The sequence below is a fragment of the Myotis nattereri genome (assembly GCF_964212035.1).
Source record: "Myotis nattereri genome assembly, chromosome: 5".
In the NCBI taxonomy this organism is placed as follows: Eukaryota; Metazoa; Chordata; class Mammalia; order Chiroptera; family Vespertilionidae; genus Myotis; species Myotis nattereri.
The window spans coordinates 98564364-98635724 of record NC_138080.1 but is presented as its reverse complement, the minus strand read 5'-3'; the positions used below and the strand labels follow the sequence as shown (position 1 = coordinate 98635724).

The 71361-nt window shown below is 39.3% G+C and overlaps 4 protein-coding genes across 8 annotated transcripts in view; 1 reads left to right on the top strand and 3 right to left on the bottom strand.

Annotated features, from left to right (window-relative positions):
- Positions 1 to 7634, bottom strand: part of MAT2B (methionine adenosyltransferase 2 non-catalytic beta subunit) — a 15008-nt gene extending 7374 nt beyond the window's left edge. Inside the window, exons 1-3 of one of the 4 annotated variants that reach the window (XM_081092298.1) lie at positions 7311 to 7432; positions 6755 to 6856; positions 116 to 310 (exon numbers count right to left, since the gene is read on the bottom strand). In XM_081092298.1, coding sequence (XP_080948424.1) covers positions 116 to 310; positions 6755 to 6760 — 201 coding nt within the window. In that variant the 5' untranslated portion in view covers positions 6761 to 6856; positions 7311 to 7432. Of the gene's footprint in view, positions 1 to 115; positions 311 to 4774; positions 5420 to 5453; positions 5648 to 6754; positions 6857 to 7310 lie in introns of those variants that run through there. The other 3 variants (XM_081092296.1, XM_081092295.1, XM_081092297.1) reach the window with 3 other exon arrangements.
- Positions 7635 to 18168: 10534 nt separating this feature from the next.
- HMMR (hyaluronan mediated motility receptor) lies at positions 18169 to 39225 on the bottom strand. Its single transcript, XM_081092186.1, has 17 exons — positions 38940 to 39225; positions 38191 to 38270; positions 37650 to 37697; positions 34922 to 35110; positions 33814 to 33900; positions 33625 to 33725; positions 32201 to 32275; positions 31888 to 32066; positions 31229 to 31431; positions 29494 to 29708; positions 26159 to 26275; positions 24056 to 24202; positions 23410 to 23562; positions 23224 to 23323; positions 22202 to 22378; positions 20562 to 20724; positions 18169 to 20006 (listed from the first exon to the last, which is right to left on the bottom strand). Exons 1-17 carry the CDS (start codon positions 39055 to 39057, stop codon positions 19987 to 19989), a joined length of 2172 nt encoding a protein of 723 aa, XP_080948312.1. The 5' UTR covers positions 39058 to 39225; the 3' UTR covers positions 18169 to 19986.
- A 1937-nt stretch (positions 39226 to 41162) lies between these two features.
- Positions 41163 to 51748, top strand: NUDCD2 (NudC domain containing 2). 2 transcript variants are annotated; one of them, XM_081092189.1, is made up of 4 exons: positions 41163 to 42368; positions 44111 to 44159; positions 44453 to 44529; positions 50260 to 51748. In XM_081092189.1, exons 1-4 carry the CDS (start codon positions 42129 to 42131, stop codon positions 50341 to 50343), a joined length of 450 nt encoding a protein of 149 aa, XP_080948315.1. In that variant the 5' UTR covers positions 41163 to 42128; the 3' UTR covers positions 50344 to 51748. The 2 variants fall into 2 exon arrangements, with proteins under 2 accessions (XP_080948315.1, XP_080948314.1); XM_081092188.1 differs by having other exon boundaries at positions 44378 to 44529.
- A 2780-nt stretch (positions 51749 to 54528) lies between these two features.
- On the bottom strand, positions 54529 to 62063 carry CCNG1 (cyclin G1). The gene is made up of 7 exons (XM_081092187.1): positions 61842 to 62063; positions 60511 to 60774; positions 58551 to 58804; positions 57486 to 57564; positions 57303 to 57401; positions 56897 to 57091; positions 54529 to 55861 (listed from the first exon to the last, which is right to left on the bottom strand). Exons 2-6 carry the CDS (start codon positions 60772 to 60774, stop codon positions 56900 to 56902), a joined length of 888 nt encoding a protein of 295 aa, XP_080948313.1. The 5' UTR covers positions 61842 to 62063; the 3' UTR covers positions 54529 to 55861; positions 56897 to 56899.
- Between the last annotated feature and the right edge of the window lie 9298 nt (positions 62064 to 71361).

The following is a 71361-nucleotide window of genomic DNA, read 5'->3' as shown; positions in this document are numbered from 1 at the left end:
TCAAACCTTGACCTCCTGCTTCATAGGTCAACACTCAACCACCAAGCCATGCTGGCTGGGCCAGATGATTCTTAACATGGTTTACATTTGTTAAAGTAAACAGACTAAACCATACCTGAAAATCATAAATGATGTGATGAACCGCATTCGCATCCAATAGATTAACATGTTCAAATTTTGGTCTTGCTCTTCTAAAACCACAGCCAACGGTATGCCAATTATTCTGATGAAATTCTTTGTACACAGCTCTGCCAAGAAGCCCAGTGGCACCAGTAATCAGAACACGCCTATTGGGGACATTAACTTCCTCCTAAAAGGTGAAGGGGAAGAAAAAGCATTTTCTTTGAAAATATTCTCTCAACAATATTAGTCAACATCATCATCCACTAAATACTTCAAGTCTGAGTAGTTTGCTTCATGTCCCATATCTATAAGCCAAGTCTTAAGAACAAAGATCAGTCAACTGCATCGATAAGTACATCACTTGAGTTTTAATAATCTTACCCCCCAAATAAAAACCTAAGATGATATGGCCAGTAATTAGCTAGTCAAAAAGACTGTGATTTCTTATGTTAATAAAAAAATCTTAATTTTATAATCAATGATGTCCAAATGAGCAATAAACAGCAACTTTAATTATGTTTTTCTGTTTATAAAATCCACAATTAGGTTTATGCTTATTTTATGGCCTGATTAAATATTTGGGCTTTATTCCACCAATGTTTACAAGTTAACATTTTCGGTTCCCAGTTTTTAACCCCAAGTTTTCTTTAAAATTTCACTGATATATCATATTTTGATAGGTCTGAGTGAGAGAAGTCACAGTCCACAGGAATTTATGTGAAGGAAAAATAATTTTGATCCTTATGGCACTAATATCCTAAGTTTAACTAAACTGGTAAATGTTCCTGAATTAAAACTCTAAATGTACCTGCACAGACCAATTAAACTAGTAAACACAGATATAGAGGATAAGAGAAAAACAACAACATGAAAATATTCTCAACTGGTATGTGTTGCATCTGTGAAAAAGAAAAAATTCCTTACACATAAAAATTAAAAGGAACTACTATTTAGGAAATAATGCCAAGATGGTAACAGCAAATTTCCTCCTAAAATCTTGAATAAAGTCAGCAACTTAAGTTTTATTAAATTTTATCATCCTGAAGACTTTTTATTTCAAAGTGTTGTTACAGGCAACTAATTCTGAGATGTCAAAACTTTAAAGATGCATACACCAACCAAAGACCTTTCATTAGCCCTTAGTTCGGCTGAATAAGTCAGCAGACTCTACATTAAAAAAACAAACAAACAAAAAAAAAAACAGGCTACCCAAATCAGGTACTTCCATCATAGGAAAAACCTGAAATGAGAGGCTGACAGGGACAATGTAAAGGTAAATTCTAAAGGATATTATTTTTTTTCTTAGATCAACCAATTTCATAACTTTTTACAAGTGGAAGGAAAATTCATCTAGGTTTTCTGTTGCAAAACTTGGCTCACAGCCAAATGATCTATGAAAATAAGGATTTCAGCCAGCAAAGTATTTTCTTTACATTTTGGCAAGAAAACAGTTCTTCAAAGACTGAACATAAAGAGAAAACATGGGAAGTCTAACAGAGATACAATCAAAAAACGATTTACACAGGATAAGTACAATAAACATCCCTGGGGAAATACTGTTAAGAGAGCTCCAATGTGGTTCCTTCTGAGCTTCTCACTTTTTACTTCTAAAGCAAAGGAATGAATAGATTTGGGAGCTGCACTTTGAGAACTGTCATCTTGAACTTCAGGAAAGAGCAAGGCTTTTCTCAAAATAAATTTCCCTTATTCAAAAAATTGCCATCTATCTTTCTAGACGTGACATCTTTCCCCCTTAAATAGAAAAATTAGCCCCGCCAATGTGACTCAGTGACTGAGGTTTGATTCCTGGTCAGCGCATGTGTCAGGTTTGGGGCTCAATCCCCAGTAGGTGCCATGCCGGACGGAGGCAGCCAATCATTGATGTTTCTCTCTCTCTCTCCCTTCTTCTCAGAAATCAATAAAAATATTTTTTTTTAAAAAAAGGAAAATTTGAAGTCAAAGAACAAGCATTATGCAATCCATAAAGTAAACAGTAAATTAAGATGTCTGCATACTCCACTGACTCTGAAGCATACTTTTCCCTCATTGCAACATCTTATGTCAATGAATAAAATAGAGATGCATCTTATGAATGTCATAGTTTGGCTGTGCTGTCTGCTTTTTAGTGCAGCTTAAAATAAGAGCCAGATGATTTTATAATCGAGAGCATCTTAGACTTGATGAAATGCAGTACTGTTACAAGCACAGAAAAGCTCTTTAGAGAATACACAACTTTAAAAAAGGATGGGAGATGCATGGAAAACTTATACTCTATACCCTGGGGAAATATGGTCATATGTCAATGCTTAAAATTTTTCTTTTTATTAAAAAAGCAGAGATCGGAAGTGCAAGCACTTCCTGAAACATAAATCATTCTGCACAAACTTATATTTGAAAACCATCAAGTGTCATATAAACCTACATCATACCTTTTGTTCATAACAGCCTTGTTAGGCAGGGCAGATAGATTTCCAAAAGGAAGGACCTGAAGTCCAGAGATGTTAAAGGGTTTGTCCACAATAAAAGGAAAAGGTTAAGACTAGAACTTGGGTCTTCTTGCTTCTATGATCCAGGCAAATACATAATGAGTCTTGTCTCAATCCTTTAAACTTCCATTTGGTTTCATGACAGTTAAATTTTAGCTGCTCTGCCAAGAACTGTGCCACTGAGAAGTTACTTCATCTCTATCTAACTCCTCATTGGTAAAACGAGGCATTTGGACAAGGTGACTAAGGCTCTCCCGGCTGTATAGTTCTTCAATTCAGACATTTCCCCTATTATCCTTATCACAAAGGGGTCAACAGAGGCTGAATTTACTTATATTAAGTTTTACTCTTTTCATAGTCTCTAGAGACTCAATGAGCACCTTCTGTCACCACTATAGGGGTCAAGACAAGATTTCTCCATTTGGATTATAAGTTTATTTGGTGGGTGACAAATAAAATACGCTTCACTTTGAAATTAAAAGATGCCAAACAAAAATAACTTATTTTTGAGTTTCTATATATAAACAGAACTCTACTAAAGCTTTTGAAAGCATACTGTTTTTCTTTTTTATTTTAAGAAGAAAATAAATATTCTTCTGAAAATTACTTTGGACTGTTTGTTACTCTATAAATTTAATCCTGCAAAACACAGGAACATCCAAACACTCTGAGAGACTCAGAATGGAAGAATAAAAAACTGTCTAGTTCCATCAAAACCACAATCAAGAACTGGAAATATTTTGTGAGCCTAAAAATTCTGTATCAATTTTTCTTACCTATAGGTAAATTATATCAAACATTACTTTTAGTCTGAACATATTTCTTTCTCTTATTGTATAGAATCTTAGATGTACAGAATTCACTAATATCAGATGCCACATTTTCAGATACGAAAAAAAATTCTTGAAAAAGTAAACACATCATGTAACTAAACTAGAGGCCAGATGCACAAAATCCCTGCAAGAGTAGGCGTTCCTTCCCCCGGCTGCCAGCACCAGCTTCCCTCTGACACCGGACCCGGGCTTCCCTGGCAGCCCCGGCTCATCTGGAAAGTCGACTTCTGGTCTAATTAGCATATTACGCTTTTATCATCATAGATGTGGAACTACCATTATTGTTATGCTATCTAATCAAATACCAAATTGTAAGGAAAGATAAATGGCTCCTTCAGAATAACCCCAAACAGTGATGTCTAACTTAACACACTGGAATTAAGCATGTCAGAGGAAAAGCAGGGTGAAAAATCACTAACAACCTAGAGAGGGCTCTTCTTAAATGCTAGTGGTAAATACAACAATACTTTGCCATTCTCCAGAACTTCTCCAATTTAGCAGTTCCATAGTCATGTCTTTCATTGATCCCCACAAGACTCCCCCTCAAGGCAGGTCACTGAGGAGACATTCCGGGGCTTGAAGCGACTTTTTAGAACCCTGTGACTACCTCCTGGTTGACACTGGTCTCGCTCCTGTCACCCTACTGTGCGCCCCAGGCAGTATTCACAGAAACCACCAGTCTGCTTCGCTCACACCAACTGTAAGACCCTCCTTCCACAGATTTTTGTGTTGCAGTGTTGTGTTTTGTTAATCCTCACCTGAGGATATTTTCCCACTGGTTTTTAAAGAGAATAGAAGGGAGAGGAGAGAGAGAGAGAGAAACAAGGATGTGAGAGACACACAGGGATCGGCTGCCTCCCACAGGTCGGGAGGGGATCCAGCCTGCAACCGTGGTACCTGCCCTTGACCAGAATGGAACCCCTAGCCCGGGACCCTTCGGTGGGCAGGCCGAAGCTCTACCCACTGAGCCAAACCAGCTAGGGCAACTCTACACGTTTTGAGAGCAGCAAGTATGCCCCAAGCTTTCGGATGTACCGCTTTTTATTGAAGGAAAACCAGTCCACATTCGTGAGCTCCTACTGTGCAAAGTATACAGATATACACAAACAAAAACTAACACTAGGTAACATGCACCCAGCCCTGTTCGGGGTACACAGGGACAACATAGCAGTTTAAATAGCCCCCCCTTTTTTTTCCCCTAACTCTACCCCCTCCCAAGTCCCAAAGGTATATGAAAGCACGAACTATGCTACATTTCAGAGGAGTTAAAATTCTGCATTGCTCTCTAGAACTGCCATTTCCTCCATCCTTTCTTACATCCGTAAGACTTACTGGTCTGGGCATTTTACCAGTCTCATCCCCAGAGCTGGATAATATTCTGAAGACGGATGAACGCTGGGAAGCCTGAACAGAACACGGACACTGCAACAGCCTTCCCTTTCCGCCACCTCCGTCGCAGTTTAAAGCCCCAAGCACCAGTCACAATGCACTTAATGAACACGGACCAAGGGCATTCCCGCTAAGCCTCGACTTTCTCATCCGTAAAATGGAGCCAAACCAATCTCCGAGTGATGAAGACGACAACGCCTAACACAGCGTCCTGTGTAAACTAAGAGTTCAAGTTATCACCCTCAATACCGTTATTCCGGAAAAGCCACCTTTCCCCCTTCTTCCTAAGACACACAAGCGGGTGTGACCGAGGGGGAGGAACAAAGGATCCAAAACAATTTTTAAGAAAGAATCAAAACCAAGGCAGCTCAGAAAACCCCTCTTCTTCCTGGGAGCGGAGAGGAGACACCAAAAGGAACCGATTTCCTCAGTTCCGGCCGCAGAGGTTGGGAAAGCAAACAGGAACGGTCGTGCGCCGAGGTAAACAAACCCCATGGCGCCGCCCCGGGCTCCCCGGGCTGAGGAGGTGGCGCGGGGCCGCCCTGAGGCGACTCGGGCCCGGGCGCCTGGAAAACCCTGCCTCTGCCCGGTTCCCGCGAGACCCCCGAGGCCCCTCCTTCACCTCCACCAGCTGGCAGTTCCCGGGAACAAAGTGGACGGAGAACTCCTTCTCCCGCCCCACCATGCCTGCCGCCTTCGCGTCGCCGCGGCAGCGACGACCACCGGCTCCAGCCCAGCACCGCGCCAGCCGCCGCTCTGAGGCCTCGGCCCGCCTCCCCGAGGTCCCGGCCGACCTGCTCACAGCTTCCGGCTTCCGCCGCCAAGACCGCTTCCGTTGATTGGCCACGCCGTGCGGAAACCCCGGAAAGGGGCGGGCACGCTGGGGGGAGCTCTCCGCCCATGCGCCAACTGTTAAAGGGACACGCCAAACAAAGGCCTTGGCCTCAAGCCATGAATTCAAGCTTTGTTTGGGGGTGGGTGGAGGAAGGCTGTTTATTTTATGTATTTTCCCTTTTTCTTTCTTTGACTAGGGGAGGATTGAATTGGATCGCGTGGAGTTTCAAGTCTGTAGACTGCGCAGTGCATAAAGAATCAATCTGAAACTAATACAAATACAAAATAATACCGAATATAAACTGCCATTGAAAAACATTATTTTAAAAAATCAACTGGGCATGTAATACATAAAGTGGGATGAGACGTTCTACAAAGTCATAGCGGGGGGCGGTGAGGCAAGAGGGAGAAGGAAAGCACAATAGACATGCACCCCTGGAGCCTTAGGAGTGTCTTTTGGGAGATTCAGAAGAGACAAAAATACAAGTGTTGGCAAATGAGCCATTACCACCTCAGGAGCCTGTTTGTCTTTCGGGGATGCTAAAAAGTAGGACCAAGAGTTGAAGAAGGTACCAAGGGAGGGGAGAATAATGCTGAGCACCCTGCATCACGCTTTTTAAAGTGACAAATCAGGTGACTTTCACTTCAAAACGCTTGTCCTATTTTCAAAATCCTTTTTGCTTTAGAGCCTAAGCAGCCTTTTGCAAAAGTCCTGTGACTTTCCTACCCAGCCCCCCTGCCCCCCAACAAGAACTCGTGCCTTATTTGTGGGAACAGTTAATGTTAGAGAGCCCGAGGACCCTCACTTTCCGATTTTTGTTTTCATCCAGACTGTCCCTGTTCATCACTTTAGCATTTATTTCGAGTGAGAGCACTGCCCCAGCCCCAAAGGGCAGTGGGGGACTGAGGGGGAAGATTCCAGATCCTCTTAGTTCTCACTTTAAAAACTGGGGAGTTTTTAAAAGTCTCTAGTTGCCATCTAATCTATGAAAAATGAAATTAAGTATTCAATGTGGAGAAGAGTTAAGGGCAAGCCCATGCAATTAGCGCTTTGATTCTCAGAGAAGAGAGAAACAAAAAGTTTACTACCTGCATTGGGGAATCTAGTTTTTTGATACTTGCAGGAAAAACGTAGGGGTAGTTCTAGGGGGTACGTGTGCGTGTAATCATCTTCTTTAAAGATGGAAGTTTCTATGTAAAAAAAAAAAAAAAAAGCCATCATTTTACAGGCACTGTCCAAGTTCGTGCTGTGGCTAAGTCTATAAATTTAAAGAGAGCGACCTGGAGCTAAAAGTTATGTTAGCAGATTCCATTCACGCCAAGACAAAGAAAGGCTGGAGCGTGCACTGTGGATAAAATCCTCATTTATACGGACCCTGCACCTGCATCACTGCATTTAACCGTGTAAATGAAATTGCTGTTCTGTTCTGCATCCCCCCCCCCCCCCCCCATTAATGAGACTTAGCTGAGTTCTCCATACGGGGTCAATAATTAAAGTTAGTGTATTCTTTCATGTCCCAAAGTTCTATGTTTTAAAGAAATGAATGGCTCCCATGCATTTCGGCTTTTAGCAGACATTCACCAAGATGCTTTTAAAGAAAGTCCAACTCCAGAATGCCTCATTTCCTGAACTGTTAGCTCTTACCTGTTCCATGTTCTCCGGCATTTCGGGCATGGTTCCAAAATGATCTCAGGAAAACAGATTTGGGGCGAGTTTCAGCCTCTGGGCTCCTCTGGCTGGCTCTTTGTTCTTCCTGCCGAGAGTGCAGGCAGGGAAAACGTGAGCCGCGGTTTCACTCGACCTTTTAAATTAGCATTTTGATGCCAATCCCAGAAACTCGTGCAGTGTTCAACATTGCAGTAAACTGGCAGCTGATTCCCCGTGGCAGTCTTGAAAATACCCAATGAGAAGTTTCCTGTTCCATGGCCAGACTAGTGAGGGTCCATTAGCAAGACCATTAGGAGAACCAACTTTTTTTTTTTTTTTTAAAGAAACAAGAGCAATAAAACCTCTCAGTGAAGACCTTGCAATTTTCTCTTGCAGAAGGAAAGCAAGAGCCAGCCTTTGGAAAGCACTCACACCAATGCAACTGATTCCCGTTTTGAAATATTGTATTATTATGCCTCCTTACAACAGAATCTATTGAGCAAACTTTCCCATTGCGTTTCCCCCTCGGTGCTTGTTAACTATTTCAGAGGTCAGTAAAAGGCAGGTGGCAACAGCATGCAGAAATTCAAATGCAACAGGTCATTTCCACTGATATTCTCCTGCCCTCTGTTCCAGAAAATGGCATGTGGGTGAGCCATAAGTTGGGCCAAACATGACTGACTTAGAGATCAGTGATTCCTAAACCGTCTGCACTACGGAGCAAATGAAACATCAATCTGAAGGAGTGGCACACAGTGGTCTTACTTTTAACTATTTCAAGGATGATGAATATGCTCAATTAAATTTTGAAACCACTGCTCCGGATTATTGGCTCTCTAACAATTGAACAACAAAATGGCTATTCAGATAAACCTAAAAATATCACTTAACTCTTGATATATTACCCACTTAGAGTACACACCTAGCACACGGTAAACTCTATGTAGCATGCAGAGAGAGAGTCTGAGTAATGAAAAACTTACAATTTTTTTTAAAAAGTGATAAGTTAAAACTCAACAACATTTAAAGTTCTGTTCATCAAAAGATATTATTTAAAACATGAATCAGAAAGCACAGACTGGGAAAATGGTCTTGATACATATATCTGCAAAGAGCTAATATTCAGATAAAGAACTCCTACAATTCAGTAATTTTTTAAAAATCATTTAAAAATGAGCGTAAGTTTTGAACAGATATGTCACAAAATGAAAACACAGAATAATCACATAAAATGTAACACAGGACAAGGGTCTCAAGGTCTAGATGGTTCTTACTAAATACTATTCTTGCTAAATATGAAAATGTAGCACAGTATTTTGCAGACTCAGCTGTAACCAGATGAGCTTGACCAGAACCAAGCCTGATACCTTTTGCCAGCTCCAAAGAAGTCGGCATGTAATTAACCAAATAGTATATACAGTGGGGCCTTGACTTAGGAGTTTAATTCGTTCCAAGACCGAGCTCGTTAACTCAAATTACTCTGTCAACTCAATGCAAAAAATAAGACAGCTGGTATCTCAAAAAACTTGTTAGTCCAGACACTCATAAGTCAAGGCCCCACTGTACAAGCAATGGCTAAGCCTCCCTTCTGGGAGACAGAGCTTTGGATGTGAATCTCCCGTCTCCTTTACTTGCTGCAAGTAAATAAACTACCTAAGAACAATCAAGTCTTGTTCTTAAATAAAATACCCCAAGCAGCGAACCCCTCGAGTTCCGTACCAGAAAGATGCTCAACGTCAGGGAAATGTAAATTATAATAACAGTGAAATACCATTACATACTTAACAGAATGGCTAAAGTTAAAAAGACTGATACCATCAGATGCTAACAAACATTTTGAGCAACTACAATACTCATTCACTGCTAGTGTGAATATAACATAATAAAGCCACTTTAGAAAACTGTTTGGCAATTTATTATAAAGTGAAATATATACCTACCCCTTGATCCAGGAATTCCATTTCTAGGTCCTTACCCAAGAGAAATGAAAGCAAATATCCCTAAAGACTTGCACAAGAATATTTATAGCAGCTCAATTCAAATAACCTAAAACTGGAAACGACCCAAACATCTCTCAACAGATAAATGGGTAGACAAATCGTGGTATGTCCATACTGTGGAATATTGCTCAGCTATACAAAGAAATGAACCACATGAATTAATCTGAAAATCATTATGCTGAGTGAAAGAAGCTGGACATGAAAGAGTATGATTTCATTTATGTGAAATTTTAAAGTAGATGAAATTCTTTCCTTAGAGGAAAGGTAGAGATTGACTGTGAAGCCCCAAAATGAACTTTCTGAGGTAATAGAACTGTTTTACATCTTGATAGGGGTGTGGGGAACATGGTTAAATATGTTTACCAAAACTCATCTAACTAAGACAAGACCTGTTCATTGCATTGTCTGTATGACTGTATGTAATTTATAGGTCAATTTTAAAAGTGATAGTCACATTTTGAATCATTTGGGTAACAATCTTAGACTCAGTCAACAACTTCCAAAATCCTAGGTTAAGGTAATGTTATCCATTGCATTGGTATTGAGTGATGAACTAAGTGAACGGTATTTAAATTTCTGAACTCATTAGGACCTAAGAAATCAAAATCTTTTCCTTTGATAGGATATCCATACATTTTTTTCTCAAGTTTGAGAAACATATCTCGAAGTTAGTATAATACCCCAAGGGTAGGAACAACAGGTTTTGTTTTTTCTTTTTTACAACCTCCCCTCTCTTTGTAAACTACATTTGGCTTTGACCATCCCAGCTGTTCCCATTTCCATTACTGTGACACCCACCCACATGAATGGCTTTGACCTTAATTCTCTCCCAAGCTAGGGTTTCCCTATTGCAGATGCCTCAAAGGCATCTTTACCTGTATGTTCCTCTGGCATATCAAATTCACAGGTCCAAGAAACTAAAAGTAAATCTAATATCAATTCATTATCTTGTTCTCCAAAGCCAATCTTCCTCTTAACCTTCCAGGATTGTGTGAAAGATGTTATTGGAGGGACAGGACAGTGGCCTGCCCTGAGCAGGTCTGCCTCCGGCCAGCCTGTAGCGAGTGGGTTCTTGACTTCGTGTAGGAAAGATTTCACAACACGAGTCCAGATGGATTTGACAGTATGTTTAAATTCTGGGGACAATGAAACAAAGGAAGACATTAGGGTAGAAGGCACAACAGGGAGAGCCTAGGCGGGGCTCTGCATTGGCTTTCTAGAAATGTTATTGGGAAGAACTGGACCAAGGTGGGGCTGCTGTTAGCTCACTGGGAAGTGAAGGTCAGTGAAAGTAGTGAGCCAATGCAGGGGAAAAGGGGTCCTTGGAGACAGGATCAGGGGGTGAGCCTGGGTGGAGCTGCCCTGCCCATTGCTCCCCTGGCTGCGGGTTTCATGGGGACCTTTACAAATCAAAAGTTCATGCCTGGGAAGGGGAATGGGCCTGCTCTAGAGTGAGCCTGTATTTGCTATAGAATAGTAAGAAGCTAGGAAAATCCCAGGACAAGCAGAATAGGGAAACTGAGAGAGTTAAACAGCAGTTTGCAGCCACCTAGGAAATCCTATCTTCCCTAAACTAAGGATGCTTAAGAGTAAATGGTTTGCATATCTCCCCAACCAGAGGGTAAATAGCTTAAATCAACCTACTCAGGGAGACAGATAACAGAAATCCAATTAGTGCCAATTGCCACCCACACCCAAGAACAGATAAATTAAGAGAATAAATCTCACTTTGGTGTATCAAAGCTGATGAATATTCTATTGATCCACACCTAAGACCTTCCCTAAATGCCTAGCCTTTAACACCCCTGAAAACAGGTCCATTACTCTCCCTCCAGCGCTCCAGGGAACATACCTTTTCCATTCCCTCCTCACCATGCCCCTCCTCGACCCCACCCCCCCCACCCCACCCCACCCCCCTGCCCCAGCAATATAATATAGTATAGGATAGGACAAGGATTACATGGGGAAGTAGGGATTACAGGCATGGGGGGAATAGGAGGCTGGGGTGGGACTCCATTGTCTGGGAAACAAGGTTGTTAATCTTTCCATGATAGGCAGTTCTTGAATGAGAATGGTTCCAAGGTTGATTCCCAGGTCCTGGGGGCCTACAACTCCCAGAAGGTCAGAATGTCCTTGAACCAACACAGGCAATCATGGTTAACAGAGCATGATTACTATTTCTCATAACCATAGCTAGTCCCAATATTCTATTTTTGCCCTAAGAGTATTAAAGATATCTCCCATTTCCCCATCTTCCCCCTTACTCCCCTCCTCCCAGCCCCTACCAAACACCCCCCCCCCACCGCCCACCCCAAGTCAATAAACTCTTCCTTGCTTTTCTACATTTTGTCTCTTGATTGAAATCTTTCCTTCAAGAAGAAAAGAACATTGAGTCTTTGTCCTGAGGGCTTTTTATGCTTTTTTTTTTTTTTTTTTCTGCAGGCGAGAATCTTATGGGAGGGTTTCAGTAGAATCTTCATCAGCTTTCAAGTGCATTTTCTTTCTTTTTTAAAAAATTTCTTTATTGATTAAGGTATTACATATGTATCCTTATCTCCCCATTACCCCCACCCCCACCCCCTCCCCACTCATGCTCTCACTCCTCTGTTGCCTGTGTCCATTGGTTAGGCTTATATGCATGCATACAAGTTCTTTGGTTGATCTCTCCCCCTTACCCCCACCCTCCCCTACCTTCCCTCTGAGTTTTGGCGGTCTGATCAATGCTTCTCTGTCTTTGGATCTGTTTTTGTTCATCAGATGCATTTTCAATATGCTGATGTATTAAAATGAGTGTATAAGGGAGTTTTGGATTATTCTTGCTATGTTTTATTTTTATCTTATGTCTGTTTGGCATTAATGGGGTTTTTGTTACTTGTTCCCAACTTCATCTGTCCTTGGGCTTAACGGGCACAAATGGCATTTATTGGGCCTTTGTTCTCTATTTTCCCAGACGAGAGTGATTTAAACTATGTATTCTCTGGTTAGGGAGGAGGATGCATACCATTTGCTCTCAAGTGTCCGTGGTTAGGGAAGACAAGGTCTTGCAGTTCACAAGCTGGGTGCCAGCTGCCCAAACTGTTTGGCCTTGTTTAATTTTCTTGTCTCAGTTTCCCCATTCCACTTGGCCAGGGATTTTCTAGCTTCCTGCTATCCTGCTACAAAAGATACTATTATTGAAGTATGGTACCTATTGCTTTGTTTAACAATGGACAGGTTACTTTGATTTTCTAAATTGTATAAGTCATCCCATTCGATTGAATGCCTTATCGATTGAATGGCTATCCCATTGATTGTTACCATACTGGTCTTAGAGAGCGCATTCTACTGTACCTGGAAACAAGACAGCACAATTATCCCAAGACCCGAGGGTTCCAGATAATGTGTTTCAGTGACTCAGTGGTCCCGAGACCAGGACAGCACAATTACTCTAAATTGTCCTGACAACTCAGTGGTCGGGAGACCTGAGGGCTCTAGATAATGTGTTTCTATCAACTCAGTGATCCGGAGACCCAAAACTGTAATTATATAACATGCCTAAGTTTAACCCAGGTTACCCAAGGGCTCTAGATAATGTATTTCTGTCAATTCAGTGACCCCGAGACCCGAAACTGTAATTAACATGCTTAATTCTGCTTCTATAATCTGCTTTTTTTGTGAGCCAGGTGCCTCATTCCAAACCCTGAGATGTAATCAATACCTTTGTGATTTTTGCCTATATAAGTCTGGTTTTGCCACCACCTTATTGCTATGAGATTTGGGAATGACCCCTCATAGTCCCGGATTGCAATAAATGTGACTCTTTAATTCGACTTCTTGAGGCGTCCTTCTGTGATTCGCGGGGGTACGTTACAACATTATGTTAAGTAACTCGGCTAGGCTTAAATATGCATATGGGAGTTTATTAGGGGATAAAGAAAATAATTAAAAAATGAATCATGCCAAACCGGTTTGGCTCAGTGGATAGAGCGTCGGCCTGCGGACTGAAAGGTCCCAGGTTCGATTCCGGTCAAGGGCATGTACCTTGGTTGCGGGCACATCCCCAGTGGGGAGTGTGCAGGAGGCAGCTGGTCGATGTTTCTCTCTCATCAATGTTTCTAACTCTCTATCTCTCCCCTTTCCTCTCTGTAAAAAATCAATAAAATATATTTAAAAAAAAAAAAATGAATCATTAAAACCAACAAGGCTGGATTCCTAATTTACTTATACTAAAGTAAGTTCTTGACAGATTAACAATGTTTAAATTAAAACGTGGAACAAAATCACTAAAGGAAGCCTTTGTTAAACAAAACAGTCTTGAGCCCTGGCCAGATAGCTCAGTTGGTTAGAGCAGTGGTCGGCAAACCGCAGCTCATGAGCCACATGCGGCTCTTTGGCCTCTTGAGTGTGGCTCTTCCATAAAATACCACGTGCGGGCGCGCACGTACAGTGCGATTGAAACTTCCTGGCCATTGCGCAGAAGTTGGTTTTCGGCCTGGGCGAGTCTATTTTGAAGAAGTGGCGTTAGAAGAAGTGGGGGTAAATTCGCTGAGGTCGACCCCTCAAATTGAGGACGTTTTCAGCAAAGGCCAGCTTAGGAGTACCCTAATTAAGTTAATAACAATGTACCTACCTATATAGTTTAAGTTTAAAAAATTTGGCTCTCAAAAGAAATTTCAATCGTTGTACTGTTGATATTTGGCTCTGTTGACTAATGAGTTTGCCGACCACTGGGTTAGAGCATTCTGCCAATGCACCAAGGTTGGGGGTTAGATCCCCTTAGGGCAGCGGTTCTCAACCTGTGGGTCGCGACCCCTTTGGGGGGCTAATGACCCTTTCACAGGGGTTGCCTAAGACCATCGGAAAACACATATATAATTACATATTGTTTTTGTGATTAAACAGTATGCTTTAATTATGTTCAATTTGTAATAATGAAATTGGGGGTCACCACAACATGAGGAACTGTATTAAAGGGTCACGGCATTAGGAAGGTTGAGAACCACTGCCTTAGGGCACATATAAGAATCAACCAACAAATGCACAAACAAGTGGGATAACAACAAATCTCCCCCCACTTCCCTTTCTCTCTCTCTAACAATCAATCAATAAATAAAAAATCTTGAGTCCAAAAGTTGTCCTGAAAGAAAGGGTTTATTGCCCAGCTGGTGTGGTTCAGTGGTTGAGCAGCAACCTATGAACCAAGAGATCACAGTTTGATTCCCGGTCAGGGCTCAACCACTGAGCCACAGTGGCCAGGCTAAGTCTAACCCTTTTGAGTTGTTTTTCTTATGTATGGTTTAAGGTTCCCATTTCATTCTTTTGCATTTGGACACCCAGTTTTCCCAACACTATTTGTTGAAAAGGCTATCCTTTCTCCATTGTGTGTTCTTGTAACCCTCAGCTAGTTTCTGGAGTTCTCACAGTTTCTATATTGTGGTTGAATCAGTGTGTCCTTGGGGAGAAAGAGGATCCAGGGCTTCCTGATCATCTTGTTGACATCACCTCTCAGTTTGGTGTATCTTTTCACATCCTTTTATTTTTTCATCTATTTTTGTCTTTATACTTGAAGTGCATTTTATGGGCAACATATAGTCAATTTTGCTTTTTAATTTAATTTGGCCATTTTTGTATTTTAATTGGGACTATATGGACTATTTATATTTAATGTTAACGATTGAAATAGTTAAATTTAATTTTACCATATTGCAATTTGATTTCTTTTTGCCCATTTGTCATTTGTTTTTGTTTTTATTGATTTTTTTTTTTCTTTTAAGAGAGAGGAAGGGAGAGGGAGGGACACAGATCAGCTGCCTCCTGCATGCCCCCTACTGGGGATCAAGCCTCAACTAGGCATGTGCCCTGACTGGGAATCGAACCCGGTGACCTATGGTGAATGGGATGACAATCAACAGAGCCACACCAGCCAGCACTGTTCTTCATTTTCCTTTTTTTTTTTAGAAGAAAAAATTTATTTTTTTCCAAGAAAAACGATTTTAAATATAAAAATGTTACATGCAATAAACATTAATATTTCAAGAAAAATGATCTTAAATATGTTACATGCAATAAACACTAATATCTCAAGAAAAACAAATTTAAATGTTACATGCAATAAACAATTATTAAAGAAAAAATGATCTTACATATAATATTACATGCAATAAACATTAATATTTCAAGAATAAAAGGATTTTAGGTATAATAATATTGTCAAAACTGTACTAACATAGTATATCATAAAAGTTGTGGGAAATATTAAAAATCTGCAAATAACAGGATTACTCCTATTAGATTCTAAAATATTTCCCCTCCACTGGCTCTATTTTGTTCATCAGTTTATGTTGTTCATTATATTCCACAAATGAGTGAGGTCATGTCATATTTATCTTTCTCCAACTGGCTTATTTTGCTTAGCATAATGCTCTCCAGGTCCACCCACGCTGTTGCAAATGGTAGGAGTTCCTTCTTTTTTACAGCAGCATAGTATTCCATTATGTAGATGTACCACAGTTTTCTAATCCACTCATCTGCTGATGGGCACTTAGGCTGTTTCCAAATCTTAGCTATTGTAAATTGTGCTGCTATGAACATAGGGGTGCATATATCCTTTCTGATTGGTGTTTCTGATTTCTTGGAATATAGTCCTACAAGTGGGATTACTGGGTCAAATGGAAGTTCCATTTTTAATTTTTTGAGGTAACTCCAAACTGTTTTTTCCACAGTGGCTGCACCAGTCTGCATTCCCAACAGCAGTGCATGAGGGTTCTTTTTTCTTGTTTTCCTTTCCCTCTTTTTCTGCCTTCTTTTGAATAATTTTTTTTTTTTTCTGATTCTATTTTATCTTCTGTTTTGACTTCTGGCTACAAGTTTTTTATGTTAATGATTTTCTTAGGGTTTACCATATACATTATTAACATCACAATCTATTCCTAGATAACATACCACTTTACATATACCTAAGAACGTTACAATCACATACTTCTATTTTCCCCTCCTGAACTTTGAGCTTGCTGTCATGCTCTAATTTTAAATATGTGTAAACTCCAAACTATGTTATTTTTGCTTAAACAATTATCTTTTTAAAAGAATAAAGTAGTAAGAAAAGACCAAACAAGTCATATATTTCCCCATGCAGTTACTATTTCTAGTGCTCTTCATTCCTTGGTGTATTCTTTTATATAAAAAAACCCACTTTATTGATTTCAGAGAGGAAGGGAGAGGGAGAGATTGAAACATTATGATGAAAGAGAATCATTGATCAGTTGCCTCTCGCACACCCCTTACTGGGGATTGAGCCCATAGCCCAGGCTTGTGCCCTTGACCAGAATCTAACCCGGGATGCTCTACCCAGAGCCAAACCAGCTAGGGCATTCCTTCGTGTATTCTTATTTCCACTTGGCATCACTTTTCTCCTGCCTGAAGGACCTTTCAGATTTCTCCTAGCGTGGATCTGCTGGTGATAATTTTTTAGTCTTTTTATGTCTATAATAATTTTATCATCTTTGTTCCTGAAAACTATTTTTGTTCTAGGCTTAGTTTTCTTCATCACTGCTTTTCAGCAATTTGATTGTGATCATCATATTTCTTATTCTTAGGATTCATTGTGTTCCTTGGCTCTGCAGGCTTACAGTTTTCATCGTAATTGGAAAATGCTTCCACCAGTAATTCTTCAAATAATTTTTCTGTCCCCTCCTTTCCTCCTCTGGGAATTCCAATTACACATATATCAGCCTGCCTGAAGTGGTCCCAGAGCACCGTGGTGCTCTGTTCATTTTAAAATCTTGTTTCTGCGTTTCATTTTGGACATTCCTATTGCCGTTGCCAAGTTCACTAATCGCTCCTTTTGCAATGCCTAATCTGCTGTCATTCCCATTGAGAGTACTATTTTTCCATCTCACACATTGTAGTTTTTGCAAGTTTGATTTGGGTCTTACTTCCATTACATGTTTTTACTAGGTTTTGGTATGTATGGTTTTGATGCCCTCTGGTAATTATAACCTCTGTGTTAGCCCTGGGTGGATTATTTTCTTCATTAGGGGTAGTGTTTTCTGCCTTTCTACAGAACTGGATGTTAGAAACTGTGAAATTTACCTTTGTAAGTGCTTCATATTTTAATAATCCTGTAATATTCTTGAGCTTTGTTCCAAGGTGTAATAGCATTGTCTAAAAAACACACAAACCAATGTACGTACCTTAATTAAAAAACACTTTATTGCTTAAAAATGCTAATAATCATCTGAGGTTTCAGCAAGTCATAATCTTTTTGGTATCAATAGACTTGCTTGACATAGGGTTGCCACTAATCATCAATTTGTAAAAAACACATCATCTGCAAAGTACAATAAAGTGAAGTGCAATAAAATGAGGTATACCTATATTCCCCAATACTGAGGCTAAATCCTTCTGTACATCCTACTCAACGCCTTATACGTCCTTAGGTTTGTCCAGCTTGGCTGGTAGTCACAGGCAGTATTTCTAGCCTTGTGTCAGCTTTGAGCACTGTTACTTCTAATTTTGGGGGGGTGCTTCTCTCCCTGGCCTCACAAGTAGTTTCCTCACATGCACAACTGATGAAAACTTAAGGGACCCTTGGCTGACCTCGAGTTTTCTCTCTGTGCAATTTTCTCCTTTCTCGTACTCTGTCCTGCCAACTCTGGCCATTTTGGTCTCCTCACATCTCAGCTCTGTCTTTTCAACTCTGGTGCTTGGGTGGGCTCTGCCTGTGTTCCCCTCTCCTACATCATTTGAAAATTCTCTCAAGGCTGTCATCAGGGAACAATGATAGGGCTCACCTTGATTTTTCCCATCACTCAGGGATTGTTGTCTCATGCCTAGCATCTTGAAACTCATTATTTTGTATATCTTGTCTAGTTTTTGATAGTTTTAGGGGTGTGTGTGTGTGTGTATGTGTGTAGGGTAGGGTGAGGAACAATAAATTTGATCCCTGTTACTCCATTTTTAGTAAAAGCAGAAGTCTTGGAACTATTTGATTTTATTATACAAATTTCCTAATTTCTACATTTCCTCTGAACTTAATTAAAATGACATTTAAAAATTCAACTATGTATTAAGTTCCAATAAAATCATTTATTGTGGCCCTAACCGGTTTGGCTCAGTGGATTGAGCATCGGCCTGCAGACTGAAGGGTCCCAGGTTCGATTCCGGTCAAGGGCATGTACCTTGGTTGCGGGCACATCCCCATTAGGGGGGGTGCAGGACGCAGCTGATCAATGTTTCTCTCTCATCGATGTTGCTAACTCTCTATCCCTCTCCCTTCCTCCCTGTAAAAAAATCAATAAAATATATTTTAAAAAATCACTTATTGTGAAAAGCTATTCTGATTGTAATAATCTTTGTTGGTCCCTCAAGGGGGAGATATTATTTTAAAAGGTGGATTATAATGTACTAACTGTGTAAGTCAGAAACTTTAGATGGAGTATTACCACTCTCTAAATATATACTACCGTTTGTAATTCTAGAGACAAGGTAGGTCGGGGAGGGCAGAGATAATAAATATACCTTAAATGGAAGCATTAATGTAACTTCATATAATATGAGTTAATGACTTAATGTGTGATCTTTATTTCACATTTCAGAAATACTAATCCATCATCCAGTAGTTAGGCCGATGCCAAGCAATAGAAGAAAAATTCTATTTAGTTAAGTGCTCTCCCCCTTCTAGGAGCATGCTGGTGCCTTTCCCTTGCCCCTGTTCTTCACACAGGCCTGCATCTCCTAAACTCGAAGGGTCCCCATGAAACTAGCAACCGGGGGAGCAGTGGGCAGCAACAACTCGTCCTGGGCTAACCCCCTGCACCTGTCCCCAAGGGCCCCTCTCCTCTGACTTCTCAATGAGCCAGAGCAGCCCTGCCGAGGCTCTCCTGTTGTTTCTTCTGTCCTAAACCCTTCCTTATTTCACTGTCCCAGCTTTAATAAACAGCCTCTCAAAATAAAAAAAGGTATTTCAGATTTTTAGTGTTTCTCAGGTTTTTTATGCATTTAAGAATTAACTGCAGAGTTTGTTTCAAATGTAGATTTGTTTCATCCCAAAACTCAGATTTTAATTTAGTAGGACTGGGATGGAGTCTAGAAATCTGCAAATTATTGACCAGCTCAGTGACTCTGACAAGAGATGACTATGGAATTAGGCATGCCCTTACTTCTTGCTTGAACTGGATAAATGGGCGATGGGTAAAACACACTGACCATTTTTAGGAGAATAAATGTAGAGGCAAGAACAAGCCAAGGTATTTTGTCTTAGCTTAAGAGATTCAGATCAGAAAAGCCATCCAGGATCAAACTAAAAAACTGGGTATTAGGATCTTGAAACAACCTTTAGTTTCAGAATAGGGGAGTAATAACATAAAAGTGATTTTTAAAGGAAGGCTGATTGCTGGGATGAGTTGTAAAGCTGGAAAGCCAAGCAGAAGGTTTACAATGAAGTGACGAAAATGAACATTAGGGAGGAGGTACCGACAAGAGAAAATAAAATGTCAGAAGACATATGGGTAAAAACGTTGAACTTGCTTTCAGATACCTAAAAATAGGAAGTTAATATTAAATACATTTTAAAAGTATCCATTACAAACATCACAATAACAGCAACAACAATAACAACAAGAATAAGAATAAAATAATCTTCAATTTGGTTTTTCAGATCTTTACTTGCATGATTCTTGAAACTCCATAGGAGCTCAGTAGCAGTTTGTATTGCCTGGAGGGATTATTAAAAAGAGGTGTTAGTGTCCTAAATCAACACCAGTTCATCAGTCAGTATAAACTAAAAACGGGCATCTGCTATCTTTTGTAAGGTGGACGAAGCAATGTTCACATTCTGTAGCATAGTTTTATTTATATTTCTTCATTCACTGTTTCAATCCATTTTGATTTATTGTCAATGATACCAAGATTCACAATCAAGAGAGAATACCTACTTCTCCAAAACTACAAATTAGACATTGAGGTTAAAATGCTAAGTGTGTGTTACAGGGAATAGTTCTGGTTGGGGGGCAGGTAGGAACAAAAAAGTCAGACAAGGCTTCAAGGAAGATGGAGTTTCAATGGGCTTGAAGGACAGATGGAATCTGGAGACATGGAAAATATAAAGTATGGAAGGAGGAAAGAAAAGGCATCTCACACAAAAATTTCAGAATTTCTTTCATAACAGAAACTGTAAAAAAATTTTTCAGTTCATAAAAATGATTAATTTGCTAAATGTTCTAAAAGCAAATCCAAAGGAAGATGACACTTCTATGCATTCATTTCTTACCTTCTTTTAATGGGGTTTTCATAACAAAATTTTCTTTACTTTCATGAAGAAAAGCCTTTGAAGGATCAAAGCGTCTGATGCCCAGAACTTTATTCAACTCCTCCTGAAGGTTTCTCTCACTTTGCTTTATTTTAGCAAGCTGAGAGCGGAGCTTTGACACCTCCTGTGTAAAAAAAAAAAGTAGACAATAAACAATTATTTAAGATCACGTTGGTAAAATGTGTAACCAATGTTACTGACAAATTCCAAAGTCCCTCAGATATCAAACCAAATGGCAAAAATCACTACTAGATAGAGGCTTTCAGACTATGAAGTTAGTCTGGCCGGCGGGACTCCATTGGTTGGGCATTGTCCTATGCACCCAAGGGTTGCTGGTTCTATTCCTGGTCAGGGCACATGCCCGAGTTGCAGGCTCCATCCCTGGTAGGGGGTGTGCAGGAGGCAGCTGATCAACTTTTCACTCCCACACCAATGTTTCTCTCTCTTCCTCTCTCTCTAAAATTCAGTAATAAATGCTGAGATCAACTTCCAGCATGAGGACCTGAGGGACTCCACTGACCTGCTTCCTAGTGAAACTAAACATTAGAAAAAGGCAGAAAGTAGATTAGTGATGGGAGGGAGGAGTGGATGAGAAGATAGGGAGATAATAGCTAAAGGGTAAGGGGTTTCATTTTGAGGTAATAAAAATGTTCTAAAATTGACTGTGGTGATTGATGGCTGTAGCTATCTGTACATATACTAAAAACCACTGAGTTGTACACATTAATGGTGTGTGAATTATCTATATGTGTGAATTATCTATATATGTAAAAGCCTAAGCGACCATTAGGACTGGATAACTAGACAACTGGACGAGCTATGATGCGCACTGACCACCAGGGAGCAGATGCTCAACGCAGGAGCTGCCCCCTGGTGGTCAGTGTACTCTGACAGCCAACCTCCCGTAGTCCCTCCCCCCAGCCAAACTCCTTTGGTTCCCCCCCTCCCCACCCCGCAGGCCCAAATCACCCCGATTGCTCACTAGGCTAAGGGACCCCACCCATGCATGAATTCGTGCACCGGGCCTCTAGTATTTCAATAAAGCTGTTAAAAAACTTAAATGCCTAACTAGTTTTGAACACTGCCTATCATTATAGTATTTACTTACATCAAGGATTTTTCTACTTTACAAATAGAAATGGATATGTAAACCTTTCTGAATCTTTCCAATCATTTTTTAGAGAGAATGGAAGGGAAGGGGAAAGACAGAGAGAAACAGCGATGTCAGAGAGACACATTGATTTGTTGCCTCCCACACGTGCCCCGGCCAGGGCCAGGAACCGAGCCTGCAACCGAGGTATGTGCCCTTCACCAGAATCGAACCTACAACCCTTCAGTTTGTGGGGCGACACTCTAACCACTGAGCCAAATCGGCTAGGGCTCTAGTAATTTTCAACATACTAATGAAGTAGTTAGAAAACCTGAGAACATTAATACCCATCTGGTCAACACTGTAAAATAAAATAAAATAAATCCTTAATTGTTAGATGGACTATCACTTTTTTCTGATACCAAAGTCCTTCATTTTACTTAAATGTTATAAATAGAATAAAAAATACCCCACCCCAATATCTTCAGTAGGACTGTGTTATTTTACAAACCGATTTGAGTTGGCTATTTTCATCTTTCAATTTCACAACATGCTTGATTTTTTGCTTTAGATTCTGATGGCCCAATAATTTAGCATAAGAATCGCTTAGTTTATTTAGTTGGTCCTGAGCTGCACCATGTTCATTCAACAAAGCCTGTTTCTCTGCTTCAAATGCATCCAGTTGTAGCTGAAAAATAGTTTTTTTTTATATAAAGTTAAGACTTAAAACTGTTAAATCTTACTTGTCTATATAAATTATATAGAAGACAAAGTTAAAATAAAATTTAAAAATGAACAAAAACAGATTTTGTTAACATATTCTCAGAGCTCTCCATAAATGAGACTTTAAAAAAATTTTTTGTGTTTTTCATTTCAAAGATCATAAAAACAGGGAAAGAAACAAGAAGACTAGGCTGGCCAGCCTAATTTGTATCAACTGGATCATATTATAACCAGAACTCCTAATCTACTGAAGTGCCAAGATTAGCATTTATCCTTTGGCTATCTTAAGATCAGTGTATTAACTTGAGATACACTGAGAAAGATCATAACAAAATAATTATCACAAATTTACATAGATTAATGATCAAAAGAAACTTCTAAGCTATTAACTTTAAGTCTCTTATTAGGAGGTATTTTCTAGATCAGCCGTGGGCAAAATTCGGCCCGTTTGAAATGAATAAAACTAAAAAAAAAAAGACCGTACCCTTTTATGTAATGATGTTTACTTTGAATTTATATTAGTTCACACAAACACTCCATCCATGCTTTTGTTCCGGCCCTCCGGTCCAGTTTAAGAACCCATTGTGGCCCTCGAGTCAAAAAGTTTGCCCACCCCTGTTCTAGACTATAAAGGCTTTACTAAAATATGTATGCATAATAATTTGACAAAATTTATAAGCCTTCTTTAATAGGAAGTTAAATTGGCACTAGATGCACAGCAAAATGGTCTTTCAGAAAAACCAAGTCACTGTCGTGATAAAGCGAATAACTAAAACAAACATGAGTTACATTCAGTCCTATTTGACACACCTGAAAAGGCTTTGTTTTATTATATAGCTCTTCATAAAGGAGACGCCACTTATTCATTTCCTCAGTTAATTCTGCCACTGTATTTTCTTTTCCAGCTTTTCTGTAACAGAAAATTAAATTAAAGACACAGTGTATTCGAAAAAAAAAATTGAGGCGTGTGGCACCTGGGTTCGGAAGCGTGATTACCTTGCTGCTTCCTCTTCCAGCTGCTTCTTAAAGTCTTCACCTTGTTGCTTGAGCTGGTTCTCCAGATCACTTATTTTTTGGAGAGAAGAAACTGTGATTTCTTTAATTTCTGCTTCTTTAAGTGCTGCTCTGGTCTGCAGATCTAGAAGCATCCTAGATGTTTGAGAGAGAAGAGTCCACTAAACATTTTATAACCATTTAATTACTTTTTGTTCTTTTCCTTTATTTTTTAAAATTTAAGGACTTCTTTGAGAACTTTATATTTTTACCTAAATTCTTTTTAAAATATATATTTTGTATTATTGATTTCAGAGGAAGGGAGAGGGAGAGAGAAATAGAAACATCAATGATGAGAATCATGGATTTACTGCCTCCTGCATGCCTCACACTAGGGATCAAGCCCGAAACCTGGACATGTGCCCTGACTGGGAGTCCAACAGTGACTTCCTGGTTCATAGGTGGATAGATGCTCAGCCATTGAGCCACGCTGGCCGGGCTTAACTAAATTCTTTATTTGCAGTTTGAGATCACCCAAAGCAAACCATGAAACGAACTACAACTCCCTGCATCACTTGGTAGCTGGCTTTCAACAACATTGTCTTAATGGTTTGAGGGCCACAAGCATGGTTTTATTTTTACTACATACCTTGCATATTCTTGATTTGAGCTCTCAGTTGCCAATATCTGATGCTGAACATCCTCTGCACTTTTCTCGGCCTTGGCCACTTTTTCCTTAAGTGATGAGTTCTCCAGCTTAAGATCTTCTATCTCACTAGCTGTTAATGCTTTATAGCTTATTAACAAGAAGAATAAGTTAACATACACATGACAAATATGTAGCTCATAAATTTATAGTTTATAAAATTTTAGGTAAGGCACAAAAAATTTTCAGTATCTATTTATGCACTTATACAAGTAAGAATTCAATGTTCTGAGGTCAGTGCTAATGAGCTTATACTGCATAGGCTTTTCATTCCAATAAAAAAAAAATCCAGTGACTACTATGTGCAGGAAGTATGCATACAGAGATTTAAAAAAATCAACTACCAAACATAAAAATTATTCTAAAACAAAAATCCTACAATCCCTGCACTTTCTGTCAGAGTTCATGGTCTTGTGGGGAAGATAGGAAAATGCCTCTCCAGGTTTTCACAGAATATTTGAAAAAATAAGTATATAATTAAATTTGGGGTAAGAGTTATGAAGAAAAACTACAGAGCTCCTTAAGCTAATAAAACAGAGTAGACTATATTTTGGTTGGTGATTCAGAAAAGGCCTGAGGAATTCAGTTAAGTTGAGACATGATGGATAAGGAAGATTTTGCCAGGCAGTTAGGGCAAAGTATTTCAGAGGGAAAAGATGCTCAGAGGCAGGTAGACCATAGGGCATGAAAAGATGAGACTGGAGTGCTACTAAAATTGGAATGATACAGAGAAGGTTAGCATGGACCCTGTGCGAGGATGATACACAAATTCCACATTTTCAAGCCAAACAAAGAAACAAGAAGAAAAAAGATGAGCCTGGAGCCTAATAAATAAGAGAGGCAAGAGCAGGAGCTAGTGAGGACTGAGGCCACTCATCACTGCAGGGCACCATGGGGTTACCTGCGGTCTCTAAGTGTGTGGCCTACCCTGGAGACATGAGGAGAACAGACTGGGGAAGGTGCACAGGGACACACTGGAAGATTAAATACAAGATAACTATCAGTCCCGGTGAGTGAAAAGGCTTTGACTAAGGAGCTGGCAATGGAAAGATGTGAGATCTCTTTTGGAGGCAGAATTTTTTAAAATTCCAGAAATAGATTAAGTGTTAGGAAAAAGGGAGAGAAAATGATCAAAGATGACACTAAGATTTATGGAATGAGAAGGGAGGAAGATGTCACTGACTGATATAAAAAAGAATGAGAGACTAGAGGTAGAAAGAGATAGAGAGAAGATCAAGAGTTGTTTTAGACATGTTGCTATTGGAAGATAGTCAGATATTTACTCGGAGATGTCAAGTAGGCAGCTGGGTAGGTGGATACAGAGCTGAAAGGAGACGTGTGATCTGAAGGAATAAATCTTAATGGTATTAGCATAGTGATGGTGAGTGGATTCACAGAATGGCTAAGGCACTATCTTTCAAAGTAGCAAGACGGGAAATTCCTTTACAGGATTGAGAACAACATTAAAACCTGCCTAATATAAAATTTATATAACTTATATTTCTACTGTGACAGAAAAATTATAATTAAAATAGATACCTACATATATTAGTACATGATATGTGTGTGCATATGTGTATTATATATAATATATCACATGAAGATCACTAGGAAAGAAGGTACTATTCAATGAATGGACACTAGGCAATTCATTATCCACATAGAAAAACAAAAATAAATTTGATCCCGATATCACTACACACAGAAATCAGTTCTAGGTGAAAAAGTGAAAAGAGAAACTGAAACTTTTAGAAGAAACACAGGTGACTGTCTTTATGTTCTTTGGGGCAGAAAGAAGTTCTTAAATGAGATGCAAAAGTGTTCACATAAGAATCTACAAACTTAGCCACACTGAAATCAAAGGGAAATTACTATACATACTAAGACTAACATGCAACACTAAATGCCCATTTATGGTTGGTCATTATGGAATTTAAAGTGATTCTAATAATTTTATTTGTGCAATTGATTTTGTTGTTCAGTTTTTCCTAAGTACCTCTCCCTGCTCTTATTATGTTTGAGAGTACAGGCTCCCAATAAAAATACCTTTCGAATTGAGCAGTAACATCTCCAAGGTTTTGCTCTGCAGTATTACACCTTTCCTGCAAAAGCAGGGTGGCCTGAGTGTGAGCAGCATTACTTCCCTCCAGTTCAGCTTCTTTCCTAAAAAAAAATGGAACAATGAAAAGATAAACTACTAACTACAATCATTGCCCTAAGAAAGAAGTTAGTATTTACCTTTGACACTCTTGGTGTCAAAGGTGAATCCCAAACCTTCCTGTTTACATTAGCTTCTGGATAGCTTAGATGTAAATTTATGAACGACTACATCTAAAAGCATGGTTACTATGTAGGACTTCATATTATCTTTCCTGTTCTTTTTTACTTTTGTTGTCATCCTCATTTACTTATTTCCACACTTATCTTTTTATATCACATGTATGTATGTAGTTAAACATTTTTTGGGAAGTAGGATAAAAAGACTCAAATAGAATCTTAATAGCAACAGCTAAGAATGTGAAGAATTACTAGTTAAAAAGCATTTGTACTGAATAAAATTTAATTTTCTGCTTGTAGACATTTAAGAAATACTTAGTACAGTTAAAGATACTTTGTTTTAAAAGGTATAGAATTAACCCTGACCAATTTGGCTCAGTGGATAGAGCATCAGCCTGTGGACTGAAAGGTCCCAGGTTCAATTCCGGTCAAGGGCATGTACCTTGGTTGCGGGCACATCCCCAGTGGAAGGTGTGCAGGAGGCAGCTGATCGATGTTTCTCTTTCATCGATGTTTCTAACTTTCTATCCCTCTCCCTTCCTCTCTGTAAAAATCAATAAAATATATATATTTTTAAAAAAGTTATATTATGTAGATTTATTTTGATTGTATCAATAACCCACATAAATTGTTATTCAAAGATTCAACAACTTATTAAATAATATATATTACAAAATGATGATATAATTTTTAGATATGCATATGAGCTTATGAGATTTTTTAAAGAACATTTGGAACTAAAAACTATAAATAAGAAGCATTATTCACTTACAGATTAAGTTTGACACTGAGACAAGATAACAGCTGGTCGAATTCATTCTGTAATGAGTAGGGGACTTAAAAAAATATACACACAGCAGCTAAAAGCAATCAAATCATACTAATGGGTTTATAACAAAACATTATCTTTCCTGCCCCCTAGAGGCATCACTTTCAACTATCTTAGTTTTCCTTTTTAGCATAAAATTTCCAGGCTAGAAGAGATGGACCACAGAAACCATCTCATAAAACTATTTTATATATAATGAAATAGAAAATTATGGATATTAAGATTATCTTGCTCATAGTCACACAGCTAGTAGCAAAATATTTATCTCCTGACTTCTGGACAGTTCTCTGAGTCAGAATAAATGATCATGTCAACTTTCTTTCTGAAACTGAAATCATCCTCTCAGGCACTTAAAGCACCTGTCCCCTGAGACTGGCTGCAATATCGAACAATCCCCTAATTACATTTGGTACTGCTCCTGCAAAAGCAGGTATATATATAAAACCTTGGTGTGCTTTTTAAAATTTTACTTATTTATTTTACTTTATTTTTTAAAACACCATTTATCTCCATAGCTGTTTCTTTTTTTTTTAAATCACTAAGCATTAAAAAAACAAACAAACAAAAAACAGAAAAGAAATTAATAACAAAAGTATCCAACAAGAGATACTCATAGTTCTAGACTTATTACATGTAGGCTCATGTCTAGTCTATGGTAGGAAATTTTATAGTGAAGAATTCCCAAGGATTCAAATAATATAATTATTTTATTTGTAATCTGAACTCAATAGTCAACTTGGACATTTTAATTTAAGTAAATGTAGTGGAGGACACATAACATGATGAAAGCAATATGGAACTGCAGTAAAAAAAAAATGAATGAGATCTCAGTCTTTCTATTTCTAATAATACGTTTCTTATTATTTATATCTATGTTTTTATTTATTTCAGAGACAGTAAGGAAGAGGGAGAGATAGATAGAAACATCAATGAGGAAAGAAAATCATTGATTGGCTGCCTCCTGCACCCCCGCTGTACTGGGGATCGAGCCCGTAACCCGGGCACGTGCCCTGACCGGGAATCCAATATGACCTCCTGGTTCACAGTTGACGCCCAACCACTGAGCCATGCCGGTGAGCCATTCCTTATTTTTTTTATTTTTATTTTTTAATATATTTTATTGATTTTTCACAGAGAGGAAGGGAGAGAGATAGAAACATCGATGAGAGAGAAACATCGATCAGCTGCCTCTTGCACATCCCCCACCGGGGATGTGCCCACAACCCAGGTACATGCCCTTGACCGGAATCGAACCCAGGACCTCTCAGTCCGCAGGCTGACGCTCTATCCACTGAGCCAAACCGGTTTCGGCCATTTCTTATTTTTTTTTTTTATTTTATTGATTTTTTACAGAGAGGAAGGGAGAGAGATAGAGAGTTAGAAACATCGATGAGAGAGAAACATCGATCAGCTGCCTCCTGCACATCTCCCACTGGGGATGTGCTTGCAACCCAGGTACATGCCCTTGACCGGAATCGAACCTGGGACCTTTCAGTCCGCAGGCCGACGCTCTATCCACTGAGCCAAACCGGTTTCGGCCATTTCTTATTTTTTAATGTTTCCCAGTTCTAGTTGTTTTTTCCCCCATTTTGCTTTTTGATTGTTATTTCTGAAGTGTTTGTTCTCCTTCAAAACAGGTAATTAAAGATATAACTCACACTAAGTAAACTGATGTACACGTATACAAAAATGGAAATGGGTCTTATTAAAGGGTGGGAAACTTAATATTGAGGTGTATTTTTCTAAATCTATTATTATTGTAACACTAATGTCCCATCATTTTTAAAAAATATGAGAGTAATTATAGGATCTACAAAATTTTGGTCATTTAAAAAAAATGTATTTTATTAATTTTACAGAGAGGAAGGGAGAGGGATAGATAGAAACATTGATGAGAAACATTAATCAGCTGCCTCCTGCTCGCCCCCTACTGGGAATTGAGCCAGCAACCAAGGTACATACTCTTGACCAGAATCGAACCCAGGACTCTTCAGTCCATGTGCCCACACTCTATCCACTGAGCCAAACTGGTTAGAGTTGGTCATTTTTGAATTAAAACTCTTAAACCACTGGCTTTAAATAAAGAAAGGGCTTGGCTTTTATGTTGGCTGTCATACTTACCTATATGTACATCCTATGCATGTACTTTCTCCTTACTGGCAAAATAATTCTAACCTCGCCCACTTGCATGATTGATATGAGAATCCCAAGAATGTACTGGAAAAATACTTTGTAAAATCTGAAGTCATATGTATAAAGTCGTATTAATACAAACCCCTTCAGCTTTTCTTCCAGAAGTTTCAGTTCTTCAGATCTAGCTTTTGTCTCCTCTTCCAGCTGTTTGACCAACTTTTCAGATTTTTCCTCCTTTTGCTGTAATTTATCTAGCTCATCCAGAGCTTGCTTTAATTCTTCCTCAAAGAGATTCTTCTCTTTCATCATGTCCTCTTGAAAAGAACAGAGCTTCTGCTGAAGACTAGAAGATAATTCCTACATTCAACAGAAAACCACCAAAATAACTCAAAAGGTTTAAATAACTTAATTTAATAATTTATGAGGTTTTATTAAGGACAGAAAAATGTACAGCTAATGAAGACTATAAAATTCAAGATTCTCAAGGAATTTGAAAAATAAGAAGATATCATATTCACTTTGTCAGGGAGTATATCCTGTAACTTGTCAACATTGTGATAAATGTTACTTTAGTCTTTATCCTATGCAACACATATACACAAACCTACTACTTGTAAAACTAAAATCATATTCTACAACTGGCTTTTAAAACATATTTTTGTCATATGACATTATATAAAAAGGACTGTGATTTCAATGTTATATGAAAATATTTTAGAGTTATATGAGTACACACCAATAAAAAGATAAATATAAGTATATCACAATTGTAAAAATTGTTGACATCATCAATAAAGAGAAAATTGCCTTGACTGCTCCCCATTCCAATCTTACTTTTCCCACTGCAGAGATAACCACTACTTTGATTATATACGCTTTAACGCTTTTATTACTTATATAATACTTCTTAAAATATGAAAGATATATACTGTGTATATAAAAGTCATTTAAAAAACACAAAAATGGTTATTGAGATTTTTAAGTTGGTACATACAGATCTATTTAATTCCTTTAGTCTTTGTAGGTTCCTCAACAATACAATATTTATATAATATTGTCCAACTCTCAGCAAGGGTCTTTTTCTATCAAACGTTTAAATTTGTGCCAATCGTATAAGTGAAAAAGAAAAAAAGGATTTCCATTTCTTTGATTACTACTAAGGTAGAACATCTAGTAACTGTTACAGGCTATCTGAATTTCTATTTCTAAGAATTATGTATTTCCATCCTATGCCCATTCTTTCTTAGTGGACTATCTTTTTTCTCATTGATATGCAAAATGTTTTTTATATAATCTGGACTATAAAAAAATGTCACTTTCGTTTCTCATATAATCATATGCTTTTTTTCAACGTAACTGTAAATGCCTATGTAGTACTCTAACAAGAGTGGGCTGGTAAAGATCTTTAAACAGTTTCCTTAATTTTGCTTTCTCTGTTGCTTGTAATTTTTTCACATTATCAATACCCCTGTGGTAAACATAAAAAAAATGTTTTGTTTTGTTTTTTTATTTCAGAGAAGGGAGAGAGAGAGAGAGAGAGCAATAGAAACATCAATGATGTGAGAGAATCATCAGTCAGCTGCCTCCTGCATGCCCCCTTCTGGGGATTAAGTCTGAAACCCTGGCATGTGCCCTGACCAGAATTGAACCATGACCTCCTGGTTCACAGTTTGACATTCAACCACTGAACTATACCAGCCGGGCATTAACCCTTTGCAGTTAAATCTGCTGCATAACCATGATTATTTCCTCAGGATAAAATTCTAAAAGTAGAATTGGTGGATCACAGGATATATACAATTTTAAGGTGTCCTGACCACAAGGAAATGTATGACATAAAATAAGTACTAGTTTTATTTTACATTATAGAAAACTACCTTCTCTTGTTGCAGAAGTGAATCAATTTGCAACTCCTTTTGTTGTAACTCCTTCTCTTGTTGCAGAAGTGAATCAATTTGCAACTCCTTTTGTTGTAAGTCCTTTTCATGTTCTTGTTTTTCAAGAATTAACTTCTCTTTTAAGTTTTGCAGTTCAGAATTCAGATGTTCATCCCGTTCTCTGTCCCTGCTGATGAGGTCTTCTAAGAAAGAGAAATGTTAACAATGCTGTACGCAGATATGAATACTAACCTTGGACCCAGATTCCCATTATATTTCATTATACATACGTTTCATTAACATACATAGCATGTTAACAGAGATCAAGTATTTTCAAAGGAAAAAAAACCCTCTACGGTTTATATCATTACTCTATATAATCATATAATAACCCCCCACACCTACATCTATGTACCTACCAATTTTAAATGGCTACCGAATGGAGAAGTCAAATAATGCAAAATTGTATATATTTACAAGGTAAGCAACATATTAAATAGAATATACATTATAAAAGACTAAATTCTCATAACTAGAACAGAATTTTTTGTTATTTACATAATTATTTTAAAAAGTTGTTTTTAAACATATCAGTGCTTTTCTTAAATGCTATATATAGTACTTAGCTGAAGACAGTAATACTACAAACACTTGAATACCTTTTTCTTTTTCAAGCAGCTGACATTTAGCATTCAGGTCTTTTACTTGTTCAGACAACGTAACAATATTTTCTTCAAGAGACTGCTTAAGGCTTAAAACTTCGTAATTCTTCTCTTTCAAATTTTCTTCTAACTGGGCAACGTCTAACTTGTATTTTTCCACTTGATCTGAGGCACAACTGCATTAAAACAAACTATTTTGAAGAGCACATCTATTTAAGCATAGGAAAAATTAACTGAAAAGAGATGAAAATGATGTATTCATCACACTTCAACAAAATGAGGGCTGATTTAAAACCACTATTGATATTACCTTATTTCTTCAATGTATTCCAAGAGTTTTTCTGTTTCAGATTTTTCACCAATCTTTTCTTTCTGTATTGAAACACTAAAAAAAGGGTGTATATATTAATACATACAATGATCACATGATGCTTACTCTGTACCAGATACTGCTGTATCTTGCAGGCTGATGCAAGAGTCTAAACTCTGAACTATTAATTTATGTGACATCTCAAGTTGGCAATTTAACATATGCAAGTAGGAGACCTAAGTTTTTTTAGATGAGAAGCTTTCCAAATATATACTGATAAAAGGGCTGTAATAATGAGAGTCATCATCTACAGCACTCCAAGTGTCAGAAATAATCTTTTTTGTAGCTTTCCTGGCTTCCCCACCCACCACACATACAAAATAGCATCTGTATGCCATAAAGCCTTTGTTCTAAGCTGTCTTATATGCAATTACTTATGTGTTTACCTCCTCCAAACACCTCAATTTAAGCAATGGGCAAAAGGCTTACATAGAGACCTTACAAAAGAATATATACGAATGGTCAATAAAAATATAATTGACAGTAATAGCATATAAATTAAAACCACAAATGAGATACTACTTCACAGGGCTGAAATCACACTGACGTCTAATGTTGGTGAGGGTGTGGAACAACTGGAACTATGATACATTGCTAACTGGGAGTGTAAAATGGTTCATCTACTTTGAGTTTTTGAAAATGTTATACACGTACCCTATGACCCAGGAATTCCATTCCTATTTACTCAAGAGAAATAAAAACATATGTCCACAAAAGGGCATACGTAGCAGTCTCATTCATAATAGTCAGAAACTGAAAACCCAAATGTTTATCAACAGGAGAATAGTAAACAGATGGAGGTTTATACACACATGCATGCAATAATAAATGTGCCCCCCCAAAGCCAAACTAATTTATGACAATGGAAGTCAGAGTGGTTGCGGGGGTGGGGGGTGGGGAGTGTTACCCAGGGAGGAGCAGGAACAGCAGGCATGGAGGAACTCTGTGAAGGGATGGCAGTATTCTCTACCATATTCGGGTGGGGGTTATTCAGGTACATACAACTGTCAAAAGTCATCAAACTGACTACTTGTGATCTGTGTATTTTATTGTATGTTAGTGAGAGCTCAGCAGTAAAGACAAGGCTAGATTTGTGCATTAATCACAGCCTCCTATACCGTGCTTCTCAATTTGGGTCCACTTTACCACTTCCACAAGATTAGGCTATTAGAAAGCTTATGAGGCCTCTCCTCATCATTGATTCAGAAGATGTACACAAGTAATAATAATCGCGTATCTTTTCAGCCTAAATTGTTTGGGAATGAGTAAATCTCAACTATCACTTGGGAAAAGAAAAAGGGAATGAGAGGAAGGCCATGAGGTAAGTATTGTGGGAACACTTTCTCTTTCCTTTAGGCACTCACAGTTTCCCCTCGAGCTGTGCTACTTTCCCTTGAGACTCTTCCAGATTCTTCTGGGTGGCCTGCAGTTTCACCTCCATGCCTTGTTGTTTGGCCATCATACTCTACACAACAGAAATACGTTGCAGGAAATAAGGAATCGTTCAGATCCACAGAACCAGATGCAGCACACTCAGCAAAGGCATCACTCACCCTTATCTTAGTTTCTCTTTTGTTTCTAAGCTTCATCAGCTCAAGGCTTAGAATTCTCAGGTTCTTCTGGTTACTATCTTCAGAAAACTAAGTACAACAAATGTGAAAGCTTCAGAAATATGTTCTGCTAAATTATATAACAAATCACTGAAATATTGATTGATATTGATTAGTACCAGTTACTGGGACTGTTATTTGCCTGCAGCATATTCTAACAGAGCAAACAACCTTTGGAGAACCACAATTACTATTTACACTACTTATTGTTCTTGTCCCTCCTACTTCATGTGACTTTCTGGTTTATTTCTGAAAGTAGTTTGGGTGGTCACCTGCCTCTATATACTGGAAAGTTCATTGCAAGGCTCTAAAATAAACTTCTTGGAGAAGATTTCATAAAGGGTGTTTGCTTAACAAAATGCATTTAAATTGCCTGGTCTACTCTGAAATATGTGAGGGGCACGGAGTCCATCCAAAGCCAACTAAATCAGCTCTTCCTGGATGGGGCCCAGGAATCTGTTCCCTTTCCCATGGTTAATTCATATGCATCCTCACTCCCTTTGTAAGCAAAGAGCCCAGCACATAGGCTGTGAATAGATGGCTCTGAAACTGAACAGTGATTTACAGCCTCCTTCTACTTCTGTAAAAAGTGAAATGACCATGTTAAGACCTATTAGTATTGATAAACACAATTTATTGATTGAACATATTGATTCATTTTGCACTTCATTCCCAAAAGGATTTGAGATGGAAGCCGGCTATCATCCTACTCATTATTTCAAAGAAAGATCTTTAAAGTGACTTCTAGATGCAAATTCTGCAACTTTGATTAATGTCCTTATTTATGGAGGTTACTTTGAAAGAGGGGGAGAAAATGTCAGACATTAAAATAAAAAGTAACGTGTTTGTTTATAAATTCTCATGTGCTAGGCAACATAATAAAAAAGATACAATAATAATTCCTATTGGAAGTAGCTTAATATTTAAGGTACATTTAGTGAGGGGAAAAAAAGACTAAACTAGAGTCTAAAATTCCCCCAAAAAACAGTGTATGAGAAAAAGCATGTTTATTACTTGTTCAATTGTCAATATTATCATGTGGCCCAAATACCTTAGATTTGAGTAGCTCATTAGTCCTGGTTAATTCAGTAAGCTGCTTTTCCAGAGTAGTGTTGCTTGCAGAGAGAGACGTTTTCTCCCTGACTGCAGCGCTGAGCTTTGCTTCCATCTTCTCCAGCTCAGCTTCCAGATCCTGGAGACGCTTGTCCTGAGTACCCCGCTCCTGCAGGAGGACACGAATCTGGGTGGAAATAGGTGAGGAATGAACGATTCACAAACACGCCAGCGTAACTAGCTGCTACTGGTAATTAAAACATTAAAGTTCTAGGAAAATCTCTTACTGTGACACGATGCTCTGTGTGAACAATCATATTTAATTTATGACACATCTTAAAAATCTGTAAGCATTCCCAGCCACTGTGGCTCAGTGGTTGAATGTCAAACCATGAATCAAGAGGTCACCGGTTCGATTCCCAGTTCCATGCAAGAGGCAGCCCATAGATGTTTCTCTCTCTCTCCCTTCCTCTCTTTGTATAAAATCATTAAAAATATTTTTTATTTTAAGAGAAAGATCATTTCAGGAGGAAGACATAGGCTTCAATTTGTTGTGCACTTATATAACTTTAAAATATAAACAGCAAAAACTGACAGACTTAAAAGGGAAATAGATGAATTCACAGAACTAAAATTTTAAAGGTACCTCTTAGTAACTAATAGAATAATATCAGTATAAATATTTGAACAAAACTATTAACCACCTCGAACTGACATATATGGACCACTATACCTAACAAGTGCATACATATTTTTTTCTAGTGCACAGAAAACATCTACCAAACTAGACTATTTGCTGGGTATAAAAGTATCAAGAAAGCATAGCTGTAGTAAGTCGCATGGAAAGTATTTTGCATTCTTACTGGCTTTGTATTCATACTAATCTCAGTATTTTAAGCCAACATTGCTTAACTAAAAATGTATTAAGCACCACTTATGTGAACTAGAGGCTAGGGACTGACTGGGCTTTAAGAGTCCCTACCATAAGATTCACTATGCTTACATTATTGCTTTATCAGTGGTGTTTTTAGCATAGTATGATACAGTAGAAAAATAAACACTGAGATAATCTACATCATACTTTTTGCAACTAAAGAAGCTTAAGTTAAAAAAAAAAAAGGTTTGTAAACTCAAATACCTACATGGCTAAGCAGAAAACATAAACAAGTGAAGAGAGCCAGGTGAGGGCCGAAGAGCAAATGTGGGGATCTAAAGATGCAGCCCTGCACAGGCCAGGAGGGGAAAGTGGAAACAGTGTTTTCAGATCTGATTTTGCAACAGAAGGCAGAAATTTGAATTTGTTTTGCATGAAACTTTCCATTTAAATACTGACAACCAATTCAAGTTAAAAAAAACAACAGCAAATATTTTCGGGCTTAAATAAAATAGAGCTTTATTTGCTAAAAATCTCCATTCTAAAAGATTAACTACCATGTAACAGGGCAGCCCCAAGTGACCAGTTCTAATCCTGGCACTGCCACTTACATGCTATCTAACTGAGATTCACTGATTACTGCCCCCCCCCCCCCCCCGCCCCACCTCCATTCATCCCTTTCATGTAGGCTCAATAAAATGATAGCCTGGCCAGCATGGCTCAGTGGTTGAGCATTGACCTATGAGCCTGGAGGTCATAGTTCTATTCCGGGTCAGGGCATATGCCCCGGTTGCAGAATCGATCCCCAGTAGGGGGCGTGCGGAAGGCAGCCAATCAATGATTCTCTCTGACCATTGATGTTTCTATTTCTCTCTCCCTCTCCCTTCCTCTCTGAAATAAACTTAAAAAATAAAATAATAAAAATAAATAAAATGATAACCAATATTATTAAAAATAAATACAAAAGGATCAGGTCAACCAGGGCAGAGATTTGCAAAGTTACCTGGACATATTCTTGGTCCTAAGCCAATATTTTACTGTAATCAATGAAAAGCTTTAATAAATCAAAAGAATATGTCCACCAGAAAGAGTCAGTAATGGAAACATGGAGAAATTACTGCCGGAAAAGCAAAGCTGGCAGTGACCAGCTTAGCCCTGCTTAGGGAAGTAAGTGGTTCTTTAGGTCAGCTCAGCTCAATAGGAATTTCTGCCATGGTGGAGATGCACTGTCCAGTATGGTTGCCTCCCCTCACGTGGGGCTATTGAACACTTGAACTGTGACTAGTGCAACTGAAGAACTGAGTTCTTAATTTAATTTCCTTTAAATAGTCACATGTGGTAAGTGAGTACCATGTAACAGGGCAGCCCTAAATCATTTTATCCTTGAGGGAGGTGTATGCCACTGGTGCAGACAAATGCATCAGATTAGCAGAACTCCATTTAACTAACCTGCTAGCATTTTATGCTCACTGAGCAATTCCCCAGTTAGTCATTGTCTTAACATGCAGAGTAGCATACAGGAAAAGTAAATGTAAATACTGGATCTACATATAATTGTAGTAAACCAACATATTGATTTTTCATGATCATTTTTTCATTAAATGGGTTATCTTGAACCTGTCCCTTAGTAGGCTAACAACTTGACTTTGTCAGCATGCCACAAAGACACTCAGGCTCTGATACAGGGTCCAAGCCAAGGGACGATTACCCTGTAGGCACTGGTCTGAATGGTATATTTGCCATCCAGTGTGGCTCCTCAAACTGCAACAGAATCCCTGTCTCTTAATTCTATGTAACTCTTCCCATTATACACAGCACATTTGTTTTTCAATAAGTTGAAAGCATTGCTTACCTCTTTTTCCAACATCTTCAAGTCTTTATCATTCTTTTGAGATTCCTTCTATTTAAAAATCAAAGAATAGTGATGATCAAATTTTAGTGCCACAAACATCATAGCTGAATCTTATTTTTAGTTATCAGAAAAGATTAAGGATTCCAAACAGTTAATTTCTATTTTAAAAATTTCCCTGAGTCTATTACATACTTTGTAGGTGAGTTAGAGGGAAAAAGGTTCTTTAAATCTCAAAATATTTCAGGCTTAAAAGTTTTTATCTCAATAAAATTAGATTTGTGGTTTTGTTTTGTTTTTTTTTTCTTAAAAAGTCCAAAGAACAGAGGCAGAGCTTTATGAATAAAGCTACTGACTGATTCTTTCTAATGTTAAACAGCAATACATTTTGAATTTTTAATTATGCTATCTCATAAAGAAAAGACTCTTACAAAGAGTAATCAACTTAAACTTACAGGCTCAAAGAAGGGGGAAAATGCAAAGAAATAAAGACAAACTGAAATGGTACAGTTCATAAAACAGGTAGAACGTAAGATCACCTCACCTTTAATCCCAAAGTCTTAACTTTTCTTGCTGAAGCAGGCAAGGTAGTATCTTTGTCAACAGTAAGATTTTGTTGAGATTCTGCAATAAATTGTATCACAGACAAAACACAATTTCAAAATTTCTTATTGCAACTATTAGTGAAGCAATATGTTATTCTTTTCTTGGCTGTACATTTCTAAATAATTAGTTGCACAATATATTTTACACATCTAACATTTTTCTGATTTTCCTAATGTTCCCTGACAGAAGGCTAAGGTAATTAGCAAAAGGGAAATGAGCCCTAGTTGGTTTAGCTCAGTGGATAGAGCGTCAGCCTGTGGACTCAAGGGTCCCAGGTTTGATTCCAGTCAAGGGCACATGCCTGGGTTGTGGGCTTGATCACCAGTAGGGGGCGTGCAGGAGGCAGCCAATCAATAATTCTCTCTGATCATTGATGTTTCTATCTCTCTCTCCCTCTCCCTTCCTCTCTGAAATCAATACTATATATATATATAAAGGGAAACAACATATCCTTGTAAGTGTTTTGTATAATTTTCCTGATTATACAACAGTGTAATGATAAAAGTATTATTCTGTAGTAGAATCCATCAAATACAAAACATTTATTTTTCAAATACAAAAATTTAACTATACCTATAGTTTCACATTTTTAGAAATACCATAACAGCTTTAAATGTATATACAATTATTCATAACTTTAAAACTTACGAGATTATATAACCATTATTTTATTTTGGGATCCAGTACCTTTTTGTTTTTTAAATCTTTGTGATTTCTGAAAGGATACTGGTCCTTTCAATACTTCTGAAGTTTTCACATCATAAGCACCTGGAGATGGTGCACAACCTAGAGAAACAGAAAACATTAATATTTCTTCTAATGTCACTTAGAATCCTAAGTTAAAACATGCAAAGCAAAGTGAGTGATATAAATGTAAAAAATGCTATAAATAGACATTTTGTTCTTTCAAATGTAAAAATAGCACCCATTTGATATGAGAAACAATATCATCTTCCCAAATGCCCTTTATTTCAATTGGGTCAAAGGAATACCGGCAACTGAACAAAACAGCAAAGACAGTCTTGGGATGAACATTATGAAAGAACAAGCAACATGGTTTTCTTTTTAAGGATTGACTATAAGAAATTACATATTTGGAATCAATGCTACTCAGAGTCACTGAGGTTACCTACCATCAGATTCTAGAAATGAAGCAAATGAAAGTGTCTAGCCCTCAAGATTTAGCCTGGAAAAAAATGTATAGTGATAATCCATCTCTGCCTAATATCAATATATCAAAAAATTTATAACGCCATAGACTATATTTGTATGTCTCAGAAATTTATATTTTATAACCTCATGTAAGTAACTGGAGTCCCAAATTAAAGGCATTTCAGAGTGCTTATGTGTAGCAAATGTAAGATCTGACTTTCAGGACTCATAACAAAAATGTCATTAGCATAAAGCTTTATTTGATTGGAAATCAATAGAGTTATACTATTCTCTGAAAAGCTATTTACTTCAGAGTTTCATGCAAATAAATAGGAACAGCAAGGAGTTTGACAATCCCAAAGCAACTCCTACTATCCTCTGTTTTTCAAATGGGATGATAAAAGCTCACTGGCACATCTTTACTAGCATTTTTTTTTTAAAAGTGAAACAACAGAAAATATCCGTGTACTCACACATAGCAAATTTTCCTCTGAAATCAATAAAAATATATTTGAAAAAAAAAGCAATAATCAGAAGCTAACACAGGCAGTTCGGCGATACTTTTGTATGCACATAAACGTTCTATGCATTGCATTAAATAAATGCTTCAAACTTCCAGAACTTTTTAGTTTCTTTTCCTTCCACCTCGAATGGCTAGTTCACCTGCCATTTTGCCTGGCTAACTCTCACTTATCCTGCAGATCTCAGCCCGATGTCATCTCTTCCAGTTTTCTCTGCATCCTCCAATCAGGTTATAACCACCACACAGCAGCCTGTGCATATCATTCCTCTCATAGAACTTCCCAGGTTTGCAACGGTGTATGTACTTATATAGTGTACTTCTCCGCTTCCCCGCACTAGACAATGTACTTACCCATCTCCCACATTAGGCAAACGGCTTGGAGGGTAGAGACTGTCTTAATCACGACTGTATCCCCAGTATTGAGCTCAGGGCTGAGGTGAGCAGTGTGGTGAAAACACAGAAAGTCACTAGGGATGTGGCAGACGGAATAGGGTTTTGTAATCAGCCAGATTAGGATTCAAATCCAGCTTTGTCTGCCAATCAACAGGCATTACTATGTGCCAGATACAGTGTAGTCATTGGGAGAAGATGGTGAATAAGAACATTCCATTTCCATATTGTCTGACGGAGATTAAAGACAGTGACCTCTAAGTGTATGTTATAATGGATAAGTCGTGGTTCAGCTCTCCCACTCACAGGCTGCTCAGTAGTACAGTTACAAAACCCCTCAGTTCCCTCACCTGTAAAATAAGGACAGTACCAGCACCTTCCTCATTTGGCTGTTGGAAGAAATAAACCAGACCTAGGAGGAAAAATCTTAGCACAGTCCCTGCCTAAAAAGTCAGCCTGTAATAACTGACGGTCTTACCAACCACATTCAAGGTTTCCTGGTTGTTGCACGTAAGCACCTGCAGTGGTTAAGAGCACCGGATGGATTTCGAGAAGGCCCAGTTCGGTTGGGTAACGCAGGAAATCTAAGTCTTTGTCATTTTATTAGTAAAATAACGAATAGGATCACCTCTCCAGGATGCTGGGGCATTAAAACAGAACTAATCATCTATGTAAAGATCGTCCCCATGAACTGCCATCACTTCATTTATAGTGTTTCCGATACCACCACAAACTGCCTTTACCAGCCTTCTTTCCTTTATGCCTGAATGGAATATCCAAAAAGAAGTCCACACATACAGACAAAAAGCATGGTCAGGTGTTTCTTTTTTTTTTTTTTTAACCGCAAGGCATTCCGCACTGGACCATCCAAGAGCTACGAACGTTTTGTCACACCTATTCCTTCTCTCTGCTTCAGTGTCTACACAGCACCGTTTATAGGCTGTATTCTTATTATCCTAAGTTATGCTTGGCATGTAGTAAATGCTTAATATGTATTTAAGAAGAAAAAAAATTAATCAATTGAATGATCCCCATGTCAGCCCCCAAAATCGCCTCCAATTGCCCTCTGACGGGGAACCGCAGGGGGCAAGGGGCGTGAGATCAACTCCGGTCCCCCAGTCCCTTCCCCCGTACGCACCAGAAGGGTCATTGAATCGCTTCAGGGGCGCCTTAGGAAAGGACATGATGACCACCAGCTCCACAAGCCGCTGGGAACTAGCGTTCCTCCACAACTTCCGGGTGCTGATCCTGGCATTACTGGCTTTCAAATTCAAATCTCCCGGCTCGTTACCCGCCCACCCCGACGCTGGCCAATTGGAAAACCAAAAACCTGGGCACACCAATCCAGGAAAGGAACAGGAAAAGAGCATGCGTACTCAGCTCTCGCCGCATCCAATGAGGTAGCTTGTGAGTCTAGGCTACCAGCCTATAGGAGAGCATGACTGTCTTCGCGCCCCGCCCCCTCCCGTGCCCAATCACGGCTGGCCTTACTCAATTGTAACCTACACACTAGCAGCAATCGCGCAAGCGCACTTCAAATCGGAGAACTTTGGAAAGTCGACCAGTGGCGTCACAAAGGTGGCGGTGAGTTCCCGCCTCGCTGGTTCCAACCGTCTCCTATCGCTCCTGGAAATGTAAACTTTTCCGAATTTCACTTGTTTCAAATTTGGCCCTGCCAGCGTCCTAAGTAGCCAATGAGAAGGGAAATACGCGCTGAGATGTCAGCTTACATTCCTGCGCATGAGCGGTGACCCGAGCGGAAACCGGAGCCGGGAGGCCGGGGCGTGGCCCAGAGCGTGGGGATTCGGCGCATGCGCTCCGCTCGCTCTGTGCCGCCGCCGCCGCCGGGAGGCACCTGGACTATGTCGGCCCCTTTCGAGGAGCGCAGTGGGGTGGTTCCGTGCGGGACGCCTTGGGGCCAGTGGTATCAGACCTTGGAGGAGGTGTTCATTGAAGTGCAGGTGCCGCCAGGCACTCGCGCCCAAGATGTCCGGTGCGACCTGCAGAGCCGGCACGTGGCGCTGGCGGTGGGTGGCCGCGAGATCCTCAAGGTAGCGGCCGGTCGGGCTGGTGCCCAGATTCCTCGCGGCCTCCCCAAACCCCCGAGCCCTAGGGCTCCCCATTTCCGTAGGAAGACTGTGGCGAGGCCGTTGGGCTTTTCTGATTGTGGTCTGGTCGGAGCCCCCACCTCCAGGGCCAGTCCTGAGTTGACGCGGAAATTGGAGGAGCCTACTTTTCTGGCTTTATTTCTAAATCGAATGAAATTGCCCCTGTTGTGCCTCTGCGGGTCTTCAGCCGAAGCAACTTAACTAGATCCTCAAAGAAACAAATATTTATATCCCATACACACGCTTCCAGGCGCCGCCCTGTGTGCCGGGATGACAGCGTTGAATGAGACATAACGGCACTGGTTATGGCAAGTAGGGAAGCATAATGAAAGTAGCATTATTAGTAGCATTTATAGTTAAAATCAATTAAATCCAAGCTAGATTTCTTTCTCAGATTAGCTGCTCCAAATGTTTGACGGCAGCGGTGAAGACTGTTTGATGGGATACCTGGTTCTGCCATTTTTCTAGTTTTGAAACCTTGGGCAAGAGATTTTTCAGTGTCTCTAACTGCATCCATAAAGGGCAGTAATTATAGTACCGTTTTTATAGGACTGTTTGGAGCATAACGTGGCATCCATGTGCATGAAGAGCTGGGAGGAGTGCCTGCTATGTAATAAGCACACAGGACATGTTAGCTGTTATTTTTCTATTAAAGTGCTTCAAGTACCTTTGAGAAAAGCACGATTGATTTAAAAGACTTTGATTTCTATCAACGTGGACCCAAATGACCTTTCTGAATAGTTATTGCAATTCGTAGTTTCCTGAACAGTGGTTTAAGGTTACAGTTCAAATTTCCAATCACTTGGGAATTAAGCAATAACTCTTTAACTCGAGGATTTTAGGTGTACATTTAGACCACTAGGATTTTTTTTCTCTCACACGTATTGACATGTGAAAGGAAATATATATTTGTTAACATGATATTTTCTAAAACAAATTTGGCAAAGCAACAGATAAATGGGTTTCAGCATATGCATTCTCTTTTAAACTTACATTTTGCTCTTTACTTAAAAACAGTTTCTGAAGAAAATCAGGAACTACTAATCTTAGATCTGTAGTATGTGCTAAAGTAATTTGTTAATGCCAATTTGCCCAACAAAGAATGAGCCAGTTTGTTTTTGATTGTTTGGGTTTTTTTTTTTTAGAATGAGCCAGCTTTTAAAAATTTATTTTAAAAGACATAATTTCTTCTTAATTTCATCAGGAGAGCTCTTGTATTTTAATTCATAAAGCATTTCGGTTATTCATTTTATATTTGGCTAATCAATGATCAGTAGTATTTCTTTTTTTTAAAAAATTTTGTTTTATTGCTTAAAGTATTACAAAGCGTATTACATATGTCTACCCCCCCCCCCCTTGACATTCCCCCGGCCTCCCCCAAGTAGTATTTCTTAGTCTTCTAAAAATTAAGGATCCCTGATCTTTCTTTAAAGAGCCCTGTGTTTTCTGTCATAGTAAATATTCCAAGCAGTGCAAACCAGGCTTCATTTCCCTAGCTAGGAGGAAACTTAGGGTTGAGCACCTTTCAATGTGTTGAAATGGTGTAAAAATTTATCTCCCTGTTTTAACCAAATTAGACAATTTTATGTGAATTAGATAGGAAATTAGGTAAGTCTTAAATCATGAAAGCTTTATAAAAATTAATGAAATTTCTGTATTTTTAGTAACATATGTTTATTTTTCAGGGCAAACTCTTTGATTCTACAATAGCTGATGAGGGAACATGGACTTTGGGTAAGGGTAATCTATTATAAATCCTAGGGTCTTTTCATCAGTTAATTTTGTCTTGGAACTTAGTATGTTTTCCCTGTTGCATTAGGTGTTTTGTCTTTGCAGTTTTGAAAGATATACTAATAGAAATGTATTGAGAGTAATTTTGTGTCAAGATTACCTAATGGTTTTTGAAAATATAAAATTGAATGAACTCTACTTTGTGATTTCTGTTTGTTTAGAGGACAGAAAAATGGTTCGTATTGTTCTTACAAAGACAAAGAGAGATGCAGCAAATTGTTGGACTTCTCTTCTAGAATCTGAATACGCAGCTGATCCTTGGGTGCAAGACCAAATGCAGAGAAAACTTACATTAGAGAGATTCCAGAAAGAAGTAAGTCAGATAAATGTATGCGTATGTGTAATAAAACATATTAGAAACAGAATAAATATTTTTTGAAATTAAAACTCATGAGGTTATAAAAATTACAAAAGTTCTGTAGAGGAATTTTTAAAGTTAAATGCTTAGAAAATGACTGGCCTTTTAATGTATGGGATTTGGTTTATTTAAAAGATTTTCTTGAGAATTTATGCTATCATGACTTCTAAATTTAAATTTATTTAATGTGCACAGTAATGGCTGAATAATCTCATAAAACTCAATCAATAGAGACTTACATAGTGTAAAAATTCACCAATATCTTTGCTTTCCATGCCTGTGTCTCAGTCTCATCTCATCAATATATTGACTTGTTTGTTTTGTTTTAACATAAATGGAGATTCACACTGTATATTATTTGTATTTCTTTTTTAATAATGTGTCTTGGGTCTCTCTTTTAGTACACATAGAAAAACTCACTTCTTTAACTGCTTCAGGGTGTTTTCTCGTTTGAATGTATTGTAATATTTAGCTATTCCCATTCGATAAGATTTAGATTTCCCTATTTATGTCTGCCATTTGAAAGAAAGTTTATACTTTCATCTCTGAAACTATTCAAACATTCAAATATACATCTTTAGCCTAGACTTTTCCCCTGAATTTTGGACTCTTATATCCAATTGCCTATTTAATAACTCCATTTGGCTAGCAAACATTAAACTCAGTACGTACAACATGAGCTTTCTAACATCTGTCTCACATATGTTCAAACTCTAAGCTTCTCATCTCAGTTGATGGACATGAATTGTTCAAATAAAAAAGTATGTGTGTGTGTATACTCGTGCGCGCGCGCGCACACACACACACACACACACACACACAGATAGTCCTCGGGTTACATTGGACTCGATGTACATTGTTTTGTGGTTACGTCGCCATCTCCCATTTATTTATAAAAAAAAAAAAGTTCCGTCATTTTGATGTATGTACATATGTGCTTTATGTTTTTTATTATTTATTTACAAGTAAAGGTCCGGAATTGTTATCTTTCAAATTTTTTTACTGTTTCACTTCATTACTGCTGTGTATGTGCTCCATGTGAGTGACATAGGTGCTTATGTAGGTGGGTTCCGACTTACAGAGAAAATCGCGTTACGTCACGATGTAGGAATGGATCACTGACGTAACCGAGGACCTATTGTGTGTGTGCGTGCGCGCGCGCCCACAAATATATATACTAGAGGCCTGGTGCACGGGATTTGTGTGCTAGTGGGGAGAGTGGCTTGTGGGGATCAGCCCGCTGTGGGAGCACTGCTCATCCCCATCAGCTGAGTGGCTATGGACCCACCCTCTGAGCAGCTGCTCCTGCTGTTGGAGTGTCGCTCATCCCAGTCAGCTGAGCAGCACTCCTACTGTGGGAGCACACTAACCACCAGGGAGCAGCTCCTGCATTGAGTGTCTGCCCCCTAGTGGTCAGTGTGCATCATAGTGACTGGTTGACAGTTCATTCTGGTTGTTCCGCCATTAGGTCGCTGGGCTTTTATTATAGGATATATATATATATATATATATATATCTATATGTAGATATACACACACACATATATTTATATACATACTAGGGGCCCGGTGCACGAAATTCGTGCACTGGGTGTGGGGGGTGGGGGAGAGTGTCCCTCAGCCCAGCCTGCCCCCTCTCACATACTGGGAGCCCTCAGGCGTTGACCCCCATCACCCTCCGATCGCCTGATCAGCCCCTTGCCCAGGCCTGATGCCTCCGCCAGAGGTGTCAGGCTTGGACAGGGGAACGACATCTCCCCCCCGATCACTGGCTCTGGCCCCCGCCCAGGCCTGAGGCCTCTGGCCCAGGAATCATGCCTGGGCAGGGGACCCCCATCTCCCTCTGATCGCTTGCTCCACCCCCCACCCAAGCCTGACGCCTCTGACCCAGGCTTCAGGCCTGGGCAAGGGGACCATCATATCCCCCCAATCCCCGGCTCCGCCCCCCACCCAGGCCTGATGCCTCGGCCAGAGGAGTTGACCCTCATCACCCTCCGATCACCAATCACCGGATCGGCCCCTTGCCCAGGCCTGAGGCCTCCGGCAGAGGTGTCAGGCCTGGGCAGGGTACCCCCAGCTCCCCGCGGTTGCAGGCTCCGCCCCTGCCCAGGCCTAACGCCTCTCTCTGGCCTAGGCGTCCGGCCCAGGCAGCGGGGACCTGCAGTGGCAGCGGGGGGCGCCGCGATCGTGGGCTTCGCTTTAGGCCCAGGCAAGGGACCCCTAGCTCCCGGGACTGCCAGCTTCGACCGTGCCCAGCTCCCATCGCTGGCTCCACCCCTACTTCCTGCTATCACTGGCCAGGGCGGAAAAGGCACCTGATTCCCCGATCATGGCTGGGGGGCAGGGCAAAGGCGGCCCCAGGGCCGCCTTTGCCCTGCCCCCCAGCTCTTAGCTCCCCCCTGGGTTTCCGATCACTGTCAGTGGCAGGGGGCTTCTTCCTGCTTTCCCTTTCACCTCCCTGCATTGTGGCTACATATGCAAATTAGCCGCCATCTTGTTGGCAGTTAACTGCCAATCTTAGTTGGCAGTTAACTGCCAATCTTAGTTGGCAGTTAATTTGCATATAGCCCTGATTAGCCAATGAAAACGGTATCTCTGTACGCCAATTACCATTTTTCTCTTTTATTAGTGTAGATACGTATGGTATATGTATGTGTGTATATATATACACACACACTGATTGACCAGATTATTATGACCACCTGGCATTTGTAGGCAAATTAGCTATAATTTCTCGCTGAAGTTGCTAGAGGGCCAGACCATTATAAATGTCTGAATAGCACAACATACCTAAGTATTGTTGCTGATCAAGTTCATCCTATCATTTTGATGGTGTATCCCAATGGAAATGGCTTCTTCCAACAAGACAATGCACCATGTCACAGTGCTCATATTGTGCAGGAGTGGTTTCAAGAACATGAGAGAGACTTTACCTTTCTTAGGTGGCCCCCACAATCACCAGATCTCAATCCAATTAAGCATTTGTGGGACAAAGTTAAAAGAGCCATCAGGCAGCTGGTTCCACAACCATCAAATCTCACAGAACTGGACAGTGCTATTCATCAGGCATGGTGTCAGATTCCTCGCATCACCTTTCAACATCTCGTGGAGTCAATGCCAAGAAGAATCGCCGCAGTATTGAAGGCAAAAGGTGGCCCAACGAAGTACTGATGGGGTGGTCATAATAATCTGGCCACTCAGTGTATAATATACTAGAGGCCTGTTGCACAAAGATTTGTGCAATAGGCCTTCCTTTCCCTGGCTGCCGGCACTGGTTTTCCTCCGGCACCCGGGACCCAGGCCTTCACTCTGGCCGCCGCCTTCCGTCTTCACTCCGACCGGAGCCTTCGCTCCAGCGGGAGTCTTTGCTGCGGCCGGAGCCTTCAGTCTTTGCTCCAGCTGGAGCACTGCTCCTATAGCTCCCTTTGCCCCCTGCCCTTCCCCTCATAGCAGGGGTCCTGCCCTGCCCAGCCGCTCCACGCCTGCATGCATGCTGCCCAGAGGCCCAGAGTGGCTGGGGGGCGGGGCCGCCACCATCTTTGTTGGGTTAATTTGCGTACCCATTCCTGATTGGCTGGTGGGCGTCGTGAAGGTATGGTCAATTTGCATCTTTGTCTTTTATTAGTGTAGATGTATGGGGTCCTAGCCAGATAGAGCGTCAGCCAGAGGACTGAAGGTTCCCGGTTCGATTCTGGTCAAGGGCATTGTTCCTCGATTGTAGGCTCCATGTCGATCCCTAACAAGGGTATGTGCAGAAGGCAACCAAATGATGTGTCTGTTTCTCTCTGTGTGTCCCCCTCCCTTCTACTCTCTCTCAAAAAATGAATGGAAATGTATACTCAGGTGAGGATTAAAGAAAAAGGGGTGTGGAGAATCATCCTCCATTCCTGTCTGTGTCTTACACCCTATCCATTTTGTCAGGAAATCTTACTGGTACTACCACTGCCACCCTTATCTGGAGTACCTCTAATGTCTTGTCTAGATTACTTCAATAACCTAATTGTTCTCTTCACATCTACCTTTGCCAAGCTATAGTCCTCTCAAAATAGCACTTAGAGCAGTTCTTTTAAAATGCAAGTCAGATTACATTACTTCTCTTGTCAGAACTTGTTCACTCTAGTAAAAGACAAGGTCTCTTACAGGGCTCCATCTGATCTGGTCTTCCATGATCTCCCTGACCTCTTTTCTTAATGCTGTACCCCTCGGTCATTCTGCTCTAGCCACACAGGCCATTTTGCTGTTCCTTGAACATGTCAGGCTATTCCTTTTCTGTCCTGTTCTTTTCCCAAAGCTTGGCTAACTTCACAGTTTTCAAGTCATTGCTCAATGAGCATTCTTTGAGTTTTGATCATTCTATTTAAATACTGTAACCTCTTCATTTCCCTTATTCTGTCTTACTCTTTCTTTCTTTCTTTCTTTCTTTCTTTCTTTCTTTCTTTCTTTCTTTCTTTCTTTCTTTCTCTCTCTCTCTCTCTCTCTCTCTCTCTCTCTCTCTCTCTCTCTCTCTCTTTCTTTCTTTCTTTCTCTTCTTTCTTTTTCTATAGTACTTACCAACTCTTAATACACTAGATCAGGAGCCTGCAAACTGGCTCATGGGTCAAGTCCAGCCTGTTTTTGAGTAAAGTTTTATTGAAACACTGCTATGCTCATTTGTTTGTGTATTGTCTTTCATAAGAGCAACAGCAAAATCGGGTAGTTATGAATGAGATTATATGGTCTTCAAAGCCTAACATATTTACTACCTGGCTCTTTACAGAAAAGTTTGCTGACTCCTGCACTAGATAACTTTAATGGTTTATTATTGGTCTCTCTCTCTTTTAAATATATCTTTATTGATTGTAGAGAGGAAGGGAGAGGGATAGAGAGTTAGAAACATCACTGAGAGAGAAACATCAATCACCTGCCTCCTGCACACCTCCTACTGGGGATGTGCCGGCAATCAAGTTACATGCCTTTGACCAGAATCGAACCTGGGACCCTTCAGTCCGCAGGCCGACACTCTATCCACTGAGCCAAACCAGTCAGGGCTATTATTGGTCTCTTGTTTGAGTGTAAGCTCCACTGAAGCAGGGTTCTTTGTCTGTTTGTTCACTCTTGAATTCCACATGCCTCTAATAGTGTCTTCCAAACACTAGGAACTCAATAAATGTTTGTTGAAATGAAATGTCCTCCGAAAGACTACAGCCTGGGGTAATGCTTACTTCATAGGATTGTTATGAGGATTAACTATGTTAATATATGTATAGCTCTTAGAACCCTGCCTGGTATATAGCAGGGTCTCAAATAATGGTATTAAACCCTGTTTGTACACTGATAACTAAAGTGTTCAAATAAAAAAAGTGTTTTTTATCCTATTTATTTCATCCTATTTATCTCCTTTTTGCTAAAAAAAAATATTTTAAATACCCTCAAATGTATATGTGTTTGTCCATACACTTGTCAACATTGTAACAAGTGTATGCATATTGGATCTTCTAAATATTTGTAAGTCTGAACATTATAAAATTAGAGTTTTAAGTTTCATTTTGGTGATTACAGTGAAGTTTGGTACATATTTACATGTTTATTGGCTATTTAGATTTCCTTTTTTTGTCACCTGCCTTTCAAGCTTTTTATCATTTTCCTTTGAAGTTACTTATAGTTTTCCTTATAAGTTTTGTCATACATTTTTGTTTATATCTTTTAGAATCCTGGTTTTGACTTCAGTGGAGCAGAAATCTCAGGAAACTACACGAAAGGTGGACCAGATTTCTCAAATCTGGAGAAATAGCTGCTATTTTTTGCTGCATTCTGTGGACCTTAGCAGATGTTGCCAACTTGTTCAAAGGAACAGGTTATATGGTAGAAGAAAAATGTGGATGCCTACAGTTAACAAATTGCAAAATATATTTAAGTATGGTTCTAAAAATTGCATTCAAATATGATTTACATAGGAAATCTCTTAAATACTGTGGTAACTTCTATCAATATATGATAACTTTTTTTGGACTTGGTTTTGCTCAGCATGAAGTTTCATATGATGCATTTTGCTAATTTCATATTTAACCTATATTTTTAATACAAAAATTGTTAGGATATAGATCATAATGAAATATACAGGGTGCCTTCAGGGAAAGTTAATTTGTTTTCTTCTAATAAGTGTGATGTAGGAGTAATGTTCAATAAACTTTTTAAAATAGGAATTTTGTACCCTTTTGGCTAAGTATACCAGTCCACACAAGGAAATTATATTAATGAAAATTTTAGGAAAGAAAAAAATCCACAAGTATATTCTGAGTAAGTGAACTTTAAGAGTTAATGAAAATCTCTGAACTAGTATATTATTTCTTGAGAGATCACTTTATGTCAATAAACTGAAAAGTAGTTAACCTCACAGTAGGAATGGATTAATATGAAAAGAGATTTAGTGAAGTGAGTATGATTATTGGCCAAGTGTATTGTTAGCACCATAAAACAAATTATGGCCAGTGATTATAAATCAGTGATATAATTTTGATCTTCAGTGATCCAGGCATAGAAGTAAGAATTGTCTTGAAATTTTATTTTATCCTTTTTATCTTTTTTATATATAAAAAAAATTTAAACAATCTCAAATGTATAGAATAGTTACAACTAAAGAATATAAAATTGTTTTTTTTTCCTCAACCAATTTGTGTAAGTTGATGACATGATGTCCAATTACCTCTGTGTACCTTAGTGTGTATTTCCTTGAAAGGAAGGAAACTCTTTCATACTACAATACAACCTTTAAAAGCAGGAAATAATCATTGTCATATTACAACTGTCCAATTCTCAGACCTTCATTCCTTTCAAGTTCAATTGTCCCAGTGTCTTTTATAGCAAAGGGGTACAGTCAGAATCATGCCTTTCCTTTAGATGTCACGTGTTTTAACTGTGCTTAAATCTGGAACAGATCCTCATTTTCTCCTTGACTTTTACAACCGTGGCACTTTTGAAGATTATAGACTTTTTTTTTTACAACATTCCTCAATTTGAATTTTGTCTGATATTTCTTCATTAGGTTCAGGTTTTCATCTTTGGTAGGAATGTTAAAGAAATGATGTTGAGTTCTTATTGTATCCTACCATGAGTTAATTTGTTGTTCTTATGGTGATTACTTAGATCAGCCGTGGGCAAACTACGGCCCGCGGGCCTGATCCGGCCTGTTTGAAATGAATAAAACTAAAAAAAAAAAAGACCGTACCCTTTTATGTAATGATGTTTACTTTGAATTTATATTAGTTCACACAAACACTCCATCCATGCTTTTGTTCCGGCCCTCCGGTCCAGTTTAAGAGCCCATTGTGGCCCTCGAGTCAGAAAGTTTGCCCACCCCTGACTTAGATCACTGTTTAAGTGGTATCTGCTTGTCTTCTCCATTGTACTCTCTTTGTGTGTATAATTGAGTACTTTGTGGAAGTTAGTTTCAAATTATTATATTGTTACCAAACTTTCATTTTATTGATACCTTTATGGACTCATTATTTCCTACTTTATTCAGCAGGTTAAAATCTATTATTCTTATTACTTTGACTCTCAAAATTTTTCTAGATTTTCCAGTGCCAGACCATTCTAGGTGGCTTTTATGTCCTTTTGACATGTCCCCATCATTACCTGAGCAATTTCTTAATCCTTCACAAGGCATATGAGGCTTATTATGCTTTCTCTGCCCTAACCCAAGAATCAGCAATTTTTCCACGGAATCTTGGTTTTCATTTGTGGAGAATGGTTTTTAGAAGTGAGCAATTACTGTTGATGTTTGTATAGTGTATACATTTACATCTATATTTATATGTATAGAAAACCATGTGTTCACACTTGGTTTTTAGTATAGTCACTTTCATTTCTAATCTCTTAGGGTCATTTTTGTTTTTTCTCTCTAACTCCTTTCAGCAACAGTGAGAAACCTGATTCTATTATCCTTAATGTATTTGGTTCCCTATTCTAGGCTATGTTGGTATAAATGAATGCCTTCTCTCACTGTGTTTAGGCTCTAGCACCCTATGCCAAGCAATGATATCCTTCTCACCTGGGATCCTAACCCTCCACACTGGGCCACTGCAGCCCAGCCACTCCCTATGTTCATGTTACCCAATAACTTTAGGAGTGAAATTATAGGGAAGAGGCTTTTTTCTTTTAATTGGCTTCTCATTTTAACATTTTAAAAATATTTTGTAATTTGAATAAACATAAAGTAAAATGAACTTTTTTTGTTTGTAGTTTTATGAATTTTAACATGTAGAAATGTTACCTCCAAAATCAGGAGTTGAACAGTTCAGTCACAAAAATGCCTTCACACTACATTTGTCTTTTAAACAAGTTCACATGAATGGAATCATGTGCTATCTTTTTTTAAAATAGCTTTATTGTGATAAAATTCATTTTACCCATTTAAAGTGTATAATTTTATGGTTTTTTAGTATACTCACATATTCAGCTGTCACCATGGTCCATTTTCATTGCCTGAAAATGAAACCCCATGCCTTTTAGCTATCATCCTCCCCAGTTCCTGACCTAAGCAACCACTAATTTATTTTCCATTTCAAATTTAACTGTTCTGAACATTTTATATTTATGAAATAGAGGCCCAGTGCATGAATTTGTGCACAGGTGGGGTCCCTCAGCCTGTCCAGTGATCGGGGCCGCCGGAGGTTGGCCAGTGGGGGGAGGGACAATGGGAGGTTGGCCGACTCTATCAGGGTCATTGGGCCAGGGGTGGAGGCAGAGGAGCTACGGAGCACTGTGGGAGTGCACTGACCACCAAGAGGCGGCTCCTGCGTTGAGTGTCTGCCCCCTGGTGATCAGTGTGTGTCATAGTGACTGGTCAACCAGTCATTTAGTTGCTTAGGCTTTTATATATATAGATAATATATGATCATTTTTTATTGGCTTCTTACACTTAACATAATGTTTTAGAGGATTTCCACATTATGTGCCAATGCTTCATTTTTTTTAAAAAGATATTTTTATTGAATGTTTTAGAGAAAGGGAGAAAAACATCAGTGTGAGAAGCAAAACATCAATCAGCTGCCTCCTCCACACACCTTACCAGTTCATTTGTAAATTGGGATAATTTCATACATTTTGAATGAAGAGGATTCATATAAAATATCTGGCAATAGTACCTGAAAATAAAAACTTATTCCTAACCACAAATATTAGATCAGAAATGTCTATTGTTGAGGTAGTATGTAGCTTAATTGGAAATACAGATAAGGTTCAAGTAACCTTTTTAAAAATAACACTTGTGAGAAGAGAGCTTATTAAATATCTAATCTGAGTTGAGTGCAAAAGGGGACATTTAAGTTTTTCTTTCATCAGTAATCCCTTGTAGTGTCTACTTTGGTTCCTTTAATTAAACGTGAACAGTTCAAAATTAAATATTGTTTTAGTTCAGTAATAACCAGTTGATCTAACACAATACTTGGCAGTTAACTACCACTATCTGGAATACTGTCTAATTAGGTAAAGAGGGTTTATACAAAACTTCAGGTGGGCTGAATCTAAGGGTGAAGTTGTATTAAGGATATCCATAGTAGTGATGAATCCAAATGATAAAAATAACCACAGTGCAAAAAATCAATTTTTAATGCACATTAAGCATATTTATCATCATGTCTACTTTAGAAAACCATTAGAGTAAAAGCTTCAAGTAAATAATGGCTACATGGTTAAAGAGATGTTTTTTCTGCTACCATCTTTACTGAGTAGAGCCCTGGCTGGTGTTGACCAATGGTTAGAGCATTGGCCCCGGGCACCACAGGGTCACGGGTTTGATTCCTGGTCAAGGGCATATGCCTGGGTTGCAGATTCCAGCCCTGCCCGGTCATTTGTGTGCAGGAGGCAACCAATCAATGTGTCTCATGTTTCTTTCTCTCTTCCCTCCATTCCTTCCACCCTCTAAAAAATCAATGGAAAAAGTATCCTCTGGCGAGGATTTAAAAAATAGACTGAGTAGAGATAGCTTTTTATTGTGGTTCTGCCATCACATTGCCAAAATAGTTTATTGAATCAGAAGAGAAACACATTAGAAAACCACCCATCAAAGAAATGCATTTCAATCACTTTATTGAAATGTATATCCCCCTTAGTACTAAAACACAATGGTAGTTGGTTAGGTTACCTCTGCAAACTCAGAATTAACATGGATGTAATTAAAATATTGAAATGTATCAGCCTTTTGGGAAAACTGAAAAGTTATCTACAAAACATATTGTTTACAAAAGTATGAGATATACTGTGGTTCTTTGGTTTATTTTCCAGTGTATATTTATTCATAACATGATGTCAACATTGGGCACAATTATCTTGGATGGACTCAGGCTACACATTGCACTGAGTGGTTTGTAACACTTCTAACACTGTAGATCTCCTTATATTCACTGACTTACTAGCAAGTCCTGAACACTTTCCAGCAACCTCATGATTATAAAGATGGGTATTTACTTAAGACCTTCTGTTGGCACAGTAGGGAAAATTAGTGAAAGTATAGTCCCTTCATTTTAAACAGAGTTGTAAATTAGAAGCAATGGCAGTTTTATAAAAACAGTCCTTAGTAAAAACTTCTGGAGTGTGAAATGAGCAAGTTTTCAGAGTGATGTTAATTTGAGTCACTAGTACAATAAAACAAATTTTCTCGATGTGACTATATTGAAGCAGATTTTGCATAAAAACTTTTTTCCCTGGACACAAATATCACCTGTCTTATAGAAAAAATGTTAAAGATAATACTCCAAGATTAACAGGTATGTAGTTTTGCTTTATATAAAATGAATGTAATTCCCATGTAGCAATCAAGTCCACATCTCTGGATAATCTATTACTTGCATTATGGGTGCTAAGAAACCATATTCACTGCCTAAAATAGTGACCCTTATAATGTCTTAAAAGTGCATTTGTGAAATATTGGTTTTGATGTAAACCTCATAATTTAAAATTTAAATTAAGTAGGTTACCATTTTTAATACCTCCTAAATTTACTGACCCAATATAGAAAGTTGGATCAATGTTAGAAATGAAGATTCACAGTTTACCTTCCCAGATTTTTCATTAACATTTCACATTATGGACTTGGCTTTGTTTGTATGCCTCAGCTGAATTCAAATTTAAGCATAATTCCACTATAGCATAATGTTAATTAGACAGTTTTCCCAAATCTGAGAACATCAATGCTAATCCAGTTACGATGTTTTGAGGATTCACAGCTTAAATCCACTATTATATTATGGAATCCATCCTTCAGGATTGTGGCGAAAGGCTTCAGAGAAGTTTTTGTTGCTGTAGTAATCCTATTTAAACAAACAAAAAAATCAAGTTATCAGAAGTTTGCCAAACATAAGTATTACTGTTAAAAATGACTTACTGCTCATATCTAAGATTCATAATCAGGTCACACGTAGGTGTGTTAAATGTTAACGTTGAGTTTTGAATAGGAAAATATCACAGTGAGTTATATTTAGATGGCAAGAATATATGTCAGTGACAATCAGGCATGTAACAACTTTTCAGGGTTCCAACTGCTATAGCAAATGATACAAACTATAGTGTAACCTGCTGGTTTCCAAACACCCAATGTGAAGACTATCTGGCATAACTTAACTTTTTCTTTAAATACAACATCCTAGACCATACTGATTTTGCATATAAGGTAATCTCAAACTAGTTCATATATGGTTCACACTTTTGGCCCTATTGTCCTACTCAGGCTTGTGTAACTTTAAATGAGCCAGAGTTTGAGTCTACATAAAGCAAAATGAATGATGTTCAATTAAATATTACTGTTTTAGTGCTTTTATTTTTTATTATATTTTAAATAGATTTTTATTGACTTCAGAGAGGAAGGGAGAGGGACAGAGAGAGAGAAACATCAATGATGAGAGAGAATCATTGATTGTCTGCCTCCTGCACTCCTCACATTGGGATCGAGCCCACAACCTGGCCATGTGCCCTGATCTGGAATCGAATGGTGACCTTTTGGTTCCTAGATCGATGCTCAACCACTGAACTATGCCAACTGAGCTTAGTGCTACTTTTAAAATTCCAGTTATTCAACAGGATGCTGTTTTCTAAGCTGATAATGTAATGAAATGGCTAAATTGCATACCCAAGGTTGGATATTTCCTTATTGTTAGGGTGTTGTGCTTTGAACGTAGTTAATGCCCTAAAATATTAGCTGACTAGATCAGTGAAGTCATTATCCCCTTTGTAGTCCAATTCCATTTTTGTTTGGAAAATAATTCCGATTTTAATTCTTGAATTATAGAAGAAAATTATAGCATTATAAAAATTTCTCTATGTGGGAAATAACTATGAACCCAATTTACCAATTAAGGAACCGTTTCAGGAATTGTTGGAAGGTGAGTTATTCTGTAGTAACTATGCTTCAATTGCCGTGCAGTCCGCCCAGAAACAATCCATTTCAACTTCTGAACATTTGGTTTGGAGCACTTGTTTGATGAATATTCAGTTAAACACTTGGAGACAAGCTCTTGCCAGAAGGTCAAATCTCTGCCATTTATCTGTGCATAAATTTTAAAAAATTACTACTCAATTAAAAGTTTTATGGTATTTAACTACAGTAATACTTGTAATCTTATTAACGTGTCTTGTCTTGTCAAAATATTTGAAGCTACTCAAGTTTCAAACACATGATATCTCATTTTAGTTCAGGAGACAGTACAAGTGTATTAGTTTCTTTTACAGCTGTTAACAGGAATGACCTTGACATACCTTGGAATGTTTCTGAAGACATTCTACGACTTCTGTTAACTCTACACACTTCTGTGCTTGGATCTCCAATGCAATGATAGACAATGCCAACACAGAAGGCTAAAAGAAAAAAATTTAAGGTAAATGTTGACTATAAAAACAGGTACATAAATAGGTACATAAACAGGTACATAAAATATTTACCCTTGCTTTAGAAAATAGGATCCTGCAGTGGCATGCTTTAAGTTGAGCTTCTAATCTTTCAAAATTAAGGCTATTCCTCCTTTAAAAAGAAAATGAGATTAATTTTATGTAGATAATTTTACATCTAGTCAAAAGTCAAATTTTTAGAAAGACTGAAGTCAATTTTAAAGTTTAAGTTTATACACACAGAAAATAAATTATTTGAAGTAAACAATTCCTCTTCCCTCAAAGACATGAACTCCTTAAAAATAAGTAACTCAGAGCTGCCTCAAACAGATTGTCAAACTGCAGCGGGAAGGCCGGGGAGGGTTGGGGGACAGGAGGTAAGGGGGTAAGAGATCAACCAAAGGACTTGTATGCATGCATATAAGCATAACCAATGGACATAAGACACTGGGGGATAGGGGAGGCTAGGGGACTGTCTATGGCGGGGGGGGGGGGGGGGGGAATTGGACACATATGGTAATACCCTTTGTATTACTTTAAGCAATAAAAAAAATAAAAAATAAAAAAATAAGTAACTAACTCCTTAAGGATAACAAACATAAATTTTAAGTCATTTGGGGCAAAAAAATAAAAAGTATCATGCCATAACTAACAGGGTTCCTTTTTATCTTTTTTAACTTAAAATAATCTTTATTGTTGAAAGTATTACAGATGTCCCCGTTTTCCCCCCATTGATCCCTTCTAGCCCGCACCCACCTCCTACCCCAGGGCCTTCACTATGGTTTTTTGGATTTTAATCTATTTCTGAATCTACTGAAGTTCCTTTTTCCAGTAATCTGTTAGATGCATACCTACTAGTTCTATAAATTAACTAGTCTATAAATGGAAAATGAAATATAAGTAAAAGGTGAAATATCCTTTAGTCTCAAGAATTAGCCTTCACATACTTCCAGAGGCTATTGACAACTGAAAGTCTCATTTCTGCGGGACAGTGAAGAGAAATTCAAGGAGCTGCAGGTCCTTTGATAGGAATTCTCCCAGGATATTGATTTTAAGCATCATCCAGACAATAACATTCTAATTTCCAAAAAGCCTTGGTTCAAGACAAGGATTACATACCTTTCAAATGGCGAGTTCTCTTGAATGAGTGAGTAATAGAGTTGCAGAAATTGAAAGGCAGTAGTAGCTTTGACTTTCCAACACACTTTCTCCAATACAATCTTCTCCATTCTCATCAGGTCTGAAACGGTGAACCTATACTGGCTTATTCGGATCAAGTCACTTGCCAATGGGACATTCCTTTCCTCTTCTATTGATTTTACAGCCAGGTAGAAGCAGCTTAGTCCAACACACCCAAGGTGCTTGGGCTGAACCTAAAAAAGACAAGTCCATGTCTTTACCTTATTTCAATTAAAAAAAAAAGATAATCTAGAACTCAGACCCATCATTATGAAAATGAACCTTTGAGGTATATTTGTCATCTCTAAAGGAATTAACAAGTCAACTGTGGCCTGACAATACAATGCACCCCACTTGGAACCAAATTTGGAGTAACTGGACTAAGTTGCAGTATAATGTTTGGGTTCAGCAAATAATTATTTTTTTAAATCACTATAGAACTAACTAGAAGTGCTCTGTTCTAGTTGGACTAAATAAGTTAACTGGTCAAAGGCTTAGATGAGGACTGAAACACCTTACAGCTTACACACAAAATTTCTTTCCAGAATGTTGTGTTTTTCCAGGATGTTTTCTTTGTAATAACACCTGTTTAAAACACTATAGCACATAACTTAAGGGATAGATGTATCTTACTCATCTGTGCAACATTTATAGATTTAAAGATAATGCTTGCACATGCTGTCTAAAGAGTTGCATAATTAACCTATTCAACAAATTTTTTTAAAATATATTTTATTGATTTTTTACAGAGAGGAAGAGAGAGAGATAGAGACTTAGAAACATCGATGAGAGAGAAACATCGATCAGCTGCCTCCTGCACATCCCCCACTGGGGAAGTGCCCACAACCCAGGTACATGCCCTTGACCGGAATCGAACCTGGGACCTTTCAGTCCGCAGGCCGACGCTCTATCCACTGAGCCAAACCAGTTTCGGCTCAACAAATTTCTTGAGCCATCCAATTCAACAAATACATTATTGAGTTCCTCCTATATAGGAGACATTGTGTTAGGTATCGAGAACTAAAAGATGAGTTTTATTCCAACTGTCAGATTATCTCATTATCTACCAATGACCATGGGCACACAGAGAAGGCAGATGTATTTTTAACAGCTAAGCTAGCTCTGAAAGATACATCGATATCCTGCTTATCCAAATATAGGGAAATAATTATGTAAGTGCTGCTCCATCAGAAGATACTCTATTTAAGCAGATGCTGGAAATGCCAAACATAAGCAAGACTTGAGTATGTCTAAGGCTAAAACAAGCATAACTTTATATATGAGTGGAGATCAATATACTTTATTGACCAAGTGGTTGATAACATCTCTAATTATTAGTCACAACCTAGCATTCTGATGCTAACACATTTAAAAAAAAAAAAAAGTGAAAACACCCAACCTATCAAGAAAGATTTTTAAAAATAACAGCCAACTCTCCTACTGGGATACTACAATTAATGATTTGGTATTAGACTATGTTTCAGTGTCAGAAGTTAAATCTAATAAATAATGCATTACTCTTGATTTAAAAAAAAAATTCATCAGTGCTGTAGTACAGAGAATTCTTGGGCTACCTGCTGAAGAGAAAAAAGGTCAAGTTTATAAATACCAACCCAAAGCTAGCAATTCCATCTCTAAAACATTGAGCAAAACTAAGAAACAGGGTAGCCCTGGCTGGGTGGCTCAGCTGGTTGGAACACTGTCCCATACACCAAAAGATTGCGGGTTCAATTCCTGGTCAGGGCACATACCTAGCTTGTGGGTTTGATTCCTGGTCTAGGCACATATGGGAGACAACTGATCCATGTTTCTCTCTCTCTTTCTCTAAAACCAATAAAACATATCCTCGAGCGAGAATAAAAAAAACAAAATACTCAGGGTAATGTAGCTTTAAACATACCTTCATTTTGGACAGGAATCTGTCCAGTAAATTCACAGCCAGAGAAAACGTCTCTGTGTCGAAGCCGAAGAACTGAGTTAGACTAAGGAGATCCTTCACTTCAAAGTCCCTCAGTCTTGCAGTCATCCTGAGGCCTTTATCGTAAGCAGATTCAATGAGTCGCAAGCCACAGACCTTTGGCTGGCATTTCGGCTCCTGTTCCAACAGGGCATTCAGCTGGTGTAGCAGTTCCTGAGAGTCAGTTGTTGTGAGGACCTCTATCATCTATATATAGAACAAAGCCCAGAAAGGATAAGAATAGCCCTTCCTGCACTGTATTGTGCCAAGTGCTTGATAACATAAATTTCCCCTCCCCCAGCGCTGCTAGTGAATCTAAGTCATTGCAATTTTAAAATATTGCAAACCTTCCAAGAGATACTCAAGTCATTCACTGTCAAGAGATGACTATGAGTTGTTAGACAAGATACCAAAACTTTGAAATTCTGCCATGTATTAACAGTGGGAACTGTTCAGGTTAGATAATTTTTCTTAGGGCTCAGTTCCTCATCTGTAAAGTGGGTATGAGGTTATCATTACCCACCTCACTGACTTGTGTGGAATACATGAGGTCACCTGGGTATAGAGCTTAGCATATACAGTAGGTGCCTAATCAACACTGGGCAATATTAATGATTACTTCTACGTCTGTAAAATGAGGCAATAATATGTCTCTCTGGCTGTGAAGATTAAGTAAGACGATTCATGTAGAATTTAGCACAGTGCCTGGCCCACGGTGCTCAATAACTGTGAACTTTTATTGGTGTTAGGAAAGGAAGCATAAGGAGTGTTATAGGAGCACAGAAGGAGTGGGAGGCTAATCCAGCCTGCAAGAGGAAGCTGGGAGTTTTCTAAATTAATAAATTGAAGTGGATTGATAATTTTATTGCTTATTAATAATATTGCACATTTGTGTCCCAGGCACCACGCTAAGTCTTGGACGCGCACACACGGTCCCTCCCTACACAACGGAAAGACAGGAATGCCGGGGACCTTCAGCGCCGGGTTACGGAAGGAGGGCGCGGATGACGAGCCACTAACTTGACAGGTTCAACTCTTTCTCCCCGGGGCTGGTCCCTGGGACCCCGCCTGCCCGCTTTGACACTTGGACCCCGCGGATCTGAGACAAGTCGGACCTGGCCCCGCCCCTCGGGGCTCGGACTCGCCCGGACTTGTTGCTGACAGCAGCGGATTACCCACCCGAGGGGAAGGACGCGGCCGGACTCACCCCCCATCCCGTGCCCCAGCCTGGCTCCCTCCCCGCCCGCTATGCCAGCCCCGCAGGCCCAGCTCACCTTGATCGCGAATGCGGCTCCTTCGCTGAAATCTTCCCTCCCCGGGCCTGCTCGCACCTCCGCCCACGATATCAAATCCGAGAAGTCCTAGCGGCGCGGGGACTCGCGGGCAAGAGGGCACAGGCCCGGGGAGGGGGAGCTGTCCTGGGTGGAGGTCTCCGCAGCGCCGCCCAGACGACACTGCCCTCCTCGGGGTCCGCTCGGAGCCGAAGGGACCGCGACGGGCCTCCCGAGGAATATATCGGAGGGCGGGGCCTTCCTGCTAGGCAAGGGGAGCTTTGTCGCCGCTGATTGGTGCAGTTCATTTGATGGATGGCCCCCGCGGACCAAAGAGGACGGGTCTGTAGAGAGGAGGCCAAGTCTCCGCCCCTCGAGACCACGCCCCCTCCCACTAAGCGTCTCTTATTGGAGCATTTTCCAAGGTGTCTTCAATGAAGAGGAGGGCGAAGGACATGCGGCGCGCACCAATCCTGGCCGGGCCAGGTGTCTGCGGCGCCCGGATTGGCTAGCCTGCCATTCCCGAAAGTACTGGGACTTCTTGTTCCTTGAGGTTTAGCAGAGCGGCTCTACCCCTCCTTCTAAAAGTACTTTGGCTAGTTACCAAAAAAAAGTAAAAAAAAAGTCTGCGTTTTCATTTCAAATGGAGAGGTGGTGGGTTTTTTTATGGGCTAGTTTATTAAAGTCCAGAAACTTCTCTTGGTGAGCTGTGGAAATCAACTGATCCTTGCCTTGTTTTGCTTTTTTGTATACTTGGTTTAAGAGTGGAGTTGGGCTACATAAATCCTTGGTCTTATACCGGTTTTCTGAGTTTGATGTTTTAAGCCAATTGAAATAGAAAAATTAGTAGTTTTTCAATGGCTTAAAATGAAAAGCCGTGGTTGACTCTTAAGCAGGGGTCCTCAAACTTTTTAAACAGGGGGCCAGTTCACTGTCCCTCAGACCGTTGGAGGGCCGGACTATAGTTTAAAAAAACAAACAAACTATGAACAAATTCCTATGCACACTACACATATCTTATTTTGAAGTAAAAAAACAAATGTTTTCGGCGGGCCGCATGTGGCCCACGGGCCGTAGTTTGAGGACCCCTGCTTAGGAGTACATGGGCAAAACAATTGTAGTGACTGTGAATCTCAGTTCACAGGTCTGTGTGTGAAGCATTGTTGTTCTTTTTTTTTATTATTATTGTTTTATTGCTTAAAGTATTACAAAGGGTATTACATATGTGTCCTTCCCCCCCCCCCCCCCCCCGCCCTTGACAGTCCCCTGGCCTCCCCTACCCCCCAGTGTCTGTGTCCATTGGTTATGCTTATATGCATGCATACAAGTCCTTCAGTTGATCTCTTACCCCCCTCCGTTGTTGTTCTTTTTATTTACTGTAAGTGAACGCAACCTCTGATTGTGAGTCTGTGCTGAGTTAGTGGGAAAATAGTGTTTGAAGCCTTTCTGAGCTCCCTCCTTCTCTTCTCTCTCCCAGATGGCCACAAATGAGAAAGGTCTACATTGGAAGGACTCGTGAGCAAGGAGTCATTTGTCAGTTTTCAGGGTCTGTACTTGAATGTCTCTATTCTGATGGCTTCTTCCTAGTTAGTGATTATCTGGGTTTTCACAACGTGAAAATCTGAAAGACTTGCTGGCAACACTGTTTGCCCTACCTTGCCCTTCCCTGGGCAGTGCCACAGAGCCAAGCCCTGAAATGAGGACAGAGTTGTGGGGAGGAGCGGGAGGGGCAACTGGGGAGGAAAAGTTAATGCCGCAGAAGAATATTTCAACCACATAATCAGGTCAGTGTGACAAAGTGCGGCCTTGCAAATGGGGAAGTGGCCTTGGTTCTCCTTGAAAATAAACTATGCAATGAGTATTAGTGGGCAATGTAAAACACTTAAAAAGTACTTATTAAAATAATTTGTGAGTTTACAAAATTATGTGTTGTTCTTTCTGGATTTTAATAACAAAATTAGAAATGTACATACACAGGCATTTGTTCACGAATATCTTTTGAACACATAAAACGTGCCAGTGGAGAACAAAATATACTGGTCCCTGGCCTTGTGGAGCATATCGTCCTATGGACAGAATAAACATTAGACTTTGGAATAAAACTGACTTATTTTCAAATCACAGGCTATTGACTAGAGAAAACATTTCTCAAAAATAATAAGTAAAAGTATTTTGTTCATATGGTTACTGAGAAGATTAAATAATGTGCCCAGAACACAGTAAGTCCTTGATAAATTATTAAATCACTCACATTTCTTTTGAAATGTCTTCCTTAAACATACAGTTGATTGTGTTTTCTCTATTGTCTAGTCTTCTATTCTCAGCCTAGAATCAGAGTATTAGAATTATTTATTTGACACTAAAAGTATCTAAATTGCATATGCTAATTTCTAGACCTTACTGGTACTGGAAATTTTCACGTGAGATTTTAGATAATAAAATTTTATGTAATAAAATGTTTTTTTCTCACATTAGGATCGTTTTACTTTGTATTAAGATAGAAAAATTCTGTACATAAAAAACAGTTTCAATAGCACTGAAGAAAAATTGATTAGGCAAGTCAAGTGGACACTCTTTCCCTTTTCTCTTCCTCCCACCCTCACCGTCATTTTTATTCCATAATATTGGAATACAGACTATAATTTAAATAATTTAAGAGACCTAATTAGCAAAATGTGCAAATGTAAGACTCAGTATGTACTCTTGTAAAAGGAAATAAATGAGTCCTTTATTAACTATGACTTTAAAGATGTGTATATTTAATAATGAATTCCTCTGAGTCAAATGGCTGACCTGTAGTGTATTTCCCAGACTCGATGAAATACTCAGCTGCCATCTTCATACTTTTTTCTTCATCAACAACATTTAAGTACAGGAGAAGTGAAGCTCAGAAGAAAATGGCCTTAGGAGAAATCATGGCCTGGAGACTGAGCAACAAATCTCTCTCTCTCTCTCTCTCTCTCTCTCTCTCTCTCTCTCTCTCTCTCTCTCTCTCCTCCCTCCCTCCCTCCCTCCAATCTAAGGCCTCTATGACACTAAGACGATTTATATTCGGTTCACTGTATTGTTCTAGAAGCTTCTGGTCAAATACCCAGACTACAATGGAAACAAGCAGCGTAAAGGAGCAGAAATTCTGTGTATTTAGCTTGCTTAAAAATTTTTTAATAGATGTAAAGAAATATCATCAAATCCTTTATGTGTTTGTTTCTACATTGATTTTATATTCACAATTTCCAGTTTCAAATTATTCAAAGGACTATTTTTTTTTAAAAATTTAAAATATCCTGTTCTGTCAAGTTTAGGAGCTTTATATCAGAGCTGACATAAGAATAACAAAAAAAACCCCGCATTTTTTTTGTACCTGTATGTAGTTAAAATATGATGGAACGAGGCATCAATTGGCTCAAGACGTCTTAAAATATCTAGCTTTTGTTGGAAGTCACCCATGCACAGATTTAGCTCAAACAGAATAAACACTTTAAGGCACATTATAGAAGTTTCTATTTCCAATGGAAATGTACATGTATTTACATTATGAAGCCATAAATTCAGTTTGTGTGAGCATGAAAATATTTGCATGTGATAAATAATACTGCCAAATAGCCCTGAAACAGTTATTATTTTTGAAATAAGTAAATCTCCTGCCAAGCCTGGTCTTGTAGAAGAACGTTTAATAACGAAAAGCAGTGGTTTGGTTGAGACACGAAGGGATAGGCTACAATTTGGATGTCAGTTTTCTCAGTTCCGAGTTCATACCCTCAGTACTTGGAGAATTTTGCCGTGGTCGCCCCCACCTGCAGTTTTGTTCTCTGAAGTTTCGGTTTTCTGGCTGAAAATATTAAACGGAGAACCGAAGAAATAGACAATTCGTGTTACACTGCGTACTGTCCCGAGTGGCGTGATGAAATTTCGCGAGTCGCGCTCACGTCAGCGTACCCTGCCCACGTCAGCGTGCCCACGCTGCAGACGCGCCCATGTCAGCGTGCCCACGTCAGCGTGCCCACGCTGCAGACGCGCCCATGTCAGCGTGCCCACGTGAGCATGCCCACGCTGCAGACGCGCTCATGTCAGCGTGCCCACGTGAGCATGCCCACGCTGCAGACGCGCTCATGTCAGCGTGCCCACGTGAGCGTGCTCACGCTGCAGACGCGCTCATGTCAGCGTGCCCACGTCAGCGTGCCCACGCTGCAGATGCGCCCGCCCTCAGGCCCCGGGATCAGGCCCACCGGCAGGTGCGGCCGAGCTGGGGCCAAGTCACCCTCCTTTACTTAATAACGACCCCGAAGTGTGAGAGCGGCGATTCTGGCAACTCGGATATGCCGAAGAGAAGCCGTGAAGTGCTTCCCTTAATGGAACAGGTGAAAGTTCTTACCTTAACAAGAAATGGGGAAAAAATTGTATGCTCAGGTTGCTAAAATTTAGGGTAAGAACTAACCTCCCACTCGAGCTGTGAAATTGTGAGAAAGAAACAAGAAATTTGTGCTAGTTTTGCTGTCGCGCCTCAAACTGCGGAAGTTCTGGTCACAGTCTGTGATAAGTGCGCCATTAAGATGGAAAAGGCCTTGCCTTTGTGGGACGGAGGGCCCTCCTGACGATATGTCCATTCCGGCCTCATGCTTCGCCACAGCCTGCGTCACTCACCTCACTTCGTCTCATCACGTCGGCGTTGCGTCATCTCACAGCATCACAAGAAGCGGGTGAGTACAGCACAGTAAGTTATTTTGAGAGAGAGACACCACACTCACATACATGTTGTTACAGTGTGTTGTTATAATTGCCCTATTTTATTATTAGTTCCTAGAAGCCTGGTGCACGAATTCATGCACCAGTGGGGTCCCTCCACTTGGCCTGCGGATCAGCTGAAATTGGCTCTCCAACATCCCCTGAGGGGTCCCGGATTGTTAGAGGGCACAGGCCCGGCTGAGGGACCCCACCCATGCATGATGGGGGGTGGGGGGAGTGACTAGGGAGGTTGGCCAGGTGGAGAGGGAGGAGGGAGGAGGGCCCCAGGGCTGTCTGGCCCATCTCAGTCCGGATTGGCTGGACCCCAGCAGCAAGCTAACCTACTGGTTGGAGCATCTGCCCCCTGGTGGTCAGTGCACATCATAGCAAACAGTTGAGTGGTCTTAGCATATCATTAGCATGTTACACTTTGATTGGGTGAATGGACAACCAGACACTTAGCATATTAGGCTTTTATTTAGGACTAGGGGCCTGTTGCACAAGAGATTTGTGCAATAGGCCTCCCTTCCCCTGGCTGCTGGCACCGGTTTTCCTCCAGCATCCGGGACCCAGGCCTTTATTATACTATCTATGATTTCAGGCGTTTTTTGGGAGGTCTTGAAACATACCCCTGCAGATAAGGGTGACTCCAGTAGTTGGGAAATAATAACAGTACCACCTCAAAGTCAAAGGTTGTTGTGAGAATTAATTGAACTAATGCTTGAAAAGAGCATATGTAAGGGCTCAATAATTGTTAGATACTATTTTCTGTAGAAATAGTAATCTTCAAAGATAAATTATAACTTATGGCACTGCTGACATCAATGACTAAATATATTTGTTATTTTTTATTTTTCAATTACAATTTACGTTCTATATTATTCTGTATTAGTTTCAGATGTACAGCAAAGTGGTTAGAAAATCATGTACTTTACATTCGCGTGGTCCCTCCAATGTTTCAAGTACCCACCTGGCCCGTTACATAGTAGCTATCATGATATTGTTGACTATATTCCCTTTGCTATAAGCTACATCTCTGTGACTATTTGTAATAACCTATTTGTACTTCTTAATACCATCACACTTTTCACCCAGCCCCCAACACCCCTCCCCTCTAACAACTGTCAGTCTGTTCTCTATATGTGTGAGTCTGTTTCTATTTTGTTTGTTCGTTTGTTTGTTTATTTTGCTCTTTAGATTTCACATATACATACAAGCACGGGCAAAGGAGGTTTACGGTTGTGAGTTCAAGTTTATTCTTTTTTTTTTTTTTTTTAATATATTTTATTGATTTTTTACAGAGAGGAAGGGAGAGGGATAGAGAGTTAGAAACATCGATGAGAGAGAAACATCGATTAGCTGCCTCCTGCACACCCGCTACTGGGGATGTGCCTGCAACCAAGGTACATGCCCTTGACTGGAATCGAACCTGGGACCCTTGCATCCACAGGCTGACGCTCTATCCACTGAGCCAAACCAGTTAGGGCCAAGTTTATTCTTGTATTATTATAATCATAACCTGCATATCTTTTTCCATAGGAACAACTGTAAACCTACATTTGCCCATCTCAAAATAAACCCCATACCCATTATCGGTCATTGTTCATTCTCTCCTCCCAGTATCCCAGCTCTAGGCTATCAATGATTTATGTTCTGTCTATATATTTGCCTATTCTGGACATTTCATACAAATGGAATCTTACAACGTATGGTCCCTTGAGATTGGCTTCTTTCGCTTAGCATAATGTTTTCTAGGTTCATCCATGTTGTGGTATGTATCACTACTTTTTTCCTTTTAAATAATATTCCAGTGTATGCATATATCACATTTTATATATTCATTCGTCAGTTAATGGGCAGTTGGGTTTGTCTCAGTCAACTCAACTGCTATAACAAAATACCACAGTCTGGGTGGTTTAACAACAGACATTTATTTCTCATAGTTCTGGAGGTTGGGAAGTCTATAAGATTAAGGTGCTGGCAGATTTGGTTCCTGGTCCAAAGTAGCTGTACCATTGCACACTCCCACTGTGTGAGGGTTCCAATTCTCCACGTTTCTTGTCTGTCGTTTGATGATAGCCATCCTGGTGGCTATGAGGTGTTCTCTCATAGTTTGCGTTTGCATTTGCCTAATGACTTAAGATGTTGAGCATCTTTTCATATGCTTATTGGTCATTTTAATATCTTCTCTTGAAAAATGTTCAAATCCTATGCCCATTTTCAAAATCGTAGTAAAATATACATAAGATAAAAATTACTGTTTTAACCATTTTTAAGTGCACAGTTCAGTGGGATTATGTACATTCACGTTGGTGTGCAACCATCACTGCCACCTATCTCCTGAACTTTTTCATTTTCTTAAACTGAAACTTGTACCCATTAAACAGTAACTCCCCATACCCTCTTCCCTAGCTCCTGGCAACCAGCATTCTGCCGTTTGTCTGTGAATTTGACTATTCTAGGTATTTTATGTAAATGAAATCATATATAATATTTGTCTTTTTGTGATTGGCTTAATTCACTTAGCATAATGTCCTCAAGGATCATCCATGTTGTAGCATGTATCAGAACTTCTTTCCTTTTTAAGGGTGAATAATATTCCATTGTATGTATGTATCATACTTGGTTATCCATTTATCTACCAGTGGAAACTTGGGTTGTTTCCATCTTTGGTTATTGTGAAAATGCTGCTGTGAATATTACTATACAAATATTTCTTTGAGACCCTATTCTCAATTTTTTTTTTTTACAACGGTATTTATTCCACGCTCAATTCTTTTGCGTATACTGAAGTGGGATTGCTGCATCATATGGTAACTTTCTTTTTTAATTTTTTTGGTAACCATACTGTTTTCTATAGTGGCTATGTTGCCAGTGGAAATAAGATTCTTCCACAGATCACGGGAAATGAATTTCAGGGACAAATGCATGGGAGGATTTGAGGTATCGTGGTAAGATTTATTGGAGAGAAAACAAAGGAAGGGCTTAGGTACACTGACTCATCCACAACTCTTTTTTATTTTTTATTTTTTTGCTCTCTCAAACATCTATTTTATAACTAGAGGCCCTCAGCCCGGTCTGTACCCTCTCCAGTCCAGGACATCCCTCTCACAATCCCGGGTGGCTGGCTCCTAACCAATCGCTTGCCTGCCTGCCTGATTGCCCCCTAACCGCCTCTGCCTGCTGGCTTGATTGCCCCTAACTGTCCTCCCCTGCAGGCCTGATCGCCCCCTAACTGCTCTCCCCTGCTGGCCTGATCGCCCCTAACTGCCTCTGCCTCGGCCCCTGCCACCATGGCTTTGTCCGGAAGGACGTCCAGAAGATGTCTGGTCTAATTAGCATATTACCCTTTTATTAGTATAGACTAAATCCTAGATAAACTATAGGTTATCATTTGAGGCATAAAGGCGGAAATAATACAAATAGTTGATTAAAATACAGTCTATTTTAACCTTGTTGCAACCTTTGTATGATCTTTTGCAGAATGAGGTATATGATCTTTCTGTTGACTTCCCATTACCCCAAGATTAACAGAATGTAAAGCCTCCATAAACTATTATATCTACCTAGGGAATATAGGAGTTCTTTGTATAATGGACTGCATAGCATCTGACTGAGAAATCTAAGTACAACTATAGATGCTAAAAGAACCTACATGCTTTCAAATGTCTGTGCACAGCTCTTTTTAAAAAAGTATATATCTTTATTGATTTCATAGAGGAAGAAAGAGGGAGAGAGAGAAACATCAATGATGAGAGAGAATCATTGATCGACTGCCTCCTGCACGCCCCCATTTGGGGATTGAGCCAGCAACCCAGGCATATGCCCTGACCAGGAACCGAACCTGGTTTATAGGTCGATGCTCAACCACTGAGCCATGCTGGCTGGGCCACAACTCCATTTTAATCAGGCTTTTTTTTTTTTTTATTGTTGTTGAGTTGTAAGTATTCTTTATATATTCTGGATATTAATCCTTATCATATATATGAATTGTAAATATTTTTTCCCATTCTGTGGGTTGTCTTTTTACTGCTTTAAGAGTGTCATTTGTTGCAGAAAAGTTTTTATTTTGATGCAGTCCACTTTTCTATTTTTTCTTTTATTGCCTGTGCTCTTGGTGTCACATCCAAGAAACCATTGTCAAATCCAATGTCATTTCTCCTGGTTTCTTCTAAGAGTTTTGTAGTTTTAGCATACCCAAAATAAATAGAAAAAGTCTTCCTTTTTCTCTTCATGTTGTAATCCTGCATGGCTCCTATATCTACTATAAAATGTATAGATAATCTGAAAGCTTAATTTGTACCGGTATTAATGTGTTGCTCCTGTTGGTTATCTATGGCTACATATGCAACACCTCAAAGCTAAGTGACTTATAACAATGATGTCATTGCTTACTAAGAAATCTACACTCAGCTGGAGTAGGCTAGAATGGCTTGGAGGCTGGTAGCTGGAATTCTCTGAAGGGTCACTTACTCGCTCACCTGTGTGGCTGTCTGGGACTTCAGCTTTGGCTGTGGCCACAGTACTTGTGACTTTTCCACGTGGCTTCTGGGCTTCCTCACAGCATGGTGGCTGGGTTCCAAGGGTGAGGAGAGAGAAAGGAGAGAGAGAGAGAGAGAGAGAGAGAGAGAGAGAGAGAGAGAGAGAGACAGGGACAGGAGAGGGGGAGAGAGAGGAGAGGGGAGAGGGGCAGGGGGAGGGGGAGAGAGAAGGGAGCAGGCAGAAGCCATATTGTTTCGTATGAATTAATATCTGAAGTCAAACCATGTTCCTTCTTTTGTTCTCTATTGGTCAAGTGGCT

Coding starts and splice junctions, on each gene's coding strand:
- HMMR (XM_081092186.1), bottom strand. CDS start 39,057: ATGTTTTCTGTTTCTCTAGGTTGTGCACCATCTCCAGGTGCTTATGAT. Junction 38,271..38,939: donor AAGATTTAAAAAACAAAAAG/GTACTGGATCCC, acceptor AATTTATTGCAG/AATCTCAACAAAATCTTACT. Junction 20,007..20,561: donor GAAAACCCCATTAAAAGAAG/GTAAGAAATGAA, acceptor TAATCCCTCCAG/GCAATACAAACTGCTACTGA.
- NUDCD2 (XM_081092188.1), top strand. CDS start 42,129: ATGCGCTCCGCTCGCTCTGTGCCGCCGCCGCCGCCGGGAGGCACCTGG. Junction 44,160..44,377: donor TGAGGGAACATGGACTTTGG/GTAAGGGTAATC, acceptor CTGTTTGTTTAG/AGGACAGAAAAATGGTTCGT. Junction 44,530..50,259: donor TAGAGAGATTCCAGAAAGAA/GTAAGTCAGATA, acceptor TATATCTTTTAG/AATCCTGGTTTTGACTTCAG.
- CCNG1 (XM_081092187.1), bottom strand. CDS start 60,774: ATGATAGAGGTCCTCACAACAACTGACTCTCAGGAACTGCTACACCAG. Junction 57,402..57,485: donor TCCTATTTTCTAAAGCAAGG/GTAAATATTTTA, acceptor TTTTTCTTTTAG/CCTTCTGTGTTGGCATTGTC. Junction 57,092..57,302: donor GTCTTCAGAAACATTCCAAG/GTATGTCAAGGT, acceptor ATTTATGCACAG/ATAAATGGCAGAGATTTGAC.